At 45.9% G+C, this 71,071-nt stretch overlaps 2 protein-coding genes across 5 annotated transcripts in view; both read left to right on the top strand.

Moving 5' to 3' along the window:
* HTATSF1 (HIV-1 Tat specific factor 1) overlaps window positions 1-12,610 on the top strand; it is a 17,140-nt gene extending 4,530 nt beyond the window's left edge. Inside the window, exons 6-10 of one of the 2 annotated variants that reach the window (XM_027608340.1) lie at window positions 1,668-1,831; window positions 2,768-2,867; window positions 8,313-8,402; window positions 9,510-9,647; window positions 10,346-12,610. In XM_027608340.1, coding sequence (XP_027464141.1) covers window positions 1,668-1,831; window positions 2,768-2,867; window positions 8,313-8,402; window positions 9,510-9,647; window positions 10,346-11,587 — 1,734 coding nt within the window. In that variant the 3' untranslated portion in view covers window positions 11,588-12,610. The remainder of the gene's footprint in view (window positions 1-1,667; window positions 1,832-2,767; window positions 2,868-8,312; window positions 8,403-9,509; window positions 9,648-10,345) is intronic. The other variant, XM_027608341.2, reaches the window with a different exon arrangement.
* A 12,952-nt stretch (window positions 12,611-25,562) lies between these two features.
* VGLL1 (vestigial like family member 1) lies at window positions 25,563-54,113 on the top strand. Of its 3 annotated transcripts, none has more exons than XM_027608676.2 (5): window positions 25,563-25,610; window positions 37,189-37,415; window positions 46,618-47,022; window positions 48,901-48,960; window positions 52,826-54,113. In XM_027608676.2, the coding sequence occupies exons 2-5, from the start codon at window positions 37,214-37,216 to the stop codon at window positions 52,864-52,866; spliced, it is 708 nt and encodes a 235-aa protein (XP_027464477.1). In that variant the 5' UTR covers window positions 25,563-25,610; window positions 37,189-37,213; the 3' UTR covers window positions 52,867-54,113. The 3 variants fall into 3 exon arrangements, with proteins under 3 accessions (XP_027464477.1, XP_027464476.1, XP_027464478.1); XM_027608675.2 differs by lacking the exon at window positions 25,563-25,610 and adding an exon at window positions 27,711-27,907; XM_027608677.2 differs by lacking the exons at window positions 25,563-25,610; window positions 48,901-48,960 and adding an exon at window positions 27,711-27,907.
* Window positions 54,114-71,071: the final 16,958 nt, after the last annotated feature.

The raw sequence follows: 71,071 nt of genomic DNA, 5'->3' as shown, positions 1-71,071 counted from the left end.
CACACACCACGTGGCCCACAAAGCCTAAAATACTTACTAACTGGCCCTGTACAAAAGTTTTCTGAGCCCTGAATTAGACCATAAAGGAGATGGTAGCTATGCTTGCTGCTCTGAAATGTATCGTGAATGGGAGAGAAGAGAGATTGTTGCTCTTAATAGAAATTTGCAGAACTTTACGTAATCATGGCACCATCAATTAATTGCACAGGGAAAGCTCAGTGTCAAAGGCAGTCACCGTTTCTGGAACATCTCTCACCTTAGGAGCATGTTTTATGCATTATTGCAGAATACAGAAGAAATGTGCACAACGATGACGTGTACCTATGTCATGGAAGGTGAAAATAATTACAGAGTAAAATCAAAGTGATTAAACAACAGTACCAACACCACAGCTGTGTTGTGAATGTAAAACGTTTCAGTGAAGTCGGAAAGGGGTAGGGTTAAGCTGACAGCTCTTTGGAAGATACGTTTTGAATCTGGCTCTTGAATGTGAATGGGCCATCTGGGAGAATGGCCATTATAGGTAGTTATTAATTTTCACATACAAGGAGATTTGAAAGTTTTACAAGTTCCTCAAGGGTTATTAAAAATCTGTGAACAGATTCTTAGGAAGTTTGATTGGATTTTCTAATTTTTTAAAGAGAAAAGTGGAGTTTTGAGTCACTTGGTAAAAAGTTCAAGATTGGCCAACCAGTGTATTAAGTTCCAAAAAAATATAATTAAGGGGCTCCTGGGTGGCTCAGTCAGTTAAGCATCCGACCCTTGGTTTCAGATCAGGTCATGATCTCAGTGTCGTGAGATGGGGCCCCGCATCGGGCTCCACGCTCAGTGTGGCGTCCTCCCTCTCCCTCCCCCCTACCCCTCCTCCTTCTCTCTTCTCCTCCTGCCCTCCTCCCCCTGACTCATGCTCACATGCTCGAGTGCACAGGCGCTCTCTTTCTGAATAAAATCTTTTAAAAATATATAATTGTTCTAAGATCCATATTTGATTGTGCAGCTAAGTTCAGTTATTTTTTGTTTTCCTCAGGTCCTCAGATCTTTGACTCTGCATAGGGCTGACAACTGCCCTCTTTGTGTAGAACCCAGAATCCACAAATGTATTTAATGTACAAGTCGTGAGATAATCATCTTCACACTATATCACAGACCTACATTTTAATTGGTGAACAAAAAAAATTAAAGGCTGGCTATGCTATTCCCAGTTCCTCGAGTCATCTAGTCTTTTGAGTAGGAATAGTTTCGAATTTTAAACTGGAATGTACCTTAGAAGTCACACAAGTCCTTTTGCCTCATTGAGAAATTGAGACTCCAAGAGGCAATACTACTATTCCAATAATAATGTAATCTATTGAGCACCTGTATGCCAGTCTCTATCCTTTATGTGCATTCTTTCATTTGATTTTGTCAAGAACCCTGCAAAGAAGGCATTTCTCTTCCCATTTTACAGATGAAGAAATTGAATAACTTGCCCAAGTTCACAAAGCTGGTTGAGGACAGCTGTGTCTAGAGTGCAGGTTTCCTGATAAGGCAGCCTAGAGTTCTTTATCTCAAAGGAGGTAGTTATGATGACATGTTTATTGTATGTATGGTCATCGTTCGTCTAAAAAAACCTCCCAAAGCTTCATTTCAGCATGTAAATTCCTGTCTCTCATTTTACCTTTATAAAGAGGGAATCTGTGGATCTCGCGTTAAAACTCTTGGATGAAGATGAAATTAGAGGCTACAAATTACATGTTGAAGTGGCAAAGTTCCAACTGAAGGGGGAATATGATGCTTCAAAGAAGAAGAAGAAGTGCAAAGACTACAAGAAAAAGCTGTCTCTGCAACAGAAGTTTGTGTTGTTTTTCCGTTTCTGAAAGATTTCGTATAAATATCCTAGAGTGTGTTTTTGGTATAGCCCCCTAGTTTTGTTCCATCAAATGTACGTATAAATTGTTTTCAAAGAATTTCATTAGATCATCAGAAACCTTCATTAATCTGCAAGGTAGGATGATCTGCCAGTGGCCGTGTTTTTCTTTTCTGGAGTGTGTATTTGTAATATAACATGGGCTTCAGTGAGATGAGAAGGCCTTCTCTTTGGAAGGAGTTGAACAGCAGATTAAATAAAATAGTTCAGGCTTGTATACCAGAGCCATTAGCTCATTTTTGATGTGAATTGACATCAGCTACACAGGGAGCTAAAGCGTTAAGTACTTTCTCTTATCAGAGTGAGTTCTAATAACATTTCTAACACTGTGCTCAAACCAGTGATACAGTGATCATAAAAGAGTTGAGTTGTGGTGTCCTATAGTTTTTACAGGAATAGTCAGACTAGATACCTACCAATTTTACGTAAACACCTACCAATAAAATTTAAGATTGTATAACAGTAGTTTTACATATTTTAATGCAGTTTGTTCTTTGTGATCATAAAATGCCTAAAAACCAATACAATTTGAACTTATTTTTTGCCCTCAAAGTGTAGTCGTACGTACCAGATAGTCATAAATACTGAATAACTGGCACTTTATGGGAGTCTCATTGGAATGTTTGTAACCAGACCACAGTTCTGAAAAAAGATCCATTCTGGGGATTTCAGACACGGGGTCTGTCTTTCACCCACCCAGTAATGTTACTGCTTCAGAAAGTCTCCCAGTGGGAACTGTGACTAAACAAGATAATTAGTATCATTAAGTACTCGATAGAGGATGATTGTAACAACTCTTTTTCTCCTCTCCCACAAGTATGAAACAAAATTCAGTCTCTTGTTCCTGTTTTATCGCATTAGGCAGTTGGACTGGAGACCTGAGAGACGAGCCGGCCCATCCCGGATGCGGCACGAGCGAGTTGTCATCATCAAAAATATGTTCCATCCGATGGATTTTGAGGTAGGAGGTGATATTCCCGCCGATGAGAACGTTGATGTGCTTTCTTTCAAGGGAGCCCAAAGCTTGCCTCGCCTTGTGTTTCTCCTGTCACATCCTACACATCCACATAGCTGGCAAGGTAGGAAAATAGAGCTAAGTAAGAGTCCATCAAAGCGTTTGGATTTTCCCATGTTTAGCCCAGGGTTCTTTTAGTTGTTCCCCAGGGAACACTGTTTAACACCCACACCGTGGCTGCAAACGGCAGCTACTTGAAGAAATCATTAAAAATACAATCACTGAACGATTTCTGGGCACTGCTTGTGGGTTTTGAGTGCATTTCCACAAGGATGGGCTGGTTTCGGTGGGGAGTCATTTCACACTTGCCAATGAGAACTTCACTTTGGTACTACAGACCTGATCCCTAAAAAAAAAAAAAACAACCCAGGTTCATGAAATACAGCTCCCAATGTTTAATTGGTGACGGTAGCTTTTCAAGATCTGACTTGTACACAATGCCTTCGTGGCTAGGGAGGACTTTATAATACTTACTGTCCATGTTTAAAATTCTAAGAACATCAGGTAAAAGCGACTAGAGGACGAAGAGCTGGAGAGGTGCGAGAGGCGTGCGAGGCCTAGACCACCGCCACAGCGCCTTGTACAAGAGGCCTCCTGCCTCTTGTTCTTGTCGGTCTTTCCCACAGACCCATGGCAGCATTTGTGGAAGAACAAGGCTTTATTCTCTGCCTGGAATCTGAAATTAATGATCAGCAGCTACACAGACAGAGAAAGGCAACAAGTAACCATAAAGATAACAAGTTACATGAGAAGAAAAAAATGTTCGTACTGTACCACTCCAGGTTTATAAGTATCTAGTTGCAACTGAAGCCCCCTCTTACTCCTTCTGTGCGTTGTAACAGAACAGCAGTTTCATTGTAACCCCTTTGGAGAGGACCCCAGAGTGGTCTGTGGAGCTCCGGCCCAGCCAATAGTGATGTGATAGGGTTCACGGTGCACCCCTGGGGTCTGCGTATCTTTTGAGGTCATTGGGGAGAGATACATGTGGTCAATTTGTAACATTTGATGTCTCTTCTGGGTAGAATTCTGAAGAATTTTAAAACACTTTTTGAAACATTCTCCCTGCCAGGTAGGGATTTGAAAGGAATACATAGCTGGATCAGGCTATCTGGTCTACTAGGTACAACTCCAGATTTCTTACAGTTCATCTCATTCTATCCCCCACGTAAATAACGGGTTTTTTAAAATTACATGACCTGTTAATGTCTATGACCTGACATCCTTGATGCACGCATTTCATACTTGTAATGCTCGAGTGTGAATATTAATGCAAACTTAATTCAAATTGTCAGGAACCTCGGTAAGTAGAAGCCTGTTGTGTGATTGCATATGTGTTTGTGTTTTGCCCCCCTGCTTTGCTCACTGACCACCTAATTTGAATCTGGCGATCACATTGTGCAGACTTTGTTTTTCTGAGCTTAACGAGTATTCTCTCCTCCAGAACGCCAAATTTACTTGATTTTGACCCCTACAAATTCCCTCCAGTGGATCATTTTAAGGACAGAAGGCTCATGCTTGTAAATTCTCTGTTCTTTTTTCAAACGCTCTTACTGGTTTAGTGTAAACTTTACTTTGGAGTTATAGAGGCTTTAAATTACCCTGTTTAGCCAAAGTCCTCTTAGACTTCCATTTTCTTTTACACCAGTTTGAAAAACTGTTCCTAACGTTTATTGTTATCGGAAATAATCGGATCTCCTCTACTAGAATGTGAGCTCTGTGAGAGCCAGGAGCTCCCTCGTTTGCTCTTATATTCCCAGTGGTTAGAATTCTGCCTGGCATACAGTAGACCCTCAATATGTATTTATTTTACAGACCCTCAATATTTATATGAAGAAAAAGTGAAAGGATGATTGAATCAGAGTCCTGTTACAAGGCAGAGTCCTTTGCTTCACTCCGCGGATAACACGTTTTCTCTTGAGCATCTTTGCAAATGAAGGAAAGTGTTCTTTTCAGAAGCTGAGAGGACAGGGACGGGCTTCAGAGCTCATGGTGGGAGAAACCCCCGGGTGCTGCCCTTGTTCGCCTACCTGCCGGCTCTCGTGCGGCCTGCCACCTCCACGAGAGCCTGTCAGACAGAGGGATCTCGTTATGTGTTTGGGGTTTTTTTTTTTTAAGATTGATTTATTTACTTTAGAAGGGAGAGCGAGCATGCACGGGAGCGGGGGTGGGGGGGCAGAGGGAGAGGGAGAAAGAGAAAGAACTTAGTTTTTGTTCCCGGTCTCTGTGGGCCTGTACTTCAGAGTGTGTCAGTACGAATCTGTCCACCATAGTAGACTATCCAGGAGGGTAGACCTCCACCCACATGGGGTTATTTAACTGAAATGAAAGAAAATTAAAAATGGAATTCTTTAGTCCTACCAGCCCTCTGTATTGGATAATGCAGATACTCATTTGTCACCACAGCAAGTCCTCTTGGGCACCGCTGGTGTAGACGCTGTATGACTCGTCACCAAGGTGTGCAGCCGGAAAACGTGCTATTGGACGTTTTGGGGGAGTGTTTGATTTGACGAAAGATTCCATGTGAATCGAAAGAGTAGTCATCAGCATTGAGCTTTGTAGTGGAAAACAAAAACTGAATTGTTAGGTTCCCCGGGGTGTCAGAAAGAAACCAGATTGGGGGGGGGTGTGGGTAGAATATATTTTTACTCCACAAACAGTTGACCCGTGTGAGAAGCAAAATACCTAAAAATACTCTTTGGTGTCAGGGTGAACAATGCGAAGGCTAATATTGTTAATGTAACTTCAGAGGGTTTTCAGTATTTAATTCAAAGCCTTATTTAAAAAGGCATGCCTGGGGGCACCTGGCTGGCTCGGGCAGAAGAGTGTATGACTCTTGATCTCGGGGTTGTGGGTTTGAGCCCCACGTGGGGTATAGAGATTACTATTAAAAAAAATCAATAAACTTTAAACAATAAGTAAATAAAACTGCATGCCTGGCCAGTTTGAGTACTGGGAGGTGAAGAACCAAAACTGTGTCGCAAAGGTAGGATTCTCATTCTGTACACCAGCACTGGCCAACAGAAAGCGAATGTGAGCCACATGGGTAGTTTAAATTTTTCTGGGACCCACAGTTAAACTAGAACACGAAATAGGGGAAATTAATTTTAATAATGAACTTTAGCCCAATAGATCCAAAATAGTTTTAATTTCAGCATGTGATACAAAAACATTAACGAGTTACATTGTTCCCCCCCACTTTGGTACTAAATCTTCAAAATCTGGTGTTCATGTCACACTTGGAACACACCTCAATTGGGACTAGCCACATTTTAAGTGCTCAGTGGCCACAGGCGGTTAGTGGCTGCCGTCGTGGCCAGTGTAGGTTTAGATTGGAAAGGAGTGAGAAATATGGTTTAACTTTCTTCCTGGGAAAACAGAACGCCACCCCCCCCCCCAAAAGAATGAGTATTGAGCAGGAGGTTTCAGTGCATCTGTCTGATTTTCATCTCAAGTCTATTGCTTGCCAAGTGTTGTGTTTAGAAATTTTCCATTCTTAGCTATGTTAAAGAGTTTTCCTAGAGGAGGGGATTGTTAGCGTTAAGCTTCAGGCTACTAAACAGCAGTGAGGCTATATTATATTATATTAGTTTTTCAAGCTGGTATAAATGAAAACGGAAGTGTAGGAAGATTTTGGCTAAAATTGGATATGCTTGTAGGAAAAACACTGAGACTTTGCTGCAGAAATAGAGTGGTGCTCCCCCCACACACACAATGGAGTCACACTTAAATTTGTTAAATATTTTGAAAGAATTTTGTATGTTTTTACTGTAATCCTGATTTCCCTTGGTGAATAAAGTTAAGGTATTGGGAATTGTTTTTCTAACTCTGAAAAGGCTTTTTATTGACTATTCACCGTGTGTGGAAACACCTGTGCTGGGTTCTGTGAGGCAGACAAAACATTCAGACCAGATTCCTGCCTTCGGAAAGCACACAGTCTGATAGGAGCTGACCCCCTCCCCCCCCCCCCACACACACCCCTCAAGGCCACCATGTGCCTTTTATGCTCCGGTTCCCATTCCTGTCAGGGCTGACAAATCTATATAAAACAAACAGCATCTCCAAAATGAGCTTTTATAAGTGGGGGCAATCCAGCTGTACTTTTAGAAGGCTCAGATTTATAGGATATTCTTTTATTTTTAAATTTGATGCCAGTAACTGCCTACCAGCTCTTTATTTTTGCTTTTTGAGAGAACTTTAGGAGGGAAAAGGCACTTTTTTTTTGTTCTTTGCAGTTCTTCTTTAGTTGGTGAGGAAAATAAAAACCCGTGAGCAAGATGAAGTTAAATGTTTCCTAAAAAGCGTAAGTCTGCTTCAGTAGAAGTTCATATATAGGATGTTTTGTTTATATGTGTTTGTAGTTGAAATTCAAGTTGATAATGTAACGTTTGATGAGCCCCTTTCATGCACTGGGACTTGGGGAAAGATTTGTTAATCCCTACAGGTAATCTTAAACCCTTTTGTTGTGGGGTGGAGAGCCCCCCCCCCACTCAAGACCTCCAGAAGCAGCAACACTTGAGTGCCCTTGATAGACTCACAGTTGAAAGAAAGCAACAGCTAAGGATATATTTTTTTTTAAGATTTTATTTCTTTATTTGAGAGAGAGCGAGAGCACACGAGCGGGGATGGGGTAAGGTGGGGGAGGGGCAGAGGAGGAAGCAGACTCCCTGCTGGGCAGGGAGCCCGATGTGGGGCTCCATCCCAGGACCCCGAGATCATGACCCGAGCCGAAGGCAGACGCTTCACCCACTGAGCCATCCAGGCACCCCGAGAATGTATTTTATTGTGTGCTTCTTAGCAGCTCTTTTATTTGTGTGGTTCTGTTGCAGCGTGGTAGGAGACAAGATGAACAGGAATCCTTATAAGGGAGGTTTACCCTGTGAGTTAAAATAGAATCTTGGAAGCACAAAGAACTATCTTAGTCAATGAAAGGGATATGTCACTCCCCATTACAGCATTTCTGTAAATGGGAATCTATGCAAAACCCAAAGCAGAGGGCTGTGGTCAGTACAGTCAGGATGCCCGTGCAGAACAGAGGAATTAGCAGTGTCTGACTTCCGGTGTGCCAGAGGACCTTTCCTGCCCTTACAGCTGCTGTGCTTTAGGATTTCCAGCCCTCCTTCGCTGCCCCCTCCCCGCTGCTCCAGCGCAGTCCTGCTGCTGCCCGCCATGCTTAGCCATTTCCTCCAGCTGGAGTAGCAGCTGCAGCCTTGCTGGTCCAACGTCCTTTGGTTTTGACTTTTTAAAATTCTGTAGACTGCAGACAACAGTAACTACTTTTAAGTAAAACCTTTTTCTGTACGTTGGTTTGTTGTCAAAGCAAGAAATTTGATTTCTCAGGATTTGTGTTTAAAGAAGGGGGCAGATCTGTTTTAATCGTGTGTATGTTTGCAGGATGACCCATTGGTGCTGAATGAAATCAGAGAAGACCTTCGAGTAGAGTGTTCAAAGTTTGGACAAATTAGGAAGCTCCTTCTCTTTGATGTAAGTTTGTGGCTTAGACAAATGATCCCTAAAGCAATTTGTTCTTTTCATTTGATAAGTTATTCCCAGATCCCAAATTTTGGATTCATGTTTTTGTATGGTAGGTCTGCTATCTTGTGGTAGTCATCTGTTAGCAATAATTAGATGAACGTGGATCGGCAGTCAGGGCTTTGGTGGACTTGGTATGCCTTGGTGATTTCCCTTTATCATCACTCTGGAGTATACAATCAGATGAAAAGAAGTACGAGAAAGATGTGTGAGACGTTGTGGTTCCCTGTTTGCCCACCTTTCCCTATCTTCATGAATTATTCTCCTCCTCCATGTTTGAAGAAGAACGATCAAGCAAGACATTTTTCTGTATGTTCCCCTTCTTACTCTTTGTACTTCCAAGATCGACGCACAATAATTAAAAGAGTCGCCGTTTATTGATTGCATATGAGCTACTTTATGTGTTACCTCATTTAATCCTCATGATCGCTTGAGGTAGGTGGATAGTATTATACCCATTTTACAGATGAGGAAGCTGGAAGTTCAGAGATTGAGCGAGCTCCTTGCTCAAGGTCATTCAGCTGTTAAGTGGCAGAGCCAGAATTTAATCCCAGGGCTATTTGACTTGAGAGTCCACACTCATTAACAACTATACCATCTTGCCTCTCTTTAGACGGTGTTGTCAGCAGAAACATTTCCAAGGACATCGTGCTTGGTTCTTGATAGACAAGATTAAGCTAAAGAAGCAGCTAGCTTTGGGGCGCCTGGGTGGCTCAGTCGGTTAAGCGACTGCCTTCTGCTTGGGTCATGATCGTGGGGTTCTGGGATCAAGCTCTGCATCAGGCTCCCTGGTCAGCGGGGTGTCTGCTTCTCCCTCTGCCCCTCCCCCCCCCCCGCTCATGCACTCTCTCGCTCTCTCTCTCTCTCAAATAAATAAAATCTTTAAAAAACAAGAAGCAACTAGCTTCAAGTTACTGGCTGGGGTAAAAAGGAAGAATTGCTTCTTACATAAAACCTTCGAGCTTAAATCATCAGAACGCTACTGCATACCTCTTTTGTCAAAGTGTGTGCTTTATTTTTAGTTTTCTCATTCATTCCTTCTTTTTCTTCCCTTTCTAGAGACACCCAGATGGTGTGGCCTCTGTGTCCTTCAGGGATCCAGAGGAAGCTGATTATTGTATTCAAACTCTCGATGGAAGGTGGTTTGGTGGCCGTCAAATCACTGCCCAGGCGTGGGATGGAACTACAGATTATCAGGTGAGTTCTGCAACTGTCGAGGGCACATAAATTGTATCATTACCAACAAATACCGATCTAGTGGTCCTTCAAGATAAGTTTCGGGTTCAGTTTAGCCTCTTTAATGTAACAATACTTCTTCTGAATAATGCTTTGCATTCAGAGCCTAGAAAGAAAAATGTTTGTCTTTCGGTTTCTCAGCCTGAAATTTTGAGGGGTGCTCAGAAGAGTGATAAGTAAAGTATGGAGAGAGTTCACATGTTAACTTTTTCACTGATGAAACATTTTGGCAGGACTGTGGTGTTGGGCATTTATTTAAATGATCTTAAGATCCACTCTAGTGGGGCGCCTGGGTGGCTCAGTCGTTAAGCGTCTGCCTTTGGCTCTGGGATCAAGTCCCACATCGGGCTCTCTGCTCGGCAGGAAGTCTGCTTTTCCCTCTCCCACTCCCCCTGCTTGTGTTCCTGCTCTTGCTGTCTCTCTCTGTCAAATAAATACATAAAATCTTTAAGAAAAAGAAAAACAAAGAAAAAAAAAGATCCACTCTAGTGGATGGAGATGTAAAGTTTTGAAAACTGAAGCTAGGGAAATTCTCTGATTTCCTGAGAAGAGATGCCTTATGAAATCAGGTACTTGTGTCAGTAGCAGAAGTGTGCAGAGAGATTGTAACTTCTTTGTGCCTCAGACTTATTTTACTGGCAATGCCCATTTCTCCACAGGTGGAAGAGACCACAAGAGAAAGGGAGGAAAGGCTGAGAGGATGGGAGGCTTTCCTCAATGCTCCCGAGGCCAACAGAGGCCTCCGGCGTTCGAATTCCGTTTGTGCTTTGGAAAGGGCAGGGCCTTCTAGAGTAAGGCATTTTTCAGAGCACCCTAGCACATCTAAAATGAATGCACAAGAAGCCACAAATGCAATGGCATTCGAAGAACCTATCGATGAAAAGAAGTTTGAAAAAACCGAAGATGGGGGAGAATTTGAAGGAGATGCTTCTGAAAAAGATGCCAGAGAGAGTGGCCCCGAGAAAGAGGCTGAAGAAGGCTGCCCCCAGAAAGAATCTGAAGAAGGCTGCCTCAAAACAGAGTCTGAGGAAGGCTGCCCCAAAAGAGAGCGTGAAGAAGACTACCCTGAGAGAGAGTCCGGAGAAGGCAGTCCTGAGAAAGAGTTCGAAGAGGGTAGTCCTAAAACAGAGTCTAAAGAGAATGGCCCCGAACGGGAATCCAAAAAGAAGAGGCTCAAAAATGATTATGAAGAGAATGGTCTTGAAAAGGAATCTGACCAAGACGGCCCCAGCAAGGAGTATGAAGAGGATGAGAGCCCCCAAAAGGAGTCTGATGAAGACGACTCGGAAAGGGAGTCCGAAGAAGACTGCTCTGAAAAGCAGTTTGAAGACGGCTCCGAGAAAGAATTTGAAGAGAACGGCCTTGAGAAGGATTTTGACGAGGACGGCTCCGACAGGGAGTTTGGTGAAAACATTCTCGGTAGGGAGTTCGAAGACAATGACTCTGACAAATCGGAATTTGGAGATAGCAGCTCCGAAAGAGTGTTTGAGGAGGAGGTCTCCGAGAGAGAGTTTGACGAAGAGTCCGATGACAAGGAAGAAGGGGAAGACACATACGAAAAGGTGTTTGATGACGAGTCAGACGACAAGGAGGACGAAGACTACGCAGAGGAAAAGGGGCTCGAAGACGCTGACGAGAAGATGTTCGAAGACTCGGATGACAAAGAGGACGAGGAAGAAGGAGTAGAGGTAAAGGAAGATGAAGACGTGGACGAAAAGATGTTCGAAGAGGATGATTCCAACGGGAAGCTGTTTGACGACGAGGATTCTAGTGAGAAGCTGTTTGACGACTCTGACGAGAGAGGGACAGTGAGGGGCGTGGGGAATGTGAAAGATGAAGGGCCCCTCTCCACAGGCAGCAGCTTTGTCCTCAGTAGCGACGACGACGTCGACGACATTTAATCCCTTAAACTTGCTTGGTAGGGAGCTTCCTCCATCCGCATTCTGCCCATGCTCCAGGGTAATCGCTAGTAGTGTTACATGAACGTGTGCCTAGTGGTAGGATGCCAGCAGAATAATGCATTGAAATTTTCACTGTTACCTGTACTTAATGATTTTAAATCTGTGTTAATTGGCCGGCCGTTCAGGTAAAACTTCATAGTATAATGCAAGTCAGCTGGGTACTTGTCCTCTGTCAGATTTGTTAAACGCATGCAGAATAATATTTTTTAAAGTATTCTGATTGAAGTTTGTGATAATTCAAAAATAAAAATAGGTTGTTAATATGCCGAAACTGAAAAATTGGACTTGCGTTACATTGCATTTTAAATTCTTGCTGTTGCTTTATTCATACTAAAGTGTGTGGTGTTTGTGAGGACTTGATAAAGCTCGTAGGAGTCTTCTTGCTTCCAGCTTCCCTTAGCACTTACATCCCCATTTCCCTTCCCTAACCCAGAACATGTTACTAAACTTATAAAGTAAATAACACTCTGGAGTTTTTCCCTGCCTAGTCCTTGCGAGCTACTTTCATTTGTTTTCTTTTCCACCCTCTTTCCCTGAAAACGGACTCTGAGATGTGCGAAAGTGAACTTTCTGAGGTCCACAGCTTCCCTTATTGGAAATACGGAGGAGATTAGAATTCTCCTGTGTACTGTTTGGGCCCCTTGAGGAGCTGATTGAAGTCATGGGACCTTTCCCCAGAAAAATGTATGCACACACTACACAGCTTTTTTGTATACACTTTTCAGAGGTTCATGGGTCCCCTGGAGTTTAAGATCTACTTGTATCATGCATACTTCGGTTTTTTGTTCTAGATTCATGGTGCCTAGTACTGTGCTGAGTTGTGTAGTCCCAATGAAAATTGGAGTCTTTCTTGACTGTGCTTTCCAAATTAAGTATTGGTGAATTGACTTCTGCTGTAGCATTAAGAAGTGACTCTCGTGAATTAGAAGCATTAAAATAAACTGCATTGGTGCTTTTTCATTATACCGTCTGTAAGTGTAATCATTACCCTCTTCAGACAAAAAAAAAAAAAAAAAGTTCTTGTATTTGGAGCCAAAGCTGAGAATTTAGTAGTTGATGTCTGGGATTTCTTAAAATCTCGGGATTTTCACCAGGGACAAATCCATAAAAGAGCTACAGAAGGGTAAATATAGAAAAGTCTCAGACCAAACTCAGGTTCCCTTTAAAGGTAAGCCAGAAGCATTTAAACATTCCATTGATTGGAGGATTGGTTTCCTGAGGGACAGGCTGCTGCTTCTCTTCCATACGCAATGCTTGGAACACATAACTACAACACAGACAAACTCCAGGACCGTTAGAAGGGGGCTGTTTTCTTTCTGACTTTTCTCCCCTGCTCATTACGTTGGCTGATGTGAAATACTCATGCTCTTTTTATATAAACACCCTGGAAGCGAAGGTCACAAATAGCTGTCAAATGATAAATGATTTGGGAGGTGATATTGGCAAACGGACATCAAGAGTCCTGAAGCGCACCCATGTGTGCGTGCACACACACACATAGTCACCCGTTTACTAAGTAGGTGGGTCTTCCTGGTCCCAACGATGGAGTTTATTGCGAGGCAACAATACGTCCTGGTAGCAAAAGAAAAGAACAATACAGAGGTGGGTTTTAAGCACAGTGATGCTCAACAATTACCTGACAAAGTCTAAGCTTGGTGTTCCTTAAAACTATGTTGCTTACGTAAATATCAAATAATGTATTCCACCCCAAAGGCATGAACCAGAAGGGATGCCTTCACATGGCATGAGTGCCCTACTCTCTTGAGTCCACAAGTACCTTGCATAGGAGTAAACTCGAAACTCCATGTTAGGAGAGAGATCATACTGGCCTTGCAATATTCACGAGATATTTGAAGTTATTCCTGCTTTCTACAAAAGCAACCTGACAGGGCAAGTTTGGAGTAATTTGTTGCAAAGGTCTCTGTTTTCCTCCTCCATTTGTGATAACCCTGGACTCTTTCTGAAGCCCCGAGTGGCCAAAGCCAGTCCATTTGGAAGCCACTGCCTCTTCGTTTTAAGAGCAGAATCTGTTTTTCTGGTATAAATTATTTGGGTATTCTGACGCTTGGAGAAATGGTGGGAGTTAGCTGATTTTCTGAATACACCTTTCTCAAATAATGTGAATCTTTAAGTAAACCAAACATTTCAGTGTAATGCCAAGAAGTGCTCTTAATTCGTTTGAACAAAGCCAGGGCTTGGAGAATAGGAAGAGGCTTTTAAATGTGCCCCTTGTGAGTATTTGCCAGTATTCTTAGAGATTTTTTTTTTCCTTATGGAGTCTCACATACAAACTGCATGCCATTTTGGGGTGTGCGTGCGTGCGTGTGTGTGTGTGTGTGTGTGTGTGTGTGTGTGAAGACAGTCGCTTCATTTAATAACCAGACCTCTCAGATGATTTTTGCCTCTTACCACACCTCATTTACATGACTGGCTCGTTCATCCCCAAGTAAAATACTAGCCTGGTGTAAGAAAACAAAGTTAAAATTAGCCCTTTATAAAATCACAAATCGGGAACTGCAAACAGCCTAAAATCCTGGACACCAGTTACTACAGGGATCAATTGCTTGAGAGAAATACCTTATCCGAGTCCCACAGATTTGTCTTGTTATTTGGAACCGAGAGGATTCCGATGTGGGATATCCGAAGCTTTACACGCACAGAGAGAGCTAGAACAGGGCCGCTTGTGTTTGTAGCCCAGTTCCCTGCAGAATGGCCAGACTGCGGCGGTAAGGGGCGCTGGGCTGGGTAAGGAAAGCGAGGCCAGCGGCAGCACGAAGGTGGCTTTGCCGCCACCGGCATTTCTACCACTTCGTAATGCTTCTGCTGAAATAGCAACGGCGAGGTGAGAAGAGCAAAGCTCTAAGCAGACAGCATTTCTGCACACCTGTCAGAATGGCTAAAAACAACACGAGAAACAACAGGTGTTGGCGAGGCTGTGGAGAAAAGGAACCCTCCTGCCCTGTGGGTGGGAAGGCAAGCTGGTGCCGCCACTGTGGACAACAGTATGGAGGCTCCGCACAAAAGTGAAAAATAGAACTACCTTATGACCCAACGATTGCACTACTGGGTATTGACCCAAAGAATACAAAAATACTAATTCAAAGGGATCCATGAACCCCTATGCTTATAGCTGCATTATCTACGGTAGCCAAGATATGGAAGCAGCCCACGTGTCCATCGATTGACGAAGGGACTAAGAAGAGGTGGTATGTATATATATATATAGCATATATATATATACAATGGAATATTCTTCAGCCATAAAAAAGAATGAATCTTGCCATTTGCAATGACATGGTTGGAGCTGGAGAGTGTAATGCTAATCAAAATTAGACAAAGACAAATACCATGTGATGCCACGCATGTTGGAGAAACAAAAAAAATGAGCAAAAAAAAAAAAAAGACAAAGCAAGAAACAGACTCTTAACCATAGAGAACCAATGGTTACCAGAGGGGAGGTGGGTGTGTAGGGGGGATTAAGGAGCACACTTATCGTGATGAGCACCGGGTGATGTATGGAAGTGTTGAATCACTATATTGTATGCCTGAAACTCATATAATACTGCATGCTAACTATACTGGAATGAAAAAAATAAATAAAACCTGGGGATGCCTGACTGGCTCAGTTGGGGGGGGGGGAGGCATGTGACTCGATCTGGGAGGTCATGAGTTCGAGCCCCACAATGGGTGTAAAGGTTACTAAAAAAATTTTTTTTTAATCTGCTAAAAAATAAATCATCTTTTGATCTGCCATTTCCAACTTTTTCATACAAAACAGACACATGAAAAAATGTTCATCATCACTAGCCATCAGGGACATTCAAACCAAAACCACATTGAGATACCACCTTACCCCAGTGAGGATGGCAAAAATGGACAGGGTAAGAAACAACAAATGTTGGAGAGGTTGTGGAGAAAGGGGAACCCTCTGACACTGTTGGTGGGAGTGCAAGTTGGTACAGCCACTTTGGAAAACAGTGTGGAGGTGCCTCAAAAATTAAAAATAGAGCTACCCTATGACCCAGCAATTGCACTACTGGCTATTTACCCCAAAGACACAGATGTAGTGACAAGAAGGGCCACATGCACCCCAATGTTCAGAGCAGCAATGTCCACAAGAGCCAAACTGTGGAAAGAGCCGAGACGCCCTTCAACAGCCGAATGGATAAAGAAGATGTGGTCCATATATACACTGGAATATGACTCAGCCATCCATCGGAAAGGACGAATACCCAACTTTTACATCCACATGGATGGGACTGGAGGAGATGATGCTAAGGGAAATAAGTCAAGCAGAGAAAGTCAATTATCATGTGGTTTCACCTATTTGTGGCTCATGAGGAATAGCATGGAGGACATTAGGAGAAGGAAGGGAGAAATAAAGGGGGGGGAATCGGAGGGAGAGAGGAACCGTGAGAGACTCTGGACTCCGGGAAACAAACAGGGTTCTAGAGGGGAGCGGGGAGGGGGCATGCGTCAGCCCGGTGACGGGCATTAAGGAGGGCACGTACTGCATGGAGCACTGGGTGTTATATGAAAACAGTGGATCGTGGATCACCGCATCAAAAACTAATGAGGTACTGTATGGTGACTAACATAACATAATAAAATTAAATTTAAAAAAGGAAATTAGATTTAAATAATAGTGATGATAAACCTGCAGCATCAATGTCAAATTTCTAGACTCAACTATATGTCTGAAGTTGAAAATGTGATATCTTGACCTCTTTTTTTCTTAAAGTATTTTATACTGCTTTTAAGCAATGTAAGCCTTGGGGGTTTTTTGTTTGTTTGTTTTTGTTTTCTTTAAGTAATCTACACCCAACGTGGGGCTCGAACTCAGGACCCCGGGGTCAAGAGTTGCATGCTCTACCAGCTGAGCCAGCCAGGTGCCCCATAAGCTTTGGTGTATTGGTGATTCTTTTTTTTTTTTTTTTTAAGATTTTATTTATTCATTTGAGACACAGAGATACAGAGAGAGAGAGAGAGAGGAGAGAGCATGAATGGGGGGAGAGGCAGAGGGAGAGGGAGAAGCAGGCTCCCCGCTGAGCCAGGAGCCCGATGTGGGGCTCGATCCCAGGAAGCTGGGACCACGACCTGAGCCGAAGGCAGATACTGAACCATCTGAGCCACCCAGGCACCCCAGTTTATTGGTGATTCTTAAGAAATTATAGATTAGGATCTCAAAAATTTATCACTTCAATGCTTTTGATATCACTCTTCGCTGGAAATATATTGATTATCATACTGAGATACTAGTAGTGTTAGACTATTGATTTAGTGGATTTACACTTACTATAAGCATCTGTTTAATATAATTTGGTTCAGTCAGTTAGCAAGTAGCGATTAGGCTATTGTGTGCCCATTAGTATGCTAGAAGAGGCAGGGTGGCGGGGATAAAGGCAGCAGTAGGCATGGACCCTCCTCAAATGGCAGTTGTAATCTATTTGAGACAAGGCAGTCCCCCAAAATGTGGCGCTGATCCAGCAGTATCATTTCCAGAGCCGAGAACAGTGCCTGCCGCATAATAGAGGCTCAATAAATAGTTGCTGGATGAACTCATTTATGCTATGGATATACTTGCATACTCCCATTCATCACCAATGAAGAAGTTCATTGGCTTCACCACTACCTTGTTACCATTCTTGGTGGTTTCAGTGTTGAAGTGAACAATGCTGTTCTCCCCAGTCTTCCCGCCTCAGCAGCCCAGCTGTGTAAACCAAAAATCTAGGAATCATCTTTGATTTCTTGGTCTCCTTCACCCCCCACATCCAAGCCCTGCTGGGGCTTCTAAGTCCAAATACAGCCAGAATCTGAATACTTCTCCCCATGCCCCCTCCTACCACAGTAGTACAAAGCACCCTCAGCCCTCAGAGAGCTTCTGAGCTGGGCTCCCCATTTGCACCCTTGTCCCCTTCCAGGAATTTCCTTAATTTCTAGGGCAATTAAAATTTTACTGCCTAAAATGCCCTGACAGCATTCCATTACCGTGTTCCGGTAGCTCTTACAATAGAATCCAAACTCCTTACTGTGGCCTGCCCACGTAGTTCAGTGTGGCCTTGCTGGCCTGCCCCTCCAGACTCATTGCAGTGTGACTCTCCCTAGCACACCACTCTTTAGTCACACGGGCATTAGCTGTTTCTCATCCTGATCTCAGGACCTTTGCACGTGCCTTGGCCTGGGCTGCAGTTTCCCCAGCCAAGCTGCATCTTTGTCATCCTTCAGACCGCTTAAGTCTCACCTACTTAGAATTCCTGACCATCGGGTGCCTGGGTGGCTCAGATGGTTGAGCATCTGCCTTCAGCTCAGGTCGTGATCCCAGGGTCCTGGGATCGAGTCCCGCATCGGGCTCCCTGCTCCTTGGGAGCCTGCTTCTCCCTGTGCCTCTCTCTCATGAATAAATAAATAGAATCTTTAAAAAAAAAAAAAGAATTCCTGACCATCATATCTATGGTACCCCGCCCCTCCTCCCCAGCCAGCTCCCCCTCCATGCCTCCACAGTGGAACCCTTTTCAGAGTAATTATACACTCTAACACTATCTGGTTGATGTGTTTACTTGTCTTGTGCCCACCTCCCCTCACCCTAGCAGTATGCGAGCTCCATAACAGCCAGGCTTTCTCCTGGCCCCTGCTGTCTCTCCAGTGCCTACAGCAGTGACTGGCACATCATAGACAACCAAATGCCTTCCCAGGTCTGAGAATAATCATCCTGAATGTGTTGTATTCTGTGAGGAGCTCCACATTTTTCAGAGGAATGTGCAAAACTTCAAGTAGGGCAAAGGAAGGGGAGTAATTACAATTATCTATAATATTAAACCAATGAGATAAGATTTTGAAAACACAAGGCTCACTGGTAGAGTTAATCACTATTTGGGGACATAAAGATTATATTTTTACAGTGTCATTATATTCTTGTTCATTATCTTCATAGGGAACTGGCTTTGAATTATAGTAAAAGGTCTTGGTAAGACATGTTAAGCTTTCTATCACTAGGACCTCTCAGAGGGGAGCTTATGGAATCCACATTTCTGGAGATCTTACTGGATACAAAATGTCTTTCTTAAATGAATTATGTAAAATTTCCTTTGGAAAATAATTTTATTTGATTTCTAAAATGACTTCATTCAGGGTGCCTGGGTGGCTCAGTCAGTTGAGCGTCTGCCTTCGGCTCAGGTCATGATCCCAGGGTCCTGGGATCGAGTTCCGCAAGGGGCTCCCTGCTCAGCCGGGAGTCTGCTTCTCCCTCTTGCACTGCCCCCTGCTTGTGCTCTCTCTCTCTCTCTCTCTCTCTCGCTCTTTCTCTCTGTCTCAAATGAATAGATGGAATCTTTGAAAAAAAAATGACTCAATTCTCTGACTTCCTACACTCTTCTTCTCTGTCATTTATTCTCTCTACCTGCTCTGCAAACCAGAAAATTTTACCAAAGTTCTGTGACTTTACAAACTTGTTTGGGTCCCTTCCAGTCTGACTAAACACGTTATCATTAACCACTAGAACTGTCTTTATTTTTGATGACAATGAAGAAATGAGAGCCAGAGATTCAGATGCAGATGCAAACACTACTGTAGGGATTTGGACCAGTTGGCAAGAACACTGTATTTCATTTATATATTTACTGATATTTTTGTTACAAATTCACTGTCTTAATGCCAAGGCAGTGAACTTCATCTCCAGCTCCACCTCGATGTTGAAATCACCCAGAATGATGACAGGGATAATGGTGAAGTCGGTGAACCTCTTCAAATGAATGAGTGGGAGTGTACAAGTCCATGCATGGAATACAAGAACGGGTCTACAAATCTTAGACCTTTTATATCTGAGTCCCATGTAATTGGGAGTTTATTTATAAAACTTTCTGAAGTGGGGTGCCTGGCTGGCTCAGTTGGTGGAGCACGTGACTCTTGATCTCGGGATTGAGTTCCAGCTCCACATTAGATGTAGAGATTACTTGGGGAAAAAAAAAAAAAACCTTTCTGAAGTATGAGTTCTTCTGCTCATTCATTCAATGAATCCAAACTATGGGCCAGACATTTTTTTTAGGTCTGGGAACACAGGGATTAACAAGGGAGAATTGGGGGAGAAATAGACAATACTCATATTTTTTAAAATTTATTTATTTTTTTAAATTTTATTTTATTATGTTATGTTACTCACCATACAATACATCATTAGTTTTTGATGCACTGATCCACGATCCATCGTTTTCGTATAACACCCAGTGCTCCATGCAGTACGTGCCCTCCTTAATGCCCGTCACCGGGCTGACGCATCCCCCCTCCCCGCTCCCCTCTAGAACCCTCAGTTTGTTTCCAGGAGTCCAGAGTCTCTCACGGTTCATCTCTCCCTCCGATTCCCCCCCTTCATTTCTCCCTTCCTTCTCCTAATGTCCTCCATGCTATTCCTCATGTTCCACAAATAAGTGAAACCACATGATAATTGACTTTCTCTGCTTGACTTATTTCCCTTAGCATCATCTCCTCCAGTCCCATCCATGTGGATGTAAAAGTTGGGTATTCGTCCTTTCCGATGGCTGAGTCATATTCCATTGTATATATGGACCACATCTTTATCCATTCATCTGTTGAAGGGCGTCTCGGCTCTTTCCACAGTTTAGCTCTTGTGGACATTGCTGCTCTGAACATTGGGGTGCATGTGGCCCTTCTTGTCACTACATCTGTGTCTTTGGGGTCAATACCCAGGAGTGCAATTGCTGGGTCATAAGGTAGCTCTATTTTTAATTTTTGAGGCACCTCCACACTGTTTTCCAAAGTAGCTGTACCAACTTGCATTCCCACCAACAGTGTAAGAGGGGTCCCCTTTCCCCACAACCTCTCCAGCATTTGTTGTTTCTTGCCCTGTCCATTTTTGCCATCCTCACTGGGGTAAGGTGGTATCTCAATGTGGTTTTGATTTGAATTTCCCTGATGGCTAGTGATGATGAACATTTTTCATGTGTCTGTTAGCTATTTGTATGTCTTCTTTGGAGAAGTGTTTGTTCATGTCTTCTGCCCATTTCTTGATTGGATTATTTGTTCTTTGGGTGTTGAGTTTGATAAGTTCTTTATAGATCTTGGATACCAGCCCTTTATCTATAGTATCATTTGCAAATATCTTCTCCCATTCTGTGGGTTGCCTCTTTGTTTTGTGGACTGTTTCCTTTGCTGTGCAGAAGCTTTTTATCTTGATGAAGTCCCAAAAGTTCATTTTTGCTTTTGTTTCACTAGCCTTTGGAGATGTATCTTGAAAGAAGTTATTCAAAGTGGATGAAAGACCTCAATGTGAGACAGGAATCCATCAAAATCCTAGAGGAGAACATAGGCAGTAACTTTTTGACATCGGTCATATATTATTTTTTAAAGATTTTATTTATTTGTTTGACAGAGAGAGACACAGCGAGGGAGGGGGAGTGAGAGAGGGAGAAGCAGGCTTCCCACTGAGCAGGGAGCCCGACGCGGGGCTCGATCCCAGGACTCTGGGATCATGACCTGAGCCGAAGGCAGACGCTTAACGACTGAGCCACCCCGGCGCCCCTGAATTTATCTTTGAAAGATAAAAGGGTGGGTGGCTCTGTTAGTTAAGCATCTGCCTTCGGCTCAGGTCATGACCCCAGGGTCCTGGGATCGAGCCCCGCGTCGGGCTCCCTGCTCAGTGGGAAGCCTGCTTCTCCCTCTCCCATTCCCCCTCCCCCTCCCCCTGCTCATGCTCTCGCTCTCTCAAATAAATAAACAAATAAAATCTTTTAAAAAAGATAAATTCAGATAGTACTGGGAACAAATCAAATCAGGGTGATTTGCTACAGATGATTTGGTAGAGGGAGAACATTCCTTAGGGTGCTAAGAAGGGTAGGTTGCTGAAGAGGTGACATTTAAGACAGCACCCAAATGATGAGAAACAACCTGCCAGGTGAAGAGCTGGGGAAAACTGTTCCGCACAGAGGGAATAACAAGCAAAAGTACTCTAAGGCATGGCTTGAGAGCCATGGAAAGGGCATGGGTTTATTTGGAATGGCATGGGAGGCCATTAGAAAGTTGATTTTTCTTTCTTTCTTTCTTTCTTTTTATTTACTTTTTAGAGGGGGAGAGGGAAGGGGCAGACAGAGAGGGAGGGAGAGAACCTTAATCGGGCTCCACTCTGGGCATGGAGCCCAATGCGGGGCTCCATCTCACAACCCTGACATCGTGACCTGAGCCGAAATCAAGAGTCAGAGGCTTAACCCACTGAGCCACCCAGGTGCCCCAGGAGTTGATTTGTAAACAGAGTGGTAATGCAACCTGGTTTCTGTTTCAAAGGGATCTTTTTAACTGCTGTAGAGAGAACGAACTAGAAGAAAGTAGAAAGGAGGCTATCTTGGTAGTCCAGGCAAGTAGAGATGGTGATTTGGACTAGGGTCATAGCTATGGAAGTGGTGAGAAATGCTTGGGTTCAGGACATATTCTGGAGGTAGGTATAGCGTGGGGGATGAGGACATTAAGAAGTTTGGGTTTTGTAAGTACGGGTGTTTCTATTATAATGATGATTCTGAAAAACTTCGCATTCTGCTAATGCGTGTGCTAGAAATAATAGGGTTTGGGGAAAATGTAGGGTTAAGGTAAACTACTTCAAAACCCATAGAACATTGAAACCAAAGCATTAAGAAGAGCAACACCAATTCCAACAATAGTAATATCTCTGCTAGAGTTAACTGGCCAGTTAATCCTTTCCAGCCTTCAACCCCGGGTCAGCTTCCTCCTCCATGAAGGGAGTCCCGGAGGGCACTCCTTTCTAATAGAGACCATTTTTATTGAAATTAAATAAATAATCCAGGACATTGGCTTTGTTATTTTTCATCATTTTAACACAGGAGAAATGCCTTTATAGCATCTTCATCAGTACTCACAGCTTTGAGAGATAGCTTCCCATAGAAAAGACCATTGCCATTATTGAAACCACTAAGCTAGCCACACTAGTAGCTGAAGGAAGGTCTCTGTAGATTTCCTGCTCTCTGCTTGGCGTCTTCCTAAATTGCTAAGACCTTCTTTTTAACGGTGAGGAAATTTGCCACAGATTGCTTCAAATGTTGCCATGCTAGAAAAACAGCATGTGAACCAACACAATTTCTGTGTTATGTCAGTTCAGTTCCCTATTGCTTAGTTGGTATTTCCCACCAAAGAAACACACACTGTAGCGAACAGACTGTACAAGAGAAAGTCTTTTGTGTTTTTAGGCAGAAGAGTGATGTGATCTGGTTTATGCTTCAGAAAGATCATTCATTGTACGGTGCCTGGCTGGCTCAATTGGTAGAGCATGCATCTCTGGATCTTGGGGTCATGAGTTCAAGCCCCACATTGGGTGTAGAAATTACTTTTTAAAAGATAAAATTAATAAAATAAATAAATAAATAAATAAATAAATAAAAGATCACTGTGACTGGAGAGAAGGAGAACAATGGAGGAGAGGGCAGGAGTCCAGGTGACAGGTGATGGTGGTTCAGACTAGACAAATAGCAGTAGAGATGGCGAGAAGCTATTGCATTCATTCTGCATATAGTTTGGAGGTAGAGGTGACAGCATTCGCTGATGGAGCAGATATGGGGATTGAGAGCAAGAGAAGAATCAAGAATGACTTTCTAGGATTTTGTCCTGGCCATTGAGTGACTGCTGGACCTCCTAGCTGTAGTAGGGAAGCCTGGGGAAGGGACGGGTTGGAGGAGGGGAGCAACCGATGGCTTCTGTCCCAGCCACATGGTTTGAGATGTCTATACGACATCTGCATGAGATGCCAAACAGGCAATTTGATATGCCTTTAAAGCTCCGGGGTTGAAGTCAGAGCTGGAGATTTAAATTTAGTGACATCAGCATAGAGATGATATTTAAAGCCGGAGACCTGGACGAGGAGTCTGCAGCCTTCCAACATTCCTGCCATATCTGATTCTGGTTCTATTTGTCTCTTCCAACTGTTTTTTGCCTTTTAATATGTCTTGTAATTTCTTCTTGTCTTTACTTTTTTAAAAGATTTCATTTTCTTAAGTCATCTCTACACCCAACGTGGGGCTCAAACCCACAATCCCGAGATCAAGAGTTGCATGCTCCACTGACTAAGCCAGCCAGGCGCCCCTGATTCCCCCCAAAACTTAACTACTAACAGCCTACTGTTGACTGAAAGCGTTACCAATAAAGTCGATTAACACGCATTTTGTATGGCATATATATTATAAACTGTATTCTTACAATAAAGTAAAACTAGAGAGAAGAAAATGTCATTAAGAAAATCATAAGAAAAAAAGAAAAAATCATAAGGAAGAGAAAATACAGTTCCAATAATGTATTGTATTTATTGAAAAAAAAAATCCTTGTGTAAGTGGAACCGTGCAGTTCAAACCCACGTTGTTCAAGAGTCAACTTTCCCTTCCCCCAGGTCAGTTAGGCTCTGATAAAAACCCTAGTAACTTGCTTCTCTTGAGGGCAGACCTTGTTACGAGAAAACAGAATGCAAACAAACAGAAAACCAGAATGCTCTGATGTGTTCAAAGTGGTTCGTTTCCCCCTCCGCCTGCCAGAAGCAGGAGACGGGATTTTTCTCGACTATTGAGCATGAGAACCTGATCAAGCTCCTAGAGCTACAACTCACAAAACTGTGGGGACCCACTGATGACTGGGTTCCCCTGCAGTCTTTGGTCTCTCTGGCGCCGAGCTTCCAGCAACGTGTCAATTACACAGCGGGATTTCCTGCCCAGCGCTGCTTCCCTTGGAGCTTTCTGCTCCAGTAAGTTGTGACTCTCCGTATTTGCCTGTCGGGCTATCCAGTGTTCGGGGCAGCAGTTGGCTCTGTGACCTCACTTCTCTAGTGAATCTCTAAGAAGAGTTACTGATTTTTCAGTTTGTTCAGCTCTCCGCTTGTTAGGATGGCAAGCTTTTTACTTGCCCCACCAGCATGGGGACTCTTTTTTTTTTTTTTTTTTTTTTTTTAGTGGATTATATTAAATCACGTTGTATGCTGCTGGGATGCTGCAGAAGGGAGGAAGGGATGTGCAGGAGAGGAGAGGATAATGGCCAAGCTGAAGCCCTAGAGTAGCTTATTTCAGCGGGAAGGATGCCGTCAAGTGGCCTTTGGCTGGGCAATTCCATTGATCCATGCAAGTTGTCTGGTGGCCAACATCATGTATAGCCCTGCCTTGTGTCCAGCAGTTTTCTCATCTCATCCTACCAGACCAAAACACATTTTGTACTTTCGCTCACTTTGGGGACCGGACTAGCTTTTAAGTGGATTGTGCAGAACTGTCTGCTTAAAAGTCGCGCACTGAATAGCAGTGGAGATCGGGCACCCCCCGCAGAGGCGAGCAGCAGCGCCCCATCGGTTGTGGGGCATATGGGAGCACACCCTCGGGACTCCCAGAAATACTCTGGGAGGAAGAAGCAGACCGGAAAAGGACTTAGGAGTCCTACAAATGTAGGTGATCAAGGGAGCTCAGATTATTCAAGCACGAATGTCAGCGTCACCTCATTTGTGCCCAGAGCCTGATGAGGCTCTGGTGAAGTGCTCTTAGGTCGGCGCTTCTTAAGCATTAGCATGTAAGACCCAAAGGACTAGTGAACACTGGACTCCCTCCCCAGAGACTGGGATTCAGTAGGTCTGGGGTAGAGTCTGCGATTCCGCATTTCTGACAAGCCCTCAGGTGTCAGTGCTGCTGCTGGTCTTGATAAGAGTCTGGCCTGGGACCAGTGAGGCCCCAAGAAGCACAGAGTCCTTCTCTGTGGAGGAGGTCAGGAAGAGCTTCATAGGAGAGGTATGTGAGCTGCAACAATGTAGACGTTTGGGCCCTGCCATCACCAGGAGGAGTTGAAGTGCGTTTATTTATTTATTTTTTTTGTGGTGTTGGCAGCTGAAACTAGATTGGTCATGTGGCCATTGACATTGATTGTTGACACGAATGTAATGAAAGCATCTGCAGTGCTGGTGACCATTCCAAGGAAATACTGCTTTCAGGTAATGCAATCTTAATGCATGTTGTTAGTTTTAGTAAGTAGATACGATGGGGGAAGATGAAGATTTGAATGACCCTTGGTTATTTCTGAACTGTGAATTTAGATTATGGGAATCCTAATTCATTTATAATGCCTTTTTTTAAAGTACTTTTTTGGTTTATTTTTAAATTTATTTTTATTTTCTTTTTAAATATTTTATTTATTTGAGAGAGAGAGCACTAGAGACAGAGAGAGAGCAAGCATGAGTGGGGGGCAGAGGGAGGGGAGAAGCAGGTCCCCGCTGGGCAGGGAGCCTGACGTGGGGCTCTATCCCAGGATCCTGGGATCATGACCTGAGCCAAAGGCAGACGCTTAGCTGACTGAGCCACCCTGCTGCCCCAAAGTGTATTTTTTCTTTTTTAGTAATCTCTGCACCCAAGATGGGGCTCAAACTTAACGACCCTGGGATCAAGAGTCACATGCTCTTCTGACTAAGCCAGCCAGGCACCCTCTAAATCATTTAAAAAAGAGGAAAGGGGGAGGAACATGAATATGTTTCATTTCCTACCATAAAATATAATGAATTAAAAAAAATTTTTAATATAATAAAATTTTAATAAATACTTTAGATAAATATCCACTTCACCTCCTCCAGAAAACCTTTCCTTATTCAATAGCCGAAGACTCTACCCATCAGATGAAGAGAGTTTTGCTGAACCTCCTTATAGATTGAAATTCTTTAGTTTGGTTTAATTTTGTCTTGCACTTTTTTTTTTTAAGATTTTATTTATTCGTCAGAGAGAGAGAGAGCGCACACAAGCAGGGGGAGCAGCAGAGGCAGAGGGAGAAGCAGGCTCCCTGGTGAGCAGGGAGCCCGATGTGGGGCTTGATCCCAGGACCCCGGGATCATGACCTGAGCTGAAGGCAGACACTTAACCGACTGAGCCACCCAGGCGCCCCTAATTTTGTCTTGTTTTTAAATTAAGCAAAGACCAACAGTGTTATCAATCTCCCTGGAGTTTCATGCAGATGAACAGTGTTCATGTTGAAACCTCGCGGTTGCCCTGCAATTACCTTGTTATAAATCTGAAATCTGTTTTTGGGTTACCTGGCTGGCTTAGTAGAGCGTGCGCCTCGATCTCAGGGTTGCGAGTTCAAGCCCCATATTAGGTACGGAGCCTCCTTGAAAAAATGAAACATTAAAATCAAAAATCTGCTTTTGTTAAATGCAAGTTTATTTTTGCATATCTTTTAGTATTCCTTTAAAATAGACTTCATAAAGTAGCTTTCCCGCATCATAAATCATGTGTATTTTACGTTTTGATTGATGCCACCAAATTGCCCTCCAGAAGTGTAGAACTCACACCACCACTCAGAGCAACAGTGTGCAAAGGCGTTCAGTCTCCCCTAAAAGGAGGTCTTAGGAATGAAAGGAAGGGGGGGAAGCAGAGATAGTGACCAGCCGTGGACAACAAGTTCAAGAAGTGTTGCTGAAGAGGAACAGAGGAATGGAAGTGGAAGCAGGTGGTTGAGAAAAATGGGAGATATGCGGGCATATTTGAACCACGACAGAAACAGTAGAGATGGAGAAATAGAAGCAGGAGAGAAAGGGGATAACAGAGGGTTAAAAGCTTCTAACTTGATTCATGACCAAGTGCTATTATCTCCGTATCATTAATTGATTAATCCCATCTGTTTCCTACTAATTTGAAATCTTAAAAATATGAAATTTTCAGGGCGCCTGGGTGGCTCAGTTGGTTAAGCATCTGACTCTTGGTTTTGGCTCAGGTCGTGATCTCAGGGATGTGAGATCGAGCCCCGAGTTGGGCTCTGTGCTGGGCGTGGAACCTGGTTGAGATTCTCTGTCTCCCTCTCCCTCTCCCTCTGCCCCTTCCACCCTGCTCCCACTCTCTCGCTCTCTAAAAAAAAAAAAAGAACTTTTCCCCGTGTACTTTACAGATTGTTCCACTGATCTTCCATGACTTGGGCTTCCAAGTTACTAAGACAGATTGCAGGTTATGTCCATTGCTAATTACGTCATATTTCAGCAATTATGTTACCAATTTGTAAGAACTCTGTCTCACTCCCTTGATTCCTTCTTTTTCATAGCAGACTGATTTTGTTCTATGGATGCAATATTCTCTTGGACATCTCTCCAGATACTGATTTGAATTTTTAAAACGTTTTCCACATTCCACTTTTCCCTGAAAAGTCAGTGGTTTTGCTTATTCATCTTAGTTTTTCTCCGCCGGGCTGTTGGTTTTGCTCAAGTGTCTGGTGATTGGCCATTCATAGGAAGGACTAGATCACTACGGTGTGGTAAGTGGTTTGGGGTCCCCTGCGGTTGTGAAGGTCACTGTTCACCTGACAGGTTTTCTCTCCGAATGTGACAGAGCTGGGCAGGGGAATGGTTGGGGGCATGCCCATGGGAGGCTTCCCATTTATGAAACCTGCATAGGGAACAGGTTGCAGTCAGTGTCTTACCAGATGCATAGATCTTTAGGGGATTTAACTGTTCTGCCAAGACGTCTCTACATTCTTACGGCCGGCCCCCCAATTACCTGGGCACTCCCTCCTCTCTCCTACCACAAAGTCCACGCTGGGCCCCCTCTCTGGGCACAAGATGTGCTTTATTTAGAAAGCTGTTCTCACTGGCGGTAGCCAGGGGTGAAAACTACAGCAAGACACTGTGCACAGAGTTGGAGAAAGGCCCATTTGCCTTGGCAGACCTTTAACTAACTTCTCTGCTTTCTGCTCCATGACTCACTCTAGCCCCTACAAATTCAGAGCTTTCTCTGGGGCTCTATTTGGAAGATTCATAATCATTCCTCCAATATCCTTCTCTTATTCCTGTGCTAACAGGGTACGGGTTCCACATTATGATTTCCAGAAATTTCTTTTTGTTTTCGAAAGGTCACATAACAGCGGTTTAGCGCACAGACTCTAGAGTCACACGGCTTGGCTTGGACAGCTTTTGATCTCTCTGTGGTTCTATTTACTAACTGTTTTTACAGTGTTAAATTTTATTTCGTTGATATTGCCTCATTGGGCTAGCCCTAGCATCAGCAAACATTTGGTTTTTCTTTTTCCTTTTTTGTTGAAGTGTAGTTGACATAACAATATATCAGTTTCAGGTGTACAACATTTATATACATTGACCACACGGTGTTGTTACAATATTATTAACTATATTCCCTATGCCACTTATTTTATCACTGGAAGTTTGTATCTTTTAATCCTCTTCCCCTTTTCGCCCACCCCCCCTGTTTACTCATCGTTCAATTTGGATAATAATAGTACCTATTTTGTAGACTACTTAAACGGCTTAATACATGCAAATGGTTGAGTGTTGTGGAGGGCCTGTTGGAAACACTGAATAACTATCAGCCATTACATTTCTCTGGTCTGCGAGTGAGACCTTTCCTGGTTTCCCAGCACTGCTCTGGGTTTGTTCTTCTTATTTTTATATTTCTTCTGGCATTTTAGTGGGATTTGGGAAGGAAGATGAGATGAAATCCATGAACTCTGTCCATCACCTTGGACTGGACGTGAGCACTTGCATTTGAAAAGGGTAAAAAGGAGCCTTCTAGGTGATTAATTTTCTACCATTTTGAATTTCACATTCCTGGTTTACTTAGAATAGCGTAGCCTACAGGAAACCTTGGAGACCATCTAACAGAGGACTGTCTCTTTAAAAAGGAGCAAAAAATGAGACATACTTTCCCCAAGCTTGCGGATCTATTTAGAGGGACAGATCCTTGCTTCCTAGTCCAATGTCCCTACCACTAAAAATAAGTGTCTACCAGAAGTGCCCATCTTGTGCTCTTTCCTCCCTTAACAACAGCACAGTCCCTCCTTCCATCCAAAGCCAGTCCTTTCACCCGGACTTCACCCCATCCTCTCCTGCTTTCCTCAGCATTTTCTATTATTAGTAATACCTTCTTTTTGTAGCATATTCAACCTCTTGCTCTTAACTAGATCCTTTAATCATGTCAAAATCTATCCCTTTAAGAAAAAATAACAACAGGGGCACCCGGCTGGCTCAGTCTGCGGAGCCTGTGACTCTTGATCTCAGGGTTGTAAGTTCGAGCCCCATGTTGGGTGTAGAGATTACTTAAAAAAAAAAAATCTTTAAAAAAAAAGAAAAAGGAACAACAAAACTATTGGACCCCTCCCCCACCCCCAGACTCTGTTCCATTGTTCTAGTCCATTGTGCTTTCCTCCCCCGCCCCCATCCCCACTTGAATCTGCCTCTGGCCTCATCACTCCAGGACACATCCCTCATTAAGATCATGTGTGACCTCCATGCCCCTCAATCCAACAGAACATTTTCAGGCACCAGATTCTCCCAATTCTCAGCAGCATTGGACCCAGGTGACCAGCTCCTCCTTCGCGAAACCTGTTCTTCTTTGGGCTTTGGGACGCTAACACCCTCCCCTCTTTTATCCCGCCTCCTTGCCCATTCCTTCTCAGTAAGTTTTGCTGGCTCGTCACCGTCTACCTGGCCAGTCAGTGTTGTGGTCACGCAAGGCTTGGTCTTAGTTCTCTTTTCCATCATTTTTAAAAGTAGCTCAATTCTTTATGTCTCACTCTCTACACTCCCTGGGTGAGTTAGAGCCCAAGGCTTCAATAGCCTTCTATATACTGTCAGCCCCCAAATTTAGATCTCCACCTCAGACCTCTCTCTCTCCTCACTGACTACTGTCATGTCTTCTTAGATGGCTCGAGGATGCCTCAAAATCAACACGTTATTTTCTCTCCTCTCAATGTTTCATAGCTCGGTGAAAGGCACACTCACTAATCGATCGAGTTACGCAACCCCCGAACCAGCATTATCCTTGGTACCCCTGATCCCCTAGATCCGATTCAGCACCAAACCTGTGTATTTTATTTTCTGAATATGTCTTGAATCCATCTGCTTCCCTCTACATCCACCCCCTTCCCCTCCCAGCCGCCGGAGGCAGCTAGCTTCATCTCTCCCCTAGACTCCTGGAGCCGCGCTGGGACTGGTCTGTGCACGGGGCCGTGGCCTTGATCTCGCAATCCGTTCTCTACACCGCAGCCAGACTGATGGCTTCAGCACACATCTGCTTAGGTCACTTCCCTCCCCTTCCCCTTCCCCACGCCCCTCCACACAGACCCCCAGCAAGCCCTCTAGTAGCTTCTCTTTATTCCTAGGAAAAAGACAAAATGCCTCAATATGGCCTGCAAAGCCCGGCCGGCTCTGGCCCCCCGCTCAGCTTTCTAGCTCATTCCTCATGTAGTGCTCCCTCTAGCGTCTCCAACGCCGGCACTGCTTCTTTTCCCCCCAACACTGTTTGCCAGGCCCCTCCCACCACAGGGCCTTTGCACTAGCTATTTTCCCTTTGTGTGGTTAACCCTTTCTCAGCCTCTCCGACCTCAGGCTCAGCATTATTTCCACAAGGAAGACAGTCTTCCCCGAGGAAGTCAGAGCTTCTTATCAGAGGCTCTTCTAGTACCAGACACTGACTTAGTACCATTGCCGTTGTACGTTTACTTGTGTGACTAAATGATTTCTCTCTCCCCGCCACTCATTCATTCATTCATTCAACAAATGTTTACTGAGCCCCCTACTGTATACCAGGCATTATTTTAGAAGGGGCGACGCGCTGTAAAGAAATAAATACGCAATATGACGGCAAGCAGTGAAGAACGGGGAAGCGGGGTAATAGGGCAGAGACTATATGCGAGGCTGCTGACTTGGGTGGGGCGGTTGCAGAAGGCTTTCGGGAGCGGCGGGCAGGGCAGAGATGTAAATGCAACGAGAGGCCAAGTCCAGAGGGCGTGTGTGTGTGGGGGGGTGGGCATCCCAGGGAGAGGAAATGGGAGGGTCAAGACAAGAGGATGTCGACCCTATTCAAGGAACAGCCGGGAACCCTGTGGGGCTGGAGTGGAGCGGAGGGGAGGGCGGTGAGGTCAGGATGGCGGGCGGGGAGGGGGGTGCACGTCATGCCTTTGGGGCCTTGTAGCCCAGACGTGGGAAGAGGAGCCGTAAGAAGCTTTTAAACAAGGAGTGACTGGATTCTCTGCATGTTTAAAATGATCACTGGCGCTGTCTTGAGGTGAACGGATTGAAGCAGGGAGGCCCATTAGGCTCTGGAGTGGGGCTGAGGAGAAATGAGGGGCGCTCAGACTAGGGCGAGCCCCGGGGGAGGTGGCGAGAAAACACAGGATGGAATGCATTTTGAAGGTAAAACTTTCGGGATTTGTTGATGGGTTTCTCCAGACCCTCCAGTGGGTTTCCTTTTCACTTCAGGCAAAAGTCAGAAGCCTCGGCAGGGCCGGTGAGGCCTGTCTCCCCTCCCTCCCTCCCTCCCTCCTTCCCCTTTGGCCATGTTGGCCTCCTTGCCCTTTTGTGCGCACAGACCAAGCCCGAGACCCCTTCTGCATTTGGCCTTCCTTCGGATATCAGGAAAGCAGATACCAGCATGGTTGGCTCAAATGTCACGTTACCGGAAAAGCCTTTCTCGGTGGTCCTGTGTGTCTCCCCTGCTTCACTTTCCCGGTCAATTCCTCTTCGTTGTACTTATTAACCATCTGGCCTACGCATACACTGAACACCTGTAATATGAACACCCAGGCATATAAGCGGTGTGCGTGTTTATTCCACGAAGGCAGAGAGAGACTTGGTCTGTTTCATTCACTCCAGAACAGAACTCCCAGAACAGTGCCCGGCACACAGTAGGGGTTTACTAAAAAGTTTGTGAAATACTGTTGAAACGGAGAAATGAATGGAGCAAAGAATGGCTCCAAGGTCTGGGACCTGAATGACGGTGCCGCCGCCCGAGGTCATCGGGAAGATCTTTCAAGGTGAGCGTCGGGACCGCCGGCTCCAAGCCTCCAGCTGCAGTCCCTGAACTGCTTCGTTCTGTCCCAGGTTCAGAGATGCACGCCCTCCCTCTGGGGCTCACGGAAGGCCGCGACACGTCCAGAATTCTAGGAGTCTGGGCTCCCTTTCTCTTCCCACGGCGAGAGAGGGAGAAAGTTGTGATGAGCCAAACAGACTTGCCCAGTTCCTGAGAGTGAAGGTGTCATCAATGTTTCAGACATTATTGACTCTGTGTGTGGTTTCCGGCAAACAACTGACCGCCTACTTTAAGAGACAATATCACTAAGTGCTTTTTTTTAATGCAAAAAAGAAAGAAATAAAAAAGAGCTACCTATTTTCCTCATTCCTGCAGGTGCCCAACCCGAATGACTTGTTGGAGCGCATTTTCTGCATTCTTAATAGATAGCCAGCAGGAAATGCCTCTTATAGCCCGGGCTGGAGGGGTAGAACGTAGCGAGGGGAGGGTACAAAATCCCCAGCCCCAGCTTCCGCAAGCACTGAGCTGCTCCTAGGTGGGCCAGGCAACTCTGACCATCACTTCGCACCTTTGCTCAGCTGTGGCATCTTGCTGTCTCAGTTGATGGTCAGGAATTAAGGTAGGAGAAGCTGGCGAATTCTGGGGGGCGAGGAGGGATGGAGAGTCAACTGGGCAGGAATCGGGGCAGGGGGGAGCGGTGAGCATCACATGCTTTGCTCACCGCGCTACACTCTGGTCCTTTGGGGGCTTTTGTTCCAAGTGATCACTGTGACAACCTCTCCGACACCCGCCCCCCCACGCCCGAGGTGCTGGATAGCATTCTGCAGCAGGGTGGTAACCATGTCCTTACAAGCAGACTGTGGTAAAGTTGAGGCCCAAATTGCTGGCATTGGATTCCGTGTTAGAACATTTGTGCAGAAGTCTGGGCATCATTCTGAGGTCGAATTGGAGCGCTAGGTGTTTTTATTGTTTGTGCATTGGGGAAAGGTTGCAAGGTGCGGTGTACTTTTGGTAATTCTGCTATTCTAACTGCACAGCTGGTAAAGCTTGACCTTAGGGTTTTGTCCACAAGAGGTTTTAACTACAAGCCAGGGACTGGGACAGGATCATCTTCTCCCGGAAAGTAACCCCCCCCCGCTCCGCCTCACGGCTCTCCCCTCGGTTCCAGCTTTACAGCGCCCCTTCTCTTAAGCCAGACTCCAGCCAATTCACGCCTGCATCAGGAGACCCCTCGCAGAGGGCTCACTTGGGGATGGAACTGTCCACGTTTCTGCAGAGGTGCAGTGAGATGCAGCTCTGCAAAGGCTGTAGCCAATAACGGTTCTCAGAATCTCAGTATCCCCGAGAGGCACGTCCTCTCCGCTGAGGTCTGAGTGCAGCCCGGAGAATTGCTTGTGACCTAGATCCAGAGAAGTAAGCCGTGTTCTCCTTTGAAAGGTGTGTCCGTGTGTTTGGGGAGAGGTAGCACTTGTACCGCAATCAGGATCCCGGTTGCCTACGGTCCGATCCCTTCAGAGACATTGCCTCTGACTTTCTCCCTCTCCAACCTTTCCTGGCTGTGGCCAGTGGCCTGTGGGCTCTGTGGTCCTTACCCGAGGAGACTAGGAGCATGATCCATGGCCCTGATATCCCAAGGGTCCGGCCGGCTGCCTTCCTTATAGCTTCAGGGAGAGTCTGCAGAGATAGATTTTGCAAGCTGTTTGTCAAGCCTGAGCCTAGAGCAGTGGCCATTGGCATCTCCAGGACTAAAGCCGTGACTCTTACAAAGGTGCTAAGCTGCGCTTGCAAGTAGAGGCTCTCAGGAGAAGCCTGGAGGGAGTGGACAGATGTTCTGTCTGCGCTCCCCAAAGGAAACCAGATGACCGGCTTATGGCCTGGCTCAAGGTTCCCTAGAGATCAGAAGTCAAGGCTTCACATTTGATAAATGGGGAGACTGAAGTTCATAGAGGGGTTCTGTGAGTCCCACCGGGTAGACAGCAAGGGATGGTGGGGAAGGGACGACATTGAAGCCAGAGAGCCCTAGGTTCAAATCCCAGCTCGGCCCCCAACTAGCTGTGTGGCATGGGCAGTTCATTTCACTTTCTGGGCCCAGATTTGCTCATCTCTAAAATGCGGACAGTAGGACCTCCGTTGAGAGTTGCAAAGACTGGAGAAAATATGCATAGAGCTTCTGGCACAGAGGCGGTATTTTGTAAACTGTAGCCTTAGGAAAAGGGCTGGCTCCAACATTTGTCATGACTTTATAATTTGTAACACCTCCACTTTCTTTTTTCTTTTTTGGCTGTGTTTGGGAAATAGATTTGACGTTATGACTGTGTAAATTTAAGGTGTTACATGTTAATTTGATAAATTTATATATTGTAACATGATTGCCATTATGGTGATAATTAGCACCTCTATCACCTCGCACCATTATCCTTTCTTTTTAGTAGCTGGAATAATTTAGTCCTAGTCTCCTTGCAAGTTGGAAGACTGCTATGATATTGTGCCTTAGATCTCGAGGGCTTCTTTACCGCTTGTAACTTTGTGCCCTGAACAACACCGGCTCGATCCCCTCACCGCCCCCCCCCCCGGCCCCTGGTAACTATCATTTTACTCTGTTTCTAGGAGTTGGACTTTTTAAAATCCCGCGCCAAACTGATATTATAAGTACAGTTGACTCTTGAACTCCACGGGTTTGAACTGCGCGGGTCCACTTATGCGAATTTTTTTACAGTGCAGTGCTGTCAATGTATTTTCTCTTCCTTAGGCTTTTCTTTGCATTTCTTTTCTCTAGCTTACATTATTGTAAGAATACAGCGTATCATACATATACCAAATATGTGTTAATTGACTATGTTGTTGGGAAGACTTCTTCTGGTCAACAGTAGGCTATTAGTAGATTAAATTTGGGGGGAGTCAAGTTATATGTAGATTTTTGACTGTGTTCAAGGCCAATTGTACTTGCCTTTCTCTGACTCCTTATAATGTGCTCAAGGACACCTTTGCTTTATTCTTCCTCTCGATGCTGGGCATTTGGCTCGTTTCCACTTTTTGGCTATTTTAAATAAAGTTGCTGTGAACCACATGCACGAGTCTTTGTGCAGACGTACGTTTTCGTTTCTCTTGGTTGTATGTGCCTAGAAGCAGGGATTGCTGGGCCATAGAGTAAGCGTGTGTTTCACTTGATAAGAACCTGCCCAACAGAGTGGTTGTTTGCGTGTCTTTTGGAATAAGGACACAATGGATTCGTTTTTCAGGTAGTGCCTCGTTGTGCTCAGCATGGCTGTCAACCGGGGGAAACAGAGTGATGTGCTCAATGGAAGGCTTCTGTAGGCAGCAGGACCCAGTTATGGCTGGGGCCAGAATGAGTCTGAAAGGAGACCTTTTAGGAAGGGTCCCCTGCTCGCTGCCAGATTCCTTCCTGACGTTTCTAGCAGGACCATGAAAGAATAGGCTGCAGAATTCATACTCTCCAACCTCTTAATTTTACGCAAGAGGAATCTGAATCCCAGAGAGGCCATGTGCTTCCGCCAAAATCACACAGCTGAGGAAAAACCCCAGGTCCCCTGACTCCTAATTGGTCTGATTTCTCTGCATTGTGCTTTCTCTGCATGAAATGGAACTCCGGCATTCAGCCATTTGTTTACTGACCTGCTTATGCTAGGTGCTAGGGATAAAGAAATGAATAATAAATGGCCCTCACCCTCAAGGACTAGAGAGGAACAGAGACTATTAAACTCTAAGCAGTTGCATTAGATTCCCAAGAATGAATAAAGTTGCCTTTAGCCAAAGCACACTGCCAAGTCTGGTCAGGTGGCCAAAGGTAAAGAAGCATCTGGACAGGGTACTTCTCTACTAAAGGAAGGCCACACAGCATGTCTCGAGTGACCACTGTATGCCTGGTCCTGGCTTTGGTGCAAGAGGACAGCCCCCTCTCTAAAGGAGCTCGCGGTTAGGATGCTATGATGGAAGCCAAGTTTAAGGCAACTCAGCAAACAGCTATTGAGCATAGACTCTGTCTCAGGCACTGTTCTAGGTGCAGAGGATATGGCGGTGAACAGGGCTGACAATCTGACAATCTTTCAGGAACTTTTCACCAATGTTGCCATATACATTAGTGTAGAGAATGTTGATCTTTAAATCTGTACTTGGTTCAGAATATATCTGTCTGGAGGCCTGAGGACTGGCGTCCTTTGTAATTGCCCGTTTCTAGTGGGGGGTGGGGGGTGGGGGTGGGACACCATCCTAGGTAGATCAACAACAACAGCGGAGTGGGAGAATTTGATGTGTTTTATTCTCTCGCATGCAAGGGGTCAAGATGGAGAGCAATGTTTATTATGAAAAGTGAGGTACCCACTGGATTGCTTAGTCAAGCTCTCCAGGGGGGCCCAGGCCTTTGTCCAGGAGCATCTACATGCACTTCTGGGTCAACCTTCCGCTCATTTGTTTTTGGAGGAGGAAGGCACTTCCCCAGAAGGCAAGTTGCTCTTTTGTCCTCAATGGCCTTTTTTTTTTTTTTTTTTTTTAAACTTCCTGCTGATCTTCTACTGTGTGAGTTGCCAGATAATTCTCCTGCGTGGCTCCTGGGGGCCCCCTCAGCCCTTCGTAGACCTCTGTCTTGTTCCCAGAACATCGATCAGAGGAGGCTCCTCACCCTGGTCCTCAGACCAGCGCGCATGGTGGTTGAGCTTCCTGGCACCGCTCAGGAGCCCCCAAAATGCCTCTCCTCCAAACTATAGCCAAGCCACTTGGAAAAAATCGTGCCAGTAACATTTTGTGTTCGATCCGCAGCTGTCCCCTACCTGTGTTGCTCACCATGGAAGAGATGGGGAAGACTGATATCCAGCTGCAGAGACCTATAAAGACTGAGTGGAATCCCCGGTGTGTCCTCTTCACCTATTTCCAAGGGGACATCGGCAGCGTAGTGGACGAACACTTCTCCAGAGCTCTGAGCAATGTCAAGAGCCCCCAGGGATTGAGCCCCTTGAGCCAGAGCACAGATGTGATCCTGAGGAATGGTGAGCATGTTGGGAGGGAGGAGGCTGGAATTTTCGATCAAGGCTACCACGGAAAGACCTGTTCTCCCAAGCCCCTGATGCGCTGACACGTGTGTGTATTTGCAGAAGGCAAGTCACACCGTAAGTGAGAAGCTGCACCCATTTCTTGGAAGTTTAGTGTGAAAATCAACACTGTGTAATCAAGCTAGTTCACCTATTTCGTTCTTTCCTTAATTGCGTTCAATGCTGGGTTCACTGCTTAGTACACAGTTAGGAGCGCCGTGACGGTTCGCTATTATCAGCCTTCATTATTTATTTATTTATTTTAAAGATTTCACTTATTTATTTGTCAGAGAGAGAGAACGCGAGAGCACAAGCAGGGGTGAGGCAGGCAGAGGGAGAAGCAGGCTCCCTGCTGAGCAAGGAGCCCGATGTGGGACTCGACCCCAGGACCCTGGGATCATGACCTAAGCCAAAGGCAGATGCTGATAAATAGATAAATAAATAAGCAAGCATTCTTACATCTCTAAACAATTATTTCAAGATAGCTGTGTCAAAGAGTGCTCATGAAAATACCCAGGTTTGGAGAAAGCTATAAAAATTAAGCTGTCAGGGCTCTAGTAGGACTTTCATAGACCCTAGACATTTCTGACTCTATGGGCCTCTTCCTCAGTACAGCTATGAAAGAGGACATTTTGTGACCCTGCATTGGTATAAACACAACTTTAATCCAGGCTGGATTCATTTTTATGTATTCATTATTTTGTTATATTCATTTTTCTTCTAATTTTAAAAGACGTTAAAACATTTTCATGGGCTCCTAAAAAGTATCTGCGGGCCCTAGGCACTGTACTTGCTGTGCCTCATGGAGAAGTCACCCTGCAAGATGGATGGGAGTCCATTCACCACTTTGAAATGTGCAATAGACCGGGGTCTGCTTGATTTTAAGAATTCTCCGTTGTAGTTGCCCAGCACCCACGTTGAATGCCTGGCCCCCATGGGAGGATGTACATGCCTCCAAATGATTGTCCACTTTGTGCAAAGATGCCAAGTGGGGGGCCATCTGCCGGTGGGGGGAAGATCTCCCCTCTTTTCAGAAGCCATCACTCTGGCTTTGCTCTTTGGACCTGGTTGGGGAGTTGGTGTACATCACCTTTGCAGAATTTACTTCTGTCCTAGAAATTATTTTTCCAGTCAGGTGATGTGATTTTCTGAGACTCTTGGGAGTTAAGCAAACATGTGGAAGGGCGCACGGTAGCAGCAGACACTAAAGGAAACGATGCAGTTTGCAGTTGCAATGGGCACAGTGGGGTGGCTGGAGGGTGGGGCTGTGATGTCCAAAGGTGTGTTGAGTAGTTCAGAGCAAGAGCAAGAATGACTGACTGAGTCATTTGGGGGAATTAATGTGTCATTAAGAGCTGATAAATGGGGTAAGTGGGTTTCAGAGGATCTAATCAGCTCCTTGGAAGAGTCAGAACCCCAAGCTCTTCATGCGTGGACTTCACATGCATGGACTTTGGCTATTTGGCTTTGACTGAGTTGTGAACACGCTGGCCTGGATTCATTATCGTCACTCCCTTGTAAGTGCCATCTACCTACAGTCCCTCACATCCTCTGTCCCGCTTGCCTGATAAAACCCAGCCTGAAATAAAACCAACTCTTGGCCTCTTGCCCCATTTCATAGGAAGACTCAAAAATTACGCCCATGCACCCTTCCTCTTCCTCTACTGCTTTTTGGAACTCCCTCCACTCAGGCTTTCATCCTTATCGCTCCGTAACCACTCTCATCAAGGTTAGCCAGTGACCTCCACTTGCCAAGTCAATGGTCTTTCCCTATCTCCATCTTTTTTTGACTTGTCAGCAACATTGGCTGCAGGTGGTTGCTCCCCCCTCTTAGAAATGCCTCTTTCACTTGGATCCCATAACATCACCTTCTCTTGGTTTTCCTCCTTCCTCCTGGGTTACTACTCCTCAGTCTCTTCTGCTGGACGTGCTCTTCTTTTCAGCTTCTAAATGTTTGGAGGCCCCAGTGTTCGGGTCTTAGACAATTTCTCTATCTACACTCACTCCCTAAGGGATCTCTTCTGTCTCTTGGTCTTAAGTACCATCTATGTCAATTTCAAATGCATTATTTCCAGCCCAGACTGCATCTCAGTCCTGTCTAGCCCGCTGCCTACTTGATCCCTTCACATATCTACTAGGAATCACAAACAATGAGTCTCAGACTGAGCTCTTAATTGCCTCCTCGACCCGCTCTGTCCACCGTCTCCCCATCTCAATATATGGCAGCCGCCTCCTTCCAGTTAACTGAGAGTCATGTTTAACTCCTCTCTTCATCCCCTACCCCATACCCAGTCCTTTGAAACAGTGGCAGTTTTACCTTCACAATATATCCAAGGTCTGATCACGTCTTCCCACCTCTGCCGCTATCGTGTTGGTCCAGGAAGCCGTCATCTCAGCCCAGGATTTTTGCAGTAGCTTCCTGACTGGTCTCCTTGCTTCCACCTTTGCTCCCCTTCCGTCTGTTCTCAAGATAGCTGTCAGAATGATATCACCAGAAGGAAAGTCTCGTCCTATGTCTCTTCTGTTCAGAACCCTCCAGTAGCTTCCTGTCTCACTTGGAAGCAAATACAGAAGTCTTGCATGGGGCCCTGTTTTCATTCTGATTTCATATCCTACCACCCCCACCTCATTTCATCCAATCTAGCCTCCTACTATTCGTAAAACATGCCAAGTACAATCCTGCCTCAGGCCCTTTGCACCTCTCCACCCCCTCCCTGAAATGCTCTTTCCCCCAGATAACTGCATGACTTCCCCCTTTTCTCCATTCAGGTCTCCATCGGAATGTCACCTCTCCAGCCAAGCCCTCTCTGCACAATCTCTTTAAAAAATAGAAACACCCCCCCCCCCCGCGTCACCCTCTGTCTTCTTACACTATTTTATTTTATTTAGCATTTGTTACCACTGGGCATGTTATATATTTATGTGTTTTCTTTCTTGTCTCCCCCCATTCTCTAAACTGAATTCCATGGTAGCAGGGCCTCTGTGTTAACTGCTACTTCCCAAGTCCCTAGCCCCAAGCCTGACACATGGAAGGTGCCCCGTAAATATCACTTGAATGAATGAAATTGTGATTCGCATCATAGGGTACTGATGTCTGCCATGGATGGAGTCACCGAAGAGAGTGCGGTGTGTGGTTTTAGAAACAGCTCCACCATTTATTGACAATGTGGTCTCAGGGCACATCACTTCCTCTGTCTGTGCCTCAGCTCCCTCCTCTCTAAAGCTGAGGATCACTTAACTATAGGAGGGGTCCATGAGGTCGTGCATGGCCACTGACACATAGTGCCATGTAGGTGTTCGTTATGTTTGTGTGGTGGTATGAAAGCTTGACATGTTTTTTGAGTGGTGAGAGTGGGTATGGGGGCCTGCTTTCAAAGCACTAAGATCACAGAGCAGCAAGCACCTCCTGGAAGCCTGCACGTTTTCTAGGGGCTTCTGCCATGTGACAGCTGTATGGTTTCCTATGCCTTCTGACTTCATTCTATTCTGTGATGCTCCTGTGCGTGAAGGGAACTTGGACGTGGCTCTGTTTCTTGCCTAAGCCAACCTTCCGAGGCCAAACAGAGAGACAGCCATCTTCTCTGCCTACCTTCTTGGTTGCATTTACCCTGTGAGAATCTCACGGGTCCCTTGACTGTGACGATGTCTTCCTCACAGAGTGCGGGGCAGGTGGGGCAAATGTTGGTCCAGCTGACTGAGCAAAGGGAGGTCTGTCTTCCTCCAGGCCTCTTATCACGGTTAAGAGTCAAGTTTCTCATAAGCTGTGCTGCCTCACGAGAGGCCCCATGAAAGACCAGTCCCCCAGCAGTTCTCACAAGAGGTGTTATGTGAGAGCCCCACAGCTTCGGAAATGGTGGGAAATCCATAAAGTGGCCTTTCATTACTGCCCGTTAGCAACCTCTCAGGCCCTGCAGGCCAGCCCCAGGCCGCCGAGCCCTGGCTGAACCATGCCCAACAGAACAGGCTCCCATTCATGGGCTCCCGTTACCGACGCGGCCACTTTCTAAGGGCGCTCTGTCAAGCCAAATATGCAAAGCCCAAACACAGAGGCCCATGTGGCTAGGAAATGCCATCGAATTTCCTGGCTGTTTTTCCCAAATCCAAATTATTTTTTTATTTACTTATGTATATTTTATACTGGCTGGACTTTAGAAAAGAAAACACAGGCTGAAGGCATTTTTGAATTATCTCCCTTCTAAAAGGACACTTGAGGATTTCAGAGTAGGTGACCAGAGAAGCTGCGGTAGTTGCCACTTCTGGGGGGCGGGGGGTCAGGGTCCGGATGCACATCCCACCCCACTGAGCTCCCAGAGGTCTTTTGTAGCGAGACTCAAAAGATCATACCTCCTCCTCTCTCCTCTCAACCATAATCCAGTCGGGGTGGGGAGGAAACACTGGTTTGTTTGTTTTGAGTGTGAATAACCATTTGAGAGAGAGTCATGCTAGCTGTTCCTGGCCCTTGTGAACACTGACAACCTCGCGTCTTTCTTTCTGGTGAGGGAGAGGCATCCGCACCAACGCAGAGTGAGGCCCCACTGGACGCTAGACACCATGGGCCAGTGACCAGTCACTTCAGTCCTCAAAAGCCACTGTGATTTCTGAAGGTCAAAGATAGGCAACCTGAATCTGGTGTCAGAAGACAGGAGAGCGGTTACCTCCGGGGAGGTGGGCTCCCCGGGGTGGCGGCCATGTTCTGTTCCTTGATCTGGGTGCTCGTTACCTAGTTTGTGAATACGCCCCCGGTGGCACACTGGCACATTTTCCTGCATGCCTGTTGTATTTCCCAAAGCCACTTTACAAGGGATATTAATGTCCTCACTTCACGGAGGAGGCAACACAGCCCAGCTAGGGTTAAGTGTTGAGATGGGTCACACAGCCTGTGAGTGAGGGCTAGAGGTTGAAACCCAGGTCCATCGGACTCTTTACTAGCCCGCTGTCCTGCCTTTGTAGACCCTGACAACACCCCAGTGAGAGGGCTAATGCCCAGAAGGATGTCGCTAATACTGTTGTCTATGGCTAACAATGATGGAACACGTCCTGTGTGCGGGGCCCTTTGCTGGGGGCTCCCACATGGATTAGCTCATTGAATCCTCACACCAGCTATTGGTTAACCCGCACTGTGCCCATTATCCTGGGGAGGAGACTGAGGCTCAGAGAGCCAAGTGATTTGTCCAAGATCCCACCGCCAGTAAGGGGTGGCTATTTGAGACCAGGCCAGTTTGACTCCGATCCTGAACTCTCAGCCACTTGCAAATACTGCACACGCTCTGTGTTTCATCTTCATTTTCATCCGGATAAAGGCTCTGGGTAGTCGGCAAAAGACTGGGTACCCCGGGGAGGCGACGGTAAAGGAGGGAGTGGGGCCGAGCAGGCCGCCCTAGTGCCCTGGAACGGGACCGGGTCCCGTAAGCTGTCCTGTCCCCGGTGTTGTTTCAACCTCGGCCTAATACAAACAACATCCTCTTTGTTTCTGGGGTGAATGAATAAGAGGCCAGCACCACTAGCCAAGAAGGCAGAGAAGGAAAAGTCAGTGCGTACAGATCGGACAGGCCGAAGGTTGGACTGTCACGGTGCAAGATGTTCAGAGGGTGCTTGGTCTTAACTTCATCATAAAGCAGGATTTGTATTAAAGGCAGCGACAGAGAAAGGGGAGGAGGGCGAGAAGGAAGGATGGGTGGAAGGAAAGCAAGCCATTATGGATTGGTCTTTTACAACTGTGACTCCAATTCAGTGAGTCAAATGGTTTCCTCAGTTTTTACTTTAAAAAAAAAAATAACTTTTTCGGGGCGCCTGGGTGGCTCAGTCGATGAGCATCTGCCTTCGGCTCGGGTCATGGTCCCAGGGTCCTGGGATCGAGCCCCGCATCGGGCTCCCTGCTCCGCGGGAAGCCTGCTTCTCCCTCTCCCGCTGCTGTTCCCCCTGCTTGTGCTCTGTCAAATAAATAAATAAAAAAATCTTAAAAAATATATAACTTTTTCTAATCACAAAAGTACTGTTATTTTTTGAAAATTAGAAAACAAAGATAAGCATTCAGGACATAAGCACACGTGCATCTATGCACACATGCTAAGTTTTACAACGAACGTAACATCATTTTGTACCTAAATGATCTCCCAGGATCATGACCTGAGGCGAAGGCAGCCGCTTAACTGACTGAGCCCCCCCAGGCGCCCCTACAACATCATTTTAATGGCTCCAGAGTATCCTTTTTATAGATGTACCGAATCTATTACAATTTTTGGACATCGGGTTGTTGCTAATTTTTCACTATATTGTAAATATCCTTTTGACGATCCTCGTAGCTACATTTTTTGCACACATCGTTGATTATATCCCTAAATTGTTATAAGGGGAATGACTGGATCAAAGGATGCATTCAAATTGCCCCAAGAGATTTTATGCCCACCTGCCACTGTCCAACCCCAGGAGTGTGTGAGAGCGCCCAGCTCACTGCAATACCGAGAGACGGAGCTGCAAAGGGCACGAGTTTTGGAATCAGCCAGCCAGAGCATTTGCCAACTGCGTGGCCTTAGGCAAGCTGCTCCAAGTCTTTATTTTGTCATCCGGGTCGCTGTGAGGATCACGTGAGCTCATGTGGGCAGAGTGCTAAGCAAAGCGCCTGGCCCATAATAAGTGCTCAGTAAACAAAACTGTTGTGGATTTGCAACCGCTCCTACCCGCCTCTGGTGTATCATTTCCTGGAAATGGATGTGCACTGAGCAATGGCTTCTGAAAATTCTCTTCTGCAACTACTGTCTACACCATCCACCCTCCACATCAGCCCTCAAGTGTTGTTACTGCTGCTGTGGGCTCTTGTGCTCAGCCCAGGACGCGCCCCCCCGCCCCTTCCCGGGCACTCTCTGAGGTTAGGATGGGACTGCGAGGCAGGGTCTAGACGCTCAGAGTTGGGAGTATATGGAATGGAAGCCTTTTGTATTCCTACTAAAAGGAAAATCCAGGCGGCCCCAAGTGTCCTAGAACCCAGATGTTCCTGGACTGGTCTCCATTCATGTAGTCTGGGGTTTGATAAAGCAGCAGTCTTCCCCAGGGCTCCCTCTCTCTCATCTCTAGAGGTAACTAAGAGTGGGGGACCTTGGGTAAGAAAGGGTCACCAGGGTCACTTCTAGCGGTGGCAACAGCCGCTTGAGCCAGTCAGGACTGTGACCTAGAAATGCCTTCAGAGTTCACAGGGTAGGTGAGCGTGGTTGCTGGAAAGAGTGCCCCCCCAAATTCAGGGTCTCCACCCCGTGGGTCACCAACATCCAAGTCTGCTCTGGAAAGATGGCTTTTGCCAGGTCACCCAGGGTCCACTATGGGGTTGCTGTGAATTTGGGATTTGGGACACTGCCTCCCCCCATGCTGCCGTCCAAACTGTGCTCTAGTGCACTCCAGATGGACCTTGGACAGTGGCACACCACCCACTCCCCTGAACATTTCGATCACAAAATTCTGGAAGGCCTAAAAGAAAAGAAAAGAAAAGAAAAGAAAAGAAAATTCTGGAAGGGAAGCAGTTAAAAGAAATATTCAAAAGCCACTGGGGCCCTGCCTTGCCCATTTCAAGCATTCAGCCTCTAGGTCATATGTATGAGATCTGTAAGGCCAGTTCGGATGGAAACTGCCCGCTTGTCGGGCTACACATTGTTTCTAACTTGTGCTCAGAACATGCAGTACCCTTATTGAACGTGAAGCACGCCTAGTGATTATACTAAGTCAGCTTAATCACTCTCTTTGTGCTACACAGTGCCCTGAATCGCTACCAGTCTGTAGATATCAATTTTCAAAAGTAGCATTCATCCCCAAGAACAAATTTTAACGTTTTCATGCCCTTGGTTTCATTAAAAGAAGCCAACCGTCGCCCCCCCCCCCCCCGACTCATTGTGAGCGATGTGAAATGTTGGGTGAATGTCTGTGCCACATAAGTTACGACTTCTTTTGCTCTTCCCGTCTGTATTACATGAAAAGCTATGATGGGAGGGCAGGCGGGGGGCGGCGCTCCAGTGTCACTGTGCAGACCACTCAAGATGCTTTTATCTTGTACAACAACCAGGCAAGTGGAACATTCAGGAGAGCTGGGAGAGACACACGTGGGGCAGGGGAGGTGCGGAGGGGACCAGACAGTCTCTCCAGCCCTCCAATCTTCCTTTGTCTTCACGCCCACACCCCTCCTTCATTATCTTGGATAGATGAGAGGCTCTAGGCTTTAAGCACCATCTGCCAGAGCACTCTCCCTCCGCCTCTCTTGCCTGAGCGGGTGTTGCGAATGGGGAACACATCCATCCATGTCGTGAGCTGCCCTAGACTTTTGGAACACTCAGATTCAGCTGGTACCCTAGGCACAATTAGAAGAGTATCTATGAGACCAAAGGAGACTCCATCCCCCCTTGCTAGTCCACATGAACTTTGCGAGAAGAAACTGAGTCACCGCTTGACCTTGAGCATTTTGCTTTTGCAGGAAGAGATCCAAGCAATCACTCACCGCTCCAGTTCAGATCCCTACTTGACTAACCTGCTTTGCTAACTTGGTCCAGTCTTAGCATCCCCATGCCCCTGATCCCTCTAGAAAATGGGGTTTCGACCCCTAGACTTGTATGAGTGACTTATTAACAGGTGAGCATTAAACCCTTTATAAAATTCTGTGGTGTCCTTCCATTTGGTGTATTCAAACCACGAGCTATAAAATCAAGCCAACCAGCAATGACCAAACACAAATCACCTTTAATCAAGCAATTTTACTTCTAGAAATGTTGCCTTGAGGGGCTCGGTGGACACGGGTGCAAAGATGTTCATCACAGTGTTGTGTATATAACTGAATAATACTGTGCTGGTGCTGGCTCTGTTCATTGCCAGGGGAGGATATTTGTGATCTTTTAATGATGCAAAAGCCGCCTTAAAAATCCCATGTGATGTGAAAACCATGTGGACCTGAATAGAAACAAATCCTAGAAAGAAGTATACCTAAAAGTAGACATTGGTGGTCTCTGGATATTGGAGTCAGAGTGGGGTTTGGTTTTTGTTTGTTTGTTTGTTTTTTTGTTTTACTTTTTCTACACCTTCTTCATGTTAAAAAAAATAGAGTCTGTAGTAACCAGAAAAAAATTAAGCTATTTCCACTTTGAAAACAATAAATACCTAACATGTCTTGTAAATCTTTCCTTCCCAGATAGTGACATGCCTCCAAATCAGTGGCGTTTCTCTTCTCCGTGGACAAAGCCAGAGCCAGAAGCATCTTTTGCATATGGTGCCCCCAACTGCAGTCTCATGACTCCGGATCAGTATCCCCTGTCCCTGGCGGGGAGCCCCTCCATTCAGTCTGATGAGCTGTGGCATTACCCCTCCCTAGGCAACCCCAGCTCCTCAGAGTCTGGCTACTCTCAGGCCTACTCCAGTGGGCACATGGTTCCAGACCCCCAGCCTGAGGGGAAATATGAGCCTTTCCTAAGTCTCCTCCAGCAAGACCGACACCTAGCCCATCCTCAGGAGTCCACGGTGTGGGAAGATTGCAGCTCTGCCCAGGTCGCCAGAAGTGTGGGATTGCTCTGTGACTTGCCTCCCAGCTCAGCCCGTGGTAAGGAAATGCCTCCAGGTACCTGGAGGACCGCCTCTGATTGGTTGTAGTTGAGAGGGGGTTGGCAATGAGATGGGGTGCTAAGGCTAATTGCTCCCTCTTCAGACACGGGGCTTCTGAGGGTTGGAATGTTCTGCTTCAATGTTCCATAGATCTTCACTAAGCTTCATCAACATTCACAGATTAATGATTCAGGGTTACATAGATAGCCAGCCAGATGGACTTGGCCCCAAATGGTCACCCCAGTCTGCTGACTTGGACTTACACTAGAAAAACGATTTAGGCTGCTGCCTAAAATCGCAGCGTCCTGCATTCACCTCGCCGTCAGACACCAAATAATCCACTTGTAAAACAGAACTCTCCGACATACCTACAGGCTCAAAACTCTATCCTCTAAACAGGTTGGCAACTTGCAGTGATGCCAGGTTCCTGGGCAGAAACAAGGGCAATCGATACCAACCGTCTGCTCCAAACATTAAAATTCAAAGTCGCTGTAGAAGCTGTCCCACAGCTGCCTGGAGACCGCCACGGCTCGGTCTCCCTTGGGTGTCTGCACCCAGGCCACCACCCCGCCCCCTGAACTAAAACCCCCTTAAGGCTCATTCACTTCTTCATTCACTCATTCGCCCAACAAATATTTAATCAGTGCCTACTAGATGCCAAATGCCTACCAAAGAACAAGACTCCCTTCTTTGTAAAGGCTCGGGGAGAATTGGCCTGAAGTATACTTTCACCAACAGAACAACCCAATCTGCTACAAGATTTGCCTTTCATATGAAACATTGGTAATAATATATATATTTTATGGTTTCATGGGGCCAAATCCACATCCTCTGGCATTCTGTACTCGACAGATTTTCTTTTACAACCCCCTAGTCCATACATGTCTATAGTTCTAGTGTTCTATGCCTGAAAGAAATTGCTAGACGTTGCCTTTACTCGGAACTAACTATACAGTACACAAAGGGCCTGTTCAGCATAGCCTACCTAAGTCAGGCACTGTGTTCCAGCCTAATGTCAAAAACAAATTTCTCATTAAAATACCACTCTATCATTTCCAGAGTTTGATTAGGAATGTACTTCAAGAGTAAATCATAAAAATGTCATGCATGGGAAACCCATGAAAATTCCCTCTCCTGTACTCTTTTTCAAAAATTTGTTCCTGCTGGATTCAGAGGAAAAATTAGGCCAACTGTGTTCGCATACACACAGCAGTTAGTTAGAACACAGATGGCTCAAATCCTCACCTCCCAAACATAACAACTATACAGTTCAAACCCAATTCAGCAAATACTTAGTGAACATCTACTATACGCCAGGCACATCATGGCAAAATTATGATGCAAGCATGATCCTATTTCTGAAACCTCTAGACACATTATTACATGTCTATCACCAAGTCTGACTACTGAAAACTTCACGCTCTCCTACTAACATGGACGTCAGTTGTATTCATTGGCCTGATGGTCTAGGATCTGTTGGGGAAGTCAGGAACATTGCCTGTAAGATGGGAACAAGACCCCAAGGTACCTTAAAAACAGAAACGTCTCTGTTTTTGTAACATCTGATAAGAGAAAACGTGCTCGGGGTTTATAAACTGAGGGGCAGGGGGCGCCTCGGTGGTGGCTCAGTGGGTTAAGCGTCGGCCTTCAGCTCAGATCATGATCCCAGGGTCCTGGGATTGAGGGCCCCCCCCCCCCGAGTCTGGTTCTACACTCAGCAGGGAGTCTGCTCCTCCCTCTGCTTCTGCCCCTCCCCCTGCTCATGCTCTCTCTCTCTCTCTCTCTCTCTGACAAACAAATAACCTTTAAAAATAAACTGAGGGGCAGACCATTTGGAGTCCCTGGAGATTTCTAATCATGTGTTCTTCCTTTCTAGATAAGAAAATATATTTCCCCCCAGATGGTGGACCTGCCAGTGCCAACCTTGCAAGTGAAAGTCGGTATCAGGTTCTGCCTTAGATACTTTGTCCCTACAGCTTGGGAATAAAACTTGGGGAGAAGCTCATAGTGTGAAAACCAGGCTCTTCAATTGATAAGACCTCGATTTCTGTTACTTAGTATTTTCATGGCTGGAATTTGTTTCATCTTAGTCTCAAAGAGCCCATGTACTTTGTGCCTTGTAAAATGTCTTGACCATTTTTTTTTAAACCATTTTCTTATTTTGCTATCCGAGCAGCTCTATTGCGTTCTCTTACCCGAGCTAGATTTAACCCAGATGACTCAGCGAAATGAGCAAATTCATGAGGATTAGTTTGCTTGTCCCAGATGTTTAGTTTTCAGCCTAGAACATAGGGCTACCCCAGGACTCTGAGGCCCAGGAAAATGTCACCTGAGGCTAAGGGCCAGGACTCTGGGCTCCACGCTCAATTCAGAAAGTGTCAGTAGTAACTTCCAAATGGGAACGATATGGGTCTGGGGGGGAAAGGCATGAGGCTCTTTATGGCCTGGCTTCTAATCCGGGCTCATGACTTACTAGCTTCAGAAACTTGGGCACATTTCTTAACCTCTCCGCTCTTCAGTTGGCTCATTTGTGAAATGAGGATTAAGATAGGGTGGCCCCCCCAATAGAGTTTCTATGAAGATTAAAATGAAATAATATATGTAAATGCTTAGGATCTAGAATGTTAGCTCCTTGAGGGCCAAGACTTTGAGGGGTGTATACCCACATCCCAGCATCTGCAACAGAGCCCGGCACAGAGGGGAATACATATTTGTTGAGTGGATGGATGAGAGAGTGCTGGAAACAATAGAATGGTGAAGAAGGAAATAGTAAAAATACATTGCCGACACAGTACAGATTCTTTTGTTTGAAGCCTTTGTGTAAGACAGACTAACGGACAAGCCATAAGCTCCCTTGGTGATTAATTGGCCATGCCCAAATGAGGAGATGGATTTAGGGCTGGTTCAAGAGCTTTAGCGTGGCGGAGTCAGGCTTCACATCAATCTCTACCCAAGAGGATGAGTTCTGCTGGCCTACTAATTAATGAAAGTCAGGATTATAAAGTCTCCTCTAAGTACTTGTTAATAGTTTGTACATTTTTTAATGTTAAGCCTTAGAATTACTGAAAACTTGATGCTTTAAATAGTTCCTTTAAAAGGCGAAAAAAATAACAGCAACACGTACGGGTGGGGACTATGAGCCGGATCCCACACATGCCGTCCTGCTCGGTGCCCACAGTGACCTTGTGAATTGTGTATGTGCATATCTTTGGTGCCTTACACAACAGGTCTTCAGGGAATAGGGATTGAACGAATGCATAAATATTCTCATTTTGTACATGAGGAGACGGAGTCTCGAACAGGCGACAAGACTTGCCTTAAGATCACCCAGCATCAGGTGGCAAGGGGTATTCCTCTCTTTGCTCTCAGTCTTAAAGCCATCCTCAATCATAAATGACAATACACATTAATCCTGAGAAACAATTCCAAGTTAAATCAAGTGTACCGTAGTGAGAGTTGGCAATTGGTAGGATCGTTTCAGGGCATATGGGTTCACGGTCTATCCGTGGCCAGGACACCGTCCTAGAATAAGGGTAATATGGGACAGCGGGCACGGGAACCCTATTACCTTGGGCAAAGGGCAAGGGGATGGACTCCCCGAGCCGAGACTAGTTGAGGGGAGATGGGGAGTGGGTACCCGGCTATGCCAACTGTCCCAAGTCAGCTCTCCTGCCACTGTGGCTCTGGACAGAGGGAGGCAGCAGGGCACGGGCACTGCTGGGCACGGCCACTTCCGGGCACCCCAGCAAAGTCCCTGCTCCTCAGCACACCACCAGGCTCCCAGTCTTGGCTGATGGTGAAGACCACGGGGGAGCTTGAAATGCACAGATTCCACGTCCTCACTTCCGGTAGATTTGGCATGGAACTCCATTGCCTCTAAACGTTTGACTCTTTGTATATTTTGTATGAACCTGGTTTCCAAGTGAACTCGATGAACGTTTCAGTAGGAATTTCAGTAGTTCTGAAAGGTTTCCTGTGTGAGGCCCCAGATAAAGATTGGTCAAAGGAAAGAAGGAAGGTCAAGTCTCCTCCTGCCCCTCCAATATGGGCCCAGTCCCCTCCTGCTGGCCGAGGCAAATTACTTAACCTCTCTAAACCTCCCTCAGCAACTTTTCCTCTCCCCCCATCCATCACGCTCACCCGCCAAAACCTCCATCCCGGATGAACTTCACTGTCTCCCTTCTGTGCATCACGCTAACCAAACAGCACTCAGGAAAATCACCCCACCCCGCTGTTTCTACTTGCGACTCCTGACCTCAAACTTCAGCTGTGCACTCAGGAAGCTGATGACTCCATACTTGCCCACTTTTCGACCCCCAGATTTGCACTCTCAGCTGAGGCTCTTGCCCCAGAGTTGATGGAGAAAACAGAGGTCATCTGCTCGGCGAGGTGCCTGCTTCTACCTCTCCCTCTCCTCCCAACTCCTGCTCTCTCTCACTATCTCTGTCTCTCTCTCAAATAAATAAAATAAAATCTTAAAAAAAAGATTTTATTTATTTGACAGAGATAGACAGCAAGAGAGGGAACACAAGCAGGGGGAGTGGCAGAGGGAGAAGCAGGCTTCCCGCGGATCGGGGAGCCCGATGCGGGGCTCGATCCCAGGACCCTGGGACCATGACCTGAGCCGAGGGCAGGCGCTTAACGGCTGAGCCACCCAGGCGCCCCCGTTTTTAAAGATTTTATTTATTTATTTGAGAGAGAGAAAGAGAGCAAGGGAAGGAGCAGAGGGAGAGGGACAAGCAGACTCCACGCTGAGCGCGGAGCCCGATGGGGGGGCGCTCCATCCCACGACCCTGAGGGTATTTGCAAGTGAGTGACTGTAACAAGGGAGCCTGGTCTCTGAGCTGCACAAAGGGAAAGGAGGCCAATGGGGGAAGACGGGTAGTGGAGGCTGATGGACTGGAGGATTAGGTTATGGAAACATGTAGTGCGAAGACTACTTAGGCCAATGACATGGGAGGTAGTGGGTGGAGAGTAGATGTTTGAAATTGAAATGGCAAGGGTGCCGCCTGTGTAGGCGATGACAGAGTCTAGCTGTCTGGCCATAGGAATGGCTGGCTGAGGTGGAAGGAAGTAAAAGGTCATTAGAGATGAGGAGAATGATAAGATTCACGGAAGTGAAGCAAAATAAGAACCAGTAGCTACCTACAAGGCAGGTGCTATTTTTATCCTCATTCACAGGATGGGAAAATTGAGGTTTAGGGAGGTTAAGTAATTTGCCCAAAGTCAAGGTGAGTGAGTGCCAGAGTCTGCTTTCTCTGACTTCCAAGTCCTTATCTTCCCTACAATGCCAACTCTATTCTACTACATATGAAGACAGTGCCTCTTTTTAAAATATATATAAAGATTTTATTTATTTGAGAGAGAGAGAGTGTGTGTACGTGTTGGGGGAAGGGGCAGTAAGAGAGGGAGAGAGAGAGAGAGAAGCTCAAGCGGATTCTCTGTGAGCACTGGGCTCGCTCTCACGACCCTGAGATCATGACCTGAGCCAAAACCAAGCGTCGGATGCTTAACTGACTGAGCCACCCAGGCGCCCCAAAGACATGCCTCTTTAACAAAAGAGTAGCTAACATCTATTGAGCATATATGTGCCAGGCACTGTTTGAAGTGTTTTCCGTGTGTTTAATTCACTTGCTCCTTTCCAGAATCTTGGGAGGTAGGTTGCATTAGTGGCCTCGTTGAACAGATGAGAATGTGGGGCTCAGATAGGCTAGGTAGCTCGCCTGAGGTCACACAACGAGGCAGCGGAGGAGTCAGGATTCAAACCGCTTCTTCCTCATCACGCTTATCCTGTTTTTCAGAAAGCCAGTCTCCAGAGCGAAGAAATGTGTTCTTTTATTGAACCTCAGTCCGAAGAAGAGAATTCCTTTTTCCAAACCTGCTCGTGATTTTCTACTGTGAATCTAGAGGGTCTAGAGACTGCACCGTCCTTTTTTCTCTTTCCGTCACTAAAGAGCATTGCGCCAGGAGCACGTTGCTGTTCCCCGCAAAATCTGACACTTCTCTTCCTTGGCACCTGCGCCCTGTGGCAGGAGTTTTCCAACTTGAGTGACTCACCGGCACGTGAAATGGTTAAAAGAGCAGTTCAGGGATGGGAACCATAGAGGCCCCCCCACTGCCTGCTTCTCCCACCTTCCCTGCACCTGCTGCCCTCCTACTTAGAAATCAGTCCCCTTAACCCTCTACCAGCAGGGTCTTTCAAACCAAGACACCATATGGTGTGCTATGGGGTTGTCCCACTTTGCCAACTGAATGGAGGAGATACCAGGAGTGGCCTGAAGCTGTCTAGCCTTAACCCAGACTCTGGCCAGCCGGCCTCATGCTTCTACCAAAGGCAAAATGAAAATGGGGTGGGCAAGACCCATGGAGGAAGTTGAGGCTGGGCATTCCCTGCATCCTCAGAGTCTAGAAGGAAGCTGAAAAGGTTCGGGAAGCCTCTCATGAATGAAGTCCTTTCGCTTGGAATTTTTGACTCCTCAGTTCTAAAAAAAAAAAAAAAAAATGATTCCAAATGGAGTTGCTGAGGAATCTGAGAACTAACTTACTGGAAATTAGTTAGCCGACTGCCGCATCCCAGGCTGGGCCTAGACTAAGTTCTGTGCCAAGAGCATTTCTTAGTTGCGGCTCCATGAGTTTCTTTCTGCCCTCACTTTGAGGATGAGGACTCTGGCATCTGACCCCCCCCATAGGTGTTCAGCTGGACCTTGGTGACATCTTCCAGCCTTCCACAGGGGCCCACCTGGCTTCCACAAACAATGAAGGCTTCCCTTTAGCTCTTTCACTGTTAGTGACATCTGGGAACCATTAGCTCTTTTCAGCACAGAGCCTTTGGGGCCACCCATGTGGATAGCCACCGCATCTTAGATGTGGCAGCAGGACCTCCCCACAGATTGTTCCAGATAAAATGACAAATTTCTTCAAACTCCTTCATGTCTCTAATCTAGTAGAAAAACTTGTGGCCAGTGTGAGCTTGGTGCTTAGCCCGTGACAACCCCAGAGACCCCTGCTGTCAATGTTCACCATCCATGCAGCACCCCTCCCCCCACTTGCCCCTGTGTAATAGCTCGGAGGGTGGACAATAAAATGACTTTTTTGGGTTATGCTCTTTGTTCCAAATTCTTTCACATCATGATCTCATGCCGCCTTCCCAGCAACCCTGGGCCTGGCATTACCTCCATGTAATACATGTGGGTACTGAGGCTTGGTAAATGACCTGCCCAAGGTCTCCCCACCATACTACTTAACAAAGGTTAACATTGGCCTGGCTCTTCGATCTTTGTCCTCCCATCTGCTGCGTAAATAAAGACCACAGCTCTTGCATGAGTGAATCCATGACCGTGGCAGTTTATTATTATTTTTTAAAGATTTTTATTAGAGACACAGCGAGAGAGGGAACACAAGCAGGGGGAGTGGGAGAGGGAGAAGCAGGCTTCCCGCCGAGCAGGGAGCCTGATGCGGGGCTCGATCCCAGGACGCTGGGATCATGACCCGAGCCGAAGGCAGACGCTTAACGACTGAGCCGCCCAGGTACCCCTATTTATTTATTTATCTTAAAGATTTTATTTATTCGTCAGAGAGCACAAGCAGGGGGAGTGGCAGGCAGAGGGAGAAGCAGGATCCCTGCTGAGGAAGGTACCCGATGCTGGATGATGTGCTGGAAGATGCGGGGCCCTGGGATCATGACCTGAGCTGAAGGCAGATGCTTAACAGACTGAGCCACCCAGGCATCCCGACCTTGGCAGTTTAACATAGTAACGGTCTCAAGACTACAGTTTTTCCAGTGTGTTACATAGGTTTCCTAGATTAGTGAGAGAAAAGATACTTGGCTATTAAGTTTCTCTCGGAGTCATTTACCTTCTAAAGCCATGTTCTTTTTTAGGTGATGGTTGGGGAAATTCAGGGTGGGGGCTGATTCTAGCACTTGTGATGCTTAATTATACAAGTGTGTGTTTCTCTTGGCTCACGCTAGAAAGATTCATCTGTGCTCAAAGATGATAAGTACCATCAGGATTGAACTCTTAATATGCTATTTAGGGAAAAAGAAATGATTCCAAGAAGGCTGGCATCTTCTGCAGCCTGGTAAAATCTGGTAACATTTCCTTGCAGATTCCGAAGCTCGCCCTTGAATAAAGCTGAAAGCCGTAATCTGTTTTCCCACTGTAATAAAGAGGGAAGACAAGGCCTCCTGCCTCTGAGAGGCCCCTGCCCCTCTGACATACACCAGTAAATCCCCACCCAGATCAACTCCTACTCAATCCTAGACTTAGACTTGTGCCTTTCTATACACATCCTTTCCTTTCCCACCTCACTTCCAAAAAAGCTAACTCGAAAAGCATTTCTTTGACTCACCTTGGCAATTTACTCTCAGAATTACAAATTCACACTCAAAGGTGGGGTAGCTGGCCCTGTGTGTTGTCTGTGGTTTCATCTACACTCCTAGTTGATAATCTTGTGAGATGCTAGTTTGGAGGTGAGGGGTGTAGAATTAGCAGATGGATCAAGGTTTGAACCTGGGAAGTCGGAGCCTAGGGCTAGAGTCCACAAACCTCATTCACATCTTTAGCTACAATTTTGGGAAATGGGCAAGTGACCTGATTGACTCACCAGCTGCCGCCCCTCCCCCCCCAACACATGCCCATTCCTGAACTTGACAGCCGGGAAGATTGGAAATTGCTTAAAATGGGAAACTCCCGCACTTGAATGATGCCTGTACCGAAAAAGCAAGAAAAAGGTGACAACTTCCTTTTTCTAGTAGCAAAAACCATCTTAAGAATTCCAAGTCAGAGGGGTGCCTAGCTGGCCCAGTTGGAAGAGCCTGTGATTCTTGATCTAGGGTCATGAGTTGGAGCCCCATGTTGGGTGTAGAGATTACTTGAAAAAATAATAAAAAAAATTTTTTAAAGATTTATTTATTTGACAGAGAGAGACACAGTGGAGAGAGGGAACACAAGCAGGGGGAGTGGGAGAGGGAGAAGCAGGCCTCCCGCGGAGCAGGGAGCCGGATGCGGGGCTCGATTCCAGGACTCTGGGATCACGACCGGAGCTGAAGGCAGATGCTTAACAACTGAGTCACCCAGGCGCCCCCCAAAAATAATAAAATCTTTAAAAAAAAAGAATTCTAAGTAAGAATGTTGTTTGCAGATCCAACTGAGACTGGTGTTGGAGCACTTTTCCATTCTACAAATCAGCATCACAGGTAGTACTGGAAATAAAGTCATCCCTCCACAAATCAATGCTAACTAGAATATAACCGTTCTCTCTCTCCCATAAAAACGATTTCTGCCCTTTCCATATGGTTTCCCTAGCTTGATATAATGAATTGAAAATAATTTAGTAAACCATTTGTATCTTCCACACGTGCAGTTAATAATGCAATAGCCCATCTCCATGCCTTTACTTGTGTAAGATTTTAAAACCGTATGTCGCTGTGAATTTTTACAGATTAGTGGGGATGAAGTAGGCTCTTGCATTTTTATAAGGCTTACAGTTTTGTTGCTATTTTTTAATAAATTTAATTAAGATTAAGTCTCAAAGATCTTCTCAAAGAGCAGTCTGGTTATATTTTTTTTCTTTTAATGATTATGCTTTGACGCAAGTTGAGTCTATTTATAGCAGTGATGGTTACTTTTTTGGTAAAAATGGTGACCCTCCACTAATCTTTCCAAATGAGCAGCCTTTTTTTTTTTTTTAAAGATTTTATTTATTTATTTATTTGAGAGAGGGAGAGGGAGAAGCAGGCCTCCTCTGGAGCAGGGAGCCCGATGTGGGGCTCCGATGTGGGGCTCGAGCCCAGGACCCTGACAACATGACCTGAGCTGAAGTCAGACACTTAAACCGACTGAGCCACCCAGGCACCCCTCTTTTTTTTTCCAATATTTTTAAATTTATTTTAGAGAGACAGTGTGTATGCGAATGGGGGGAGGGGCTGAGGGAGAGGGAGAGGGGAGAGGGGAGCAGGGAGCCCGACAAATGTCTCCATCTCATAATCCTGAGATCATGACCTGAGTGGAAACCAAGAGTCGGACCCCTAAGGGGCTGAGCCACTCAGACGCCCCTGAGCAGCCTTTTCCTAATGCTGCTGCAAACCCTGAGTGAGGACCCCCCACCCTCCCGCCGTGTTCCTGTCCTGACTCCGCAGGTCGCTAGCTGTCCTCTTGATTGAGGCCCCCCACCCTGCCAGGTCTCCGTTTCTCTATGTGGAAAATGAGATGATCCCTAAAGTCATTTCCAGCTCTGCCGAGCTACATTTTGAAACAAATGTATTTACAACAGGACCTAGCAACAGTTGCCATCCTGGGGCTCAAAGAAGAGAACAGGATCGGGGCGACTGAGGAGCAGAAGGGAGAAATGCGGCCCCAGATTTGCCGTTCGGCGGCAGGAAGTGCAGTTCACTGTGTGCCTGGTTCGAGTCTCTCTCTGTTCACCTCTGCTCCCTCCCCCCTTATACCTTTCACAGGTTGAAGCCCCCCAGAAGCTCGCCCCCCTAACTTTAGTGCCTGGTTCCTCTTCCATTGTCAAGCATCCTTGTGATTACCTTGGGCACCAGATAATCAGGATAATCCCCCTGTTTTAAGTGAACCTGATTGGCAACCTTAATTCCCTCTGCACCCTTAGTTCCCCTTTGCTGTGTCGCTGGAGATAGTCACAGGGTCCTGGGATTAGGACGAGGACCTCCCTGGGGCTATTATCCTGCCCTGCTGCATCAGGGCTGGCAATCGCCTACCTACCTCTGAATGCCCCCCCCATCATATCGGAGGACCTCTGTGTAACAAATCTGCATGACAGAATTGGCAGTTTTTCTTTGAAATGAAGCAGCCACTCCTCCAAATAGGCATACCCCTTGGCCTGGCAACCTCACCTCTAGGAATGTATCCGAGGAAAATAATTTGACAAATGCACAAAGATTTCAGTGTATAGGTGTTCAACACTGCATTGTTCATAATCGTGAAAAATCAGGAACAGCATAAATCCCCAGCCGCAGGGCATTTGTTAAACAAATGACGTTTCATCCGTCCAATACGATATAATGTACAACTTTTAAAAACGATGCTATAGGGGCACCTGGCTGGCTCAGTCGGTGGAGTGTGCGACTCTTCATTTCGGAGTTGTGAGTTCGAGCCCCACATGGGGTGAAGAGATGACTTAAATAAATAAATAAATAAATAAATAAACTTTAAAAAAATGCTGCAGATCTATAGTCATGAAAATGCATATTAAGTACAAAAACTGTCCACACATGCACTGCACACACACGAGTACTTAAAGCTCATTGTAAAATATATGCCTATAATTCAAAGAGGTGTAATTGTTTATTACAGTATTAGTAGTAGCAAGAAAACTAGAAGTGGTCCCAGTTTCTGTCAAAAACAAATTGGCTAAATAAATGATAATACATCTATACAATCGAACACTGGGGAGCAGGTACAGAGAGTTGGGTAGATTTATGTATGCCGAAATGGAAAGCAATATCATTAATTGAGAAAAGCAGGTTACAAAATAGCAGTTTGGTATTATCCCTTTGTGGTTCTTTTGGAAAAGGAGATGTTAGTGTGTGTGTGGGGGGGAAGTTGTTGCTTTGCACCGTATTACACAACTTCAGGGGTACCATTCACATTTATCATGATGCTTTTTTTAAAAAAAGATTTTATTTATTTATTTGACAGAGAGAGACACAGTGAGAGAGGGAACACAAGCAGGGGGAGTGGGAGAGGGAGAAGCAGGTCTCCCGCGGAGCAGGGAGCCCGATGCAGGGCTCGATCCCAGGACCCCGGGATCATGACCTGAGCCGAAGGCAGACGCTTAACGACTGAGCCACCCAGGCACCACTAATCATGATCTTCTATGTGACTAAGGCTCTCTCTGAAACACAGGGCGGGTGTATGTATATGCAGGCACGCATGTGTGTGTATGTATATACGTAGCCAGTATATGTGTGTTTGTACATGTGTGGCACATGCATAGATAATTAGTGGGAGAAACTCAGACAATCTGTCAACGGTGATTTCCTTTGCAGAGTGGGTTCGGGGAGCTGATGTGTGTGCAGTGTGTATGTGTGTGTGGTGGTGTCGGTCAGGGCCATTTTACTTTTCACGATATACCCTTTTGTGCTGTTGGAGCTTTTTACAAGCATTTTCATAAGTGTCTTACACAGAAAATTCTTAGAAAATGAACAGTGGTTCTCTCTGTGGGCTGTGATCACTGGGAAGCACCAAAATCGGTTCTGTTCTTTCAAAGCTCCGCTGATAACCCAGAGCCATTCTCTTTTTGAGTCCTGTTCCTTTTGTGAGACTGGAAGAGAGTGATCCACTCCCCAGGTCAGACAAAGCTTCGAGAGATGACCCAGGCCAGACCAGGCCCCTGCCTTCAGATGCATATGTTATTTAAGTGATCAGGACAAATCACTGTTTATCAGGACAATATTAATAACCTTCTTTGGGAAATACTAATTACCTGTATTCAATGATTATTTTCTTTCTTGATTAGTTACAACTCTGTAGACTTAAAAATGAAATTTTTAAAATATGAAAATTTTAGAAACATCTATTGTCTGTTATGAAGTTATTTCATAGGCATTGCTGCATTTTGAACCTCACAGTGACCCGTGCAATTGACAGACAAGGAAACTGAGGCTCAGGGAGATATGTATACATATTGCCAAAAACGGGAGAGGGGAGGGAATGAGTGTTTAATGAGCACCTCCTATGTGCCGGTTACAGCACACAGCTTACTTCATTTTATCTTTAAGACAGGTAGGTATTGTTAGTCCCATCCTGCAGATGAGGAAATCGAGGCTGTCGGAGGTTCAATAATTTCCTTCAAGGCCCCTGTCTTGTTCCATCAGAGTTGCCATAACGAATTACCCCAGACTGGGCGGCTTATGAACCACAGAAATTTCTCACAGTTCTGGAGGCTGCAAGTCCAAGTTCAAGGCGCAGGCAGATTTGGTGGCTTGTGAGAGCCCGCTTCCTGGGTCATAGGTGGCCATCTTTTCGTTGTGTCCTCAGGGGGTGGGGGTGGGGGTGGGGGGGGGGAGAGACGAGGTTGCTCTTGGGTCCCTTCTATAAGGGCACAGTTCCCATTTGTGAAGCCTCCACTCTTAGGACCAAATCACCTCCCAAAGGCCCCATCGCCAAATACCGTCACTAAACACTCAGGGATTAGGTTAAAGCCTAGAAGTTGGCGGGGGCTGGGGGGGGGAGGGGGGGAGGCAGACAAAAACACAGCTGGAAACTTGGTCGAGGCTCAATTCCAAACCGGCTCCTTCCTTTCTCTCTATTAGCCCCCAGGGATCTCCGCACCTTTTCCCTGGTGAGCCTGGAGTTCCTTTGACATAATCCTGCAATTAAAAAAATAATAATTTTAACTTTTTCTTTTACAGAATCCTGCATTTAAAGCTCTTGAAACTCCTGCTCCCAGACTTCGTAAGCAAGGACGGTTGGCAAACAGGAACTCCGCTCAGAGATTTGGTTAACAAAAGATAAGGCCTCACGACTTCAGAATCATTCTTTGGTTCCTGAGGTAGTAGGTCGGGAAAAGGAGAGAGCCCTTTGTTTTTGTGGCGATGACTGCTTTTTTCATGACAATTATTCATTATTCACATATTTCTGTATTATAATTTAATAAGGACGGTAAAAACACGGGCCCTTAGAGGAATATCCGCCTGCAAGTAATCCGTTGGTAAACTCGGTTAGTGGAGGAGGGGAAATCGGGAGCTGTGGTTCCCCAGAAACGGTTTCCATTTTGCGAGATGAAAAGTTCTAGAGCTCTGTTGCACGACAACGTGAATGTACCTGATACCACTGAACTGTACACTTAGAAATGGCTAAGGTAGTCAATTTTATGTTATGTGCTTTTGACCACATTAAAAAAATCGTTTTAAAAGTCGCTTAGAAAGTTCTGGGAGTTTTTAAACAATGTCCAAGGAAGAAAAAGAGCAAAGTGGTGAACACGTTCTGTTCTTCGCTCTCACAGTGTGAGTGTGTTCCTCGCTCTTACTTTGTGGTTAGTGCAGACCTAGTAACTGCAGACTGCAGACCTGAATCTATCGTACTCACGACAGGTGAGGAATCAAAGCCACAAAGCTCAGAATAATAGCAGGGTGAGGAAGCTGACCATCTCCTTGCACCTGCAACCTCTGTATGAAACAACCCTCAGAGACTCTCTTAAAGAACTGTGAACTTAAAAAAAATTTACGTATCAGCTGTATTGGGACGCACCACTAGATGGTACAAAAAACCTAGATTTCTGGTAATGATTTGCTCATGTTGTGAAGGCAACAGCAGGGTATGTAATTTGAAGTACTCTAAATCCATTCTCTGTTAGCTTGCTTTCCTCTAGCTAATGACAAAAAAGCACTTTGGGGGAAGCCAGTTGGGATCCATTTTCAAAATTTTCCAACCCTTTGGCTGGAATTTTGTGTCTCAAAACCTAATTGCAATGGTGAGATGTCCACTCGAACGGACTTAACCCCAGCAGCTTCTAGCATTATTGAAATTATGAAAGGAGTCTTTCCAATTCTAGGTCAGAAGAGCTTGGTACCTTGAAAGTATACTGCCATTTGTACTGAAAAGAAATACTTTGGACTTCCAAAAGAGGAAGTAGCAGGATTCCATTTACATACAGTTTAAAAACAAAAGCCGGGCAGAACAAACCTATGATGTAAAACGTCAACGTTCTAAAAGGCATAAGACTAGAACTGAGAAATGAAACCAAAAAAGATAAACCTCGGTGTTAACATGTCTGCTCATATCACTGACATTGACTACACCCTCAAAAGCCGAAGGTCGGTCTTAAAGACCCCATCAGCTAATAGCATAAGGTACAACCATGCCGGCAGGTTCTGGAAATGCAGGGACACTTTCCTACTCGCAAACCAACGCGTTCTGTGATGCAAAAAGAACAGATAATCAATGGATGTTTAAGCCAGGCAGAAACCCAACCAGTAGGATCTTCAGTCTTAGTTCTTGTGTTGTGTTACCGCAGCTGATCCAGTTGATCATTCTGAATAAACTGAAAAGCATCACTGCTGCTACCTCCTAGAGAAAAGAGCCAGCTTTCAGAAGGCAATCCTCATGCCTGAGTCATCTCTGTATTTTATCATGCCTAGCACGGTGCCCGACACAGGGACCTCATTCAGTAAATTGTTGTCCAATAAATAAACGAATGAAAATAGCATTGCGCAATGCTAGGCATGATAAAATACAGAGATGACTCAGGCATGAGGACTGCCTTCTGAAAGCTTTACGGATCCTTCTTGGACCCCCACTTCGCCCCCACCCAAGGCTCCCACAGTTGTCCCTTAGACGGGGGCGCAGGCCATTCCCTGACACCTGGGCTCTGAGAGACTGAAGGCTGGAGGAAAGAATGGGTTGTTCCTCTAGAACAAAGTTGACAGGGGAGATTTCGTTCTAGCCATCAGGTTGTAAGGCCTTTGGCTTCAGACACACAGGGTTTGAGGTCCATCTCCAGCGCTTTATGACCAACTTTGGGCCATCTGAGCCTTGTTTCTTTGTCAGGGTTTGTTGCGAGCATCTTATCACTGCTGCCATGGCCCACCCTCAAGGTGAACGCATAAGTGTGTGTGCGTGGGTGTAGACTTCTTAAACTATTTGAGTAGTAAGTGCTCCGATTTCCCGCGTACTCACCGTGCACCAGGCTCCGGGCTAAGTGCTTTAGATGCATCAACTCATTGAATCATCACAATAAGCCTACGAGTCATGAATTAGAGTCACTCTTTTGCAGAGAAAGGAAAATAAAACTCGGAGTGCTCAAGCGAGGGACCCGGCCCACGCAGCTGGGAAGCTGCAGAGCTGGGATGGAAGCCCGGTTTTGTCTGACTCCAAAGCGCATACTCTTAACCCCTACACTCAACTGCTGTAGCATAATTAAGGGGCATTAAAATGGAACCCTGTAAAAGCCAGAGAATAAAGTAAATAAATAGAAAGCTTTTGCTTTCGCTTGAAAGGCCATTAGTCCCAGCGGCCTTTCGGTGTCAAATGGGAAAGATAATAAGGTCGGCCCATCAGTTAGTAGAAGCAGGCAATCCACTTTACCAGTATGCTGGGCCCTTCTTCCCGCTCGCTAAAATAATTACCGTTCATTCAGCCACTTTAATGACTCCCAACCTAGGCCTGGGCGGCTTTCATTTGGCTCTCTACTTCCCTGTAGAACATCAAATTATATGTAGATAGGCAGCCCTCTCGAAGGGACCTTTGAAAGCGCTATTTAACAACAACAACAACAAAAAAGCAGAACTTTCCAGTTTCCAATATTCTAAAGCCAGGACTTCTTTCCAAACTGTGCAAGACCTTTTGTCAAACGCATTCAAGTGGGCCGCTCTCCTGCCCCGCAGAGTTTGACTCCGTGGATGCTGTGCCGAAGTTCACACTGGGAATGGCCTTGGTGACTAAAACTGCTCCCGTTGCCCTAGTTTCAGCCCGAAATTTGCAAACTGCTTAGGTTCGGGGAAACATTTTAGTCAAACCCGGCCCGATTTCCACCCCTTTGGAGAGAGGCCAAACGCGCGCACGGTTAGAGAGGGAAGGAGGCCCGGCCCGGATGCAGGCGCGGGGCGGGGGGGGGGGGGGGGGGGGGGAGCGAGGGGCGGGGGGCTTGTGGGCGGAAGGGGCCGGACTCGGGGGTCTCTGCTGCTCTCTGCAGGCCGGTGCTGAAGACAGATTCTCAAACAGAGACTTTAGAATCGAGTGCAGTTCGTGCGACGAGAGAGAGAGCATCGAACAGGATCTCTGCGCTCTCTCGAGCCGCATTACTGAGCCGCTACTCGGTGTCACTGTCAAGTGAGAGTCCGTGCGCAGAGCTTTACTCCTCTTAGTACACATCTCATTTGAGCATCACAACAAACTGGTGAGGTATGCAGAGCAAATATGAATATCCCCGTTACATAGATCAGGCAACTGAGGCTCAGACAGGTTGCCGGCGTTGCCACATGGGGCATGGCTGGCTGCCAGGTTACAGAGCTTGCCCTTGACTGACTTCGAACCCACTCCCTTCGCCGCAGCACACAGCTTTATGCTGCTTGCCGAGAGCTTGGAAGAGCAACAGTGAAGGCCAAGTGCTCTAGCTGTGTAGCAGCGTCAGGCACACTACTTCTCTTTGCCGCGTTTCCCCCCTCTTTTTTTATTATTATTATTTTTAAAGATTTTATGTATTTTTTGACAGAGAGACCCCGAGAGAGGGAACACAAGCAGGGGGAGTGGGAGAGGGAGAAGCAGGCTTCCCGCCGAGCAGGGAGCCCGATGCGGGGCTCGATCCCAGGACCCTGGGACCATGACCTGAGCCGAAGGCAGACAGACGCTTAACGACCGAGCCACCCAGGCGCCCCTCCCCACTCTTTTAAATGGGAAGAAAAACAGCTCAGTTTTCAGTCTTGGGGGGATGATACCTTTTCCTCTTGTCTGCAAGTGTCCCTGCAGGAAGAACAGAGCTACGGAAGCTGGAAGAACTAATTCTGCCCTGGAGAGGTGACCTCTGCCGTTTTGAGGGCAGGGGCAGGGACAGGCGGAAACTGCCAGAAGGATCAGGATGTAAGAGAGAATTGTAAAATATTCTTGTTAAAAACAATCTCAACAGGGGATGGGTGACCTGTCAGTACTGCGCCGGACTCATTGGTGAAGAATTGCATGCCATTCATGTCAATGACCAGACTTAGGGCTTACACATTAGCAGTCTGTTTCAATTATATTTTAAGAGACAAAAAATGCATGGTATACATTTTAATAATTAGAATTGGCTCTGATTCGCAGCCCATGTATCAAAGAAGGTCCTTATAATACGGATACACATATGCAGTTGGAGAATTTTATCTGGCTGGAGGTAAATGCATTTTGTAGCAAAAGGGAAAAAAAGAATTGAAAAACATTGAAAAAATTCTTAAGAGAATTTTTTAAACTATAGAGAATTTGTCAGTGGACAAAATTCATCTTATCCATAGCTACAAAACAAGGTCAGTAGGGGTTGGTCTTGGGAATGTAGGCAAGGACTTAATTCTACAACAGCACTGAAATGGGATCGTCTCCCTATCTCAGTGTTCTGGATCCTATGACAATCCCTGCTCCCCATTTGCTCTTTTCCTTAAATCTCTCTGAGACTCCTCTTTGGCATCTTCAGGAACTCTTCTTTCCCTACCATCGCCTAAATGTTAGTGTTCCCCAGGGATTTCTCGTTGGCCTACAGCTTTCACATACTACACCCTCTTTCTAAGTACATCGTTTCCCATAATACCAATGACCACTGATGACCGAGATGATTGCTCCAGAATCCCTGTCTCCTGCCAAGACCTCTCCTGGGAGCTCCAGACCCGTCACCCACCTGTCTTCCGGACATTGGTACCCAGAAGTCCCACAGGTACCAGCCCTTCCCAAATGTGTTCCTCCACCTGTTTTCTCTGCATCATTTAGTGAAGCCATTCTTAACCTAGCCAGTCAAGGTTAGGAACTTGGAAGTCATTTTTTTTTTTAATTGAGATATAATTTGCATAACCACCCTTTTACAGTGTTCAATTCAGTACTTTTTAGCAAATTCACAGTTGTGCAACTGGCCCCACAATCTAGTTTTAGAACATTTCATCACCCCCGAGAGATCCCTCCCCATTCCCTGCTCCTTCCACCCTTGAAAACAATGAATCTACTTTCTGTTTCTTTGGATTTTGCCTATTCTGGGTTTTTCATATAAATGGGATCTTACAGTGTGTGGTCTTTTGTGACTGGCTTCTCTCACTTAGCCTAATGTTTGCAAGGTTCAGCCATGTTGTAGCTTGGATCAGAATTTCATTCTGTTTTATGGACCAACAGTATCCCATTGTATGTATGTACCACAGTTTATTTATCCATTCATCAGTTGAGGGACATTTGGGTTGTTTCCAAATTTTGGCAATTATGAACAATGACGCTGTGAACATCCACCTACAAATTTTTGCGTGGACATATATCTTCGGTTCTCTTGTGTGCATACCTAGAAGTGGAGTTTCTGGATCATACGGTAATCTATGTTTAGGTTTTTGAGAAACTGCCAAACCATTTTCCAAAGTGAATGGGTTGTGGTATGCCCACCAGCCTTGTGTAAGGGTCAAGTTTCTTTGGGACTCAATCTCGATTCTTCCTTCTCCCTGAGTTCACACGCAGCTAATCAATCACCCAAGTCTTGCCGGTTGAACAAACTCAACATCTCTCCAAACTGTATCTTCTGCTCCAGTCCTCCTACTATTGCTTTGATCTGTCCTACATCATCTCTCACCTGGACCACTGCAATTGCCTCCAGACTGGTTCTTGACTCTGCCTTCTCTCCTCCACTCACTGTCACAATGGGCTCTCTAATAAAACAGGCACTTGACAATATCCTTGCCCTGCTTGTGCTTGAAACCCTTTAATGCAGTGCCTCTCAACCCTAGCTGCATCGCAGAGTCCCTTCGACAGATTTCTTTCTTCTTTTTTTTTTTAAGATTTTATTTACTTGGCAGAGAGAGAGAGAAAGCATAAGCAGGGGGGGAAGCAGGCAGAGGGAGAGGGAGAAGCAGGCTCCCTGCTCAGTAGGGAGCCCAACTCGGGTGAATCCCAAGACCCTGGGATCATAACCTGAGCCGAAGGCAGACGCTTAACCGGCTGAGCCACCCAGGTGCCCCACCTGGACAGATTTCTAATATTCTGATGCCTGAGTTACACCCAAGGCTGATTAATTCGGAATCTCAGGGGTTGGGAATCCAGGCATCAAGCTCTCCCGGTGATACCAATACGTAGCCAAATAGGAGGAACACTGTTTTCGTGGTTCCCTATTGCTCATATGATAGAGTTCTGGCTCCTTAGCATCCAGATTCTTCACCATCTGACCCCTGTCCACCTCTTCATTTGCATCTCTTTACCCCTCCGGGCCTCACACGGAAAACACCGGCAAGTTGACACTGCCAATGTCATGACTCTGACTGGGTCCTAGGGTGGTTTTAGATCCCCGGCCCAGGACTTCCTCTTATGTCCAGGATCGTAGAGACTACTCCAAGGGCATTATTTGGACCCAATAGGGGACCACCTCCACAGGTTTCCTACCTCTCAGGACTTTAAGAGTTTATTCCCATTGTTTCACCTCTATTTGCAAAGGAGACCAAAACCCACTCTTCTTTGCGGCTTGGCCTTTTAAAATCCTCCCTTCTGGCTTTAATTTTTGGCTTGTTCTTTCCTGTGTCCAAACTGAAAGCCCAAAGTGAGAGAAACCCACGCTGCAGAGTGACTCGCTGGGGTTTGGTGCCAAAAACCTTACGACGCCCACTTTCCAATCAAGGGTGACTAAATTATGAACTAGCACCACCCCTACCCCCTCCTTTTTAGTTCCTCACTCGCCTGCTATCACCTATTTTATAATTAGTAGTTGATTAGTATGAAAAAGATCTTCCTTCCTGAATGAGGCCTCACAATTGGGTTTTTCAACTTCTGACCCAAATTGCCGGACAATTTAGGGTTGTTGTTTGCTTGCCGGCTTGCTGGCTTTTTCTTTTCACTTGCCAAATCCTTGAAGCACATTTGGAACAAAGCAGCTTGAAAGCAGTTAGCCTGTTTCTGCACACAAACAGAAGAGCACCTAAGTTCGTCTTTCCACCAACGGTAGAAAAACTACTTTTTCCTTTTGTAGGAAAAGATAGAGATCAACAGCCATGGCGACCAAAATTGAAGCTTCACTTGAGGGGAACCGGATTCCGTTTTCCACGTAACACTGGGTTTGTCTTCCCAGGGCAGGACTCTACCAAATCAGGGCTCTCTCGTTTCCCGGCAGCATGTGGATTCTACGCAGTGGGTTTTTAGGGTGCACCGATGGATGGCTTTGAAACGTTTTCCCACCGGTTTATTACCGGCCAAGACAGAGGTAGCACTGACGCTCTTGTCCCTGAGAAGGCTTCTCTCACAAAGCGTCCCACTTCCTTTGCAAAGTTTACTTATTTTGCTCATCAGCAAGAACGTGAAAATGTCTTTTTCACTTCTTTGTGATCATCTCCCCAGCTCAGCAACTTCGTGCGCCCCTGTCACTTTGATTTATTCAAATGATGAGAAATGTCAACCTATTGAGATCTGGAGGGGACCGTGGGTAGTGTCACCCAGTGCCCTGAAAAGCCAACGGATTTCAACTCTCTGAACGGATGTCAGAGAGGGGCAAAGCTGAGCCCGTGGGACCTCTTCTTGCCATGCTTCTCAGTGGAGTGCTTCAGGGTGATTTGAACACACTTATTGAGGAAGCCACATGGCACCATCTTGGCCAAAAAGAAAAGAATCACTGAGAAAACGAAGCAGAACCTGTTGGTCCCAACCACCGTCTGATCTTACTGGATGGGCAACAGCCCCAGGGGAGTGACAATCTTTGTGAGGGTGCCACTGGTGGAGGACTTCATGGGAGGCCCCATTAATTAGTCTGTGAGGATGGCATCTCACGGTGCTTGGCACCAAGGTAGGAAGCCCTCACTGCTCGTTAGTTCTTGCTATGATTACTAAAAGTTCACTTCCATAGGGTGCCGCTAATGGCTGACCTGGCCTCAGACACGCTGTGACCCTTCCCGGCGTTCTTTCCTGATGGTGGCCGGCCTGGTGCTCTGGTGTAGTCAAAACCATTACAAGAACCCTCAGGGGAATGTCTCAATTCTCCTAGTGGGCTGGAATTCAGGGAACTCTAATGGGTCTTGAAGTAACTGGATCCAGGTCTGAGGCCCAGAAAGGCAAAAGTTCTCTTTCGCTGTATGGGATTCAGTGCGAATTTCACAGGAAGACGAGACCTATAGTACCTGAGGAAGCAAGCTGGTGGTCACCCCTCAAGGAAAGGCTAAGACACTCGGCAGAGCCTTGCGCTGTCTGTCAACAGGGAGTGACATATTAGCTCAGCGTGAAGGAAGTCGGTCATGAGGTGCTATATATAACAGAGCTCCGACCTTGTTCTTAGCTGAGGTCAGGTTGGCTTCCTCTAGAGCCCTTGCCAAGTGGCCTTTGTTGTTAAACAGCACACTGAGCTCTCTCTTGACTTCTTTAGAGGGAAGACAAAAGGATGGATTTGCCGGGCTGGCTGCAGTGAACGTTAAGTGAGTGTCCTCCGTAATGAGGGCTGGACGGGTCCCAGCCAAAGTCCACCCGAAATTCACAGTCTAGGTGGGGACGCAGATGGTGACAGGTTGCAGCCAACTCCTACTGGCTCAGGAGAGTTCATAAGTGTTCGGGGATATTGGAAACCGACTGTGAAACACACGGGTATTACAAATTAAATTATATAAACTTACCATTAGATAAAATAGAATTAAAACAAAGGTAACAAGTACTCAAAGTTATCACTTCCTAACCCTTTTTCCCCTGCCTTTTATTATTCTCTGTGCTCTTGAGGTAATCTACGGCTCTTGGATCTCTATGGTGCAAATAATATATACAATATAAAACATAATAATATGATATATGATACCCCATAATGCTGTGCTGCTGACTTTTCTTCCCAGCTCAGTGTTGAGGGACCTCACACTGGTAGCCTGAGATGGGCCACGGCAGGAGTACTTATATCATGGAAATCAGCGATCATTAGAATGGAGGATTTTTTTTTTCCTTCCAGAAAACCAGTTATTAAACATTCACCAGCGCTGCACCAGAGACAGACCAGCACATGGTGATTACGGTAAATCCAGTGGGCCCCACAGCTATGGGATTTCAGCGTAGGAGGTGGGGGGGGGGAGTGTGAGGAAGTGTCACAGAAGGCTTCGGAGAGAAACCAGTGCTGAAGCAAGCCCCTGAAGGATAATTAGGAGCAAAGGCCCAGAAGCCAGAACTGTTGGAAGTGTTAAGATGTGTTCTTTGCCCTTGGGGCCTTCTCCGTGGGATGAGAGAGACCAATGAAGAAATAGGTGGAAGGAAATGCAGGGTCAAGGGCGCTGCTGGGGACTGCGGGTCGGGGGGACTGCTCTGGAAGCACAGAGAAGGGCACCCCGTTAGTGGGGGGGGGGAAGGAAGGCTTCCTGGAGGAGGTGATGTGATACTTTTTTTAAAAATGATTTCTTTAATTCTTGCTGAACTATTTTGTAAAGCTTATTTGTTTGTTTGGTTTTTTTTTTTTGTAATCGCTACACCCGACGTGGGGCTCCTCACAACCCTGGGGCGGGAGTTGCGTGTCTGGGGCGCCTGGCTGGCTCATGCGGCAGAACATGCGACTCTTAATCCCGGAGTTGTAAGTTCGAGGTCCATGTCGGGTGTGGAGATGACTGAAAAATAAAATCTTAAAAAAAAAAAAAAAAAGAGTCGCATGCTCTTCTAATTGAGCCAGCCAGGTACCTCTAGGATATGATATCTTAAGCTGAGCTTGAAAGATTATTAGGAGTGGCCATCTCTCTTGGAAACAGGTAGAAAAATCATGTCTTCTTACATATTAAAATGTTACCCAACATATTCTTCATAAAAGAGTAATAATTATTCTCCCACACGATGTAGGACTTTGCTTTATATCAGCCCTGACCGAGGGCTTCCAGCTTCTGCCCCTGAATATGGGTGTGGTGGGGGGGGGGGGGAAATTGGGAGCATTTGTTGAATTCTGACCTAAATGGGACCAAATCCCTTGTTTGGGGGAGTGATTACTAAATCCTATACTCAAAGGTCTGGTGTTTGCTAAGCCCTTGGATTTCATGGACAATGCATAAACCACACCATTCTCTTCTCAATACTGTACATTCCTATAAACACCACGGCCTGACTTATCCAAGAAAAACTGGCCCCGGATAAGGATGGAGTACATTCTGGCATACGCATCAGGATCAGGCCCTTTGAATTGTGAACGGGTCCCTACCTACAGAGAATCTAAGAAATGGTGTTGTCTCACTTTGGTAAGAACACTTGGGGAAAATACCTACTCTCTCTTTGCATTTGGGGCCTTAAAAAAAAACCCAAAAAACTAAAGGTCAGATTAGCAACCTAAAAATGAAACTAGAATGGAGGCGAGGCAAGGAGTGGTGTAACATTTGAGTCCCTGCTGAGAGGAGGCCGATGGAGTTATCCAAGCACCCGGATGTGAAATGTTCGCCCTCCGTGTTAGCA

Source organism: Zalophus californianus, chromosome X (assembly GCF_009762305.2).
Source record: "Zalophus californianus isolate mZalCal1 chromosome X, mZalCal1.pri.v2, whole genome shotgun sequence".
Lineage (NCBI taxonomy): Eukaryota > Metazoa > Chordata > Mammalia > Carnivora > Otariidae > Zalophus > Zalophus californianus.
The sequence above is the reverse complement of the archived record's forward strand: the minus strand, read 5'-3'. Positions and strand labels throughout refer to the sequence as shown.

Bases quoted from the DNA above. Each gene is read 5' to 3' on its own strand.
- VGLL1 (XM_027608676.2), top strand. From the start codon at position 37,214: ATGGAAGAGATGGGGAAGACTGATATCCAGCTGCAGAGACCTATAAAG. The intron at 37,416-46,617 runs GTGAGCATGTTG...TTTCCTTCCCAG, and splicing joins AGATGTGATCCTGAGGAATG to ATAGTGACATGCCTCCAAAT. The intron at 47,023-48,900 runs GTAAGGAAATGC...CTTCCTTTCTAG, and splicing joins GCCTCCCAGCTCAGCCCGTG to ATAAGAAAATATATTTCCCC.